Source organism: Acanthochromis polyacanthus, chromosome 20 (assembly GCF_021347895.1).
Source record: "Acanthochromis polyacanthus isolate Apoly-LR-REF ecotype Palm Island chromosome 20, KAUST_Apoly_ChrSc, whole genome shotgun sequence".
NCBI lineage: Eukaryota > Metazoa > Chordata > Actinopteri > Pomacentridae > Acanthochromis > Acanthochromis polyacanthus.
In genome coordinates, this window is record NC_067132.1 from 27,289,896 (window position 1) to 27,361,984 (window position 72,089).

At 39.5% G+C, this 72,089-nt stretch overlaps 1 long non-coding RNA gene across 1 annotated transcript; it reads left to right on the forward strand.

Annotated features, from left to right (window-relative positions):
• Positions 1–9,484: 9,484 nt before the first annotated feature.
• Positions 9,485–50,484, forward strand: LOC127531363 (uncharacterized). Its single transcript, XR_007938419.1, has 4 exons — positions 9,485–9,968; positions 47,756–47,936; positions 48,770–49,199; positions 49,329–50,484. It is a non-coding gene; the product is annotated as an uncharacterized LOC127531363 (long non-coding RNA).
• Positions 50,485–72,089: the final 21,605 nt, after the last annotated feature.

A 72,089-nucleotide genomic window follows, 5' to 3' on the forward strand; every position in this document is an offset into this window, starting at 1 on the left:
TTTTTTTTTTTTTTCCCTTCTCTTCTCCGAGCAGCTAGTGGACACAGCGGCATGCTAATCTGCCCGTTATAAAAGTTACAGCGAGGGAGAAAAAGTGACATGACAAATTGAAAGAGGGTAGCGAGAGAGAGAGAGGGAGAGGGAGAGAGGAAGGAAGGAAAGGGGGAGAAATGGCCTTCTTCTTCTTTTGCATAATTTGGTTCCTATTAGCGACATCATTCAGTGGGTTTTTTCAGATGATAATTTGGAAATCTGGGGTTGCGGCGCTAATCCAGCGGCATTACACTTTACCGAGGGATTACTGAGTGACAACTTCAAGTGAAACGAAAGATGTAAGGGCCTCTTAAGCCGTGTTCCTATTAAAAGCCACAGTGCGGCGTGACACTGTGGCAGGCTTCATTGCACACTTGCCAACTAGTTGGGGATATATATCCCCTGATAAACGCTCCAACGCTCATAGGGATTTCTTCATCTTATTTTTTAATTTTATTTTTTATTTCTTCACCCTCTGCATTCAGCCGTTTTAAAATATAGTTTTTTTTTCTTCTTTTCCAGACTGCCTTTTTATATTTTCGCAGGTTGCTAGTTGGTTCAGGTCGGCATCAGGGCTGAGGTAGTGTGTCGAATTTTAGAAGGTCTTTTTGATATTTTTCCACGCAGACCTCACTGATTCTACTTCGCTATCTGCCGAAGCTGCAAAGTCATTTAAAGCTTTACGCAGGTGACTCCTGAACAAAGTTTAATGAGTTTTTTTTCCCCCATTTCTCTCAACCACCTTAAACTCTCTCGGGTGTTCATCAACATTCTAACTCTTCAAAACGTCCAATTCATAGCAAGTTGGGTTTGATTTTTAGTAGTTTTTTTCATCAAAGTAACCGCCAGAACAGAGCAGCAGGTTGCACACAAGCCAGTGGGTTAAGTTCTAACCTCAACAAGTGTAGGTAGAAGTGAGTATCTATAGAATATCAGCGCTAACTCATCTTACATATCATGTGGACTAAGTAACCCCAGCCTGCTGTAGAGGATGACACCTCCTGGAGGTGTTAGCTGAGAGTGGACAGAAATCTGCAGGCTGAAAACTGTCTGAACAGGCCAGTGTGGCAGGTGTTAGCGTGAAAAGAAGTGCAGCAAAAGAGCAATGCTGGTTCTTTACTCAGCCGTTAGCTTTACCTCCAGTGTTTATTAAAGTATTCAAATATTAGGCTGTTTTCAACTCCGAAAAAAGTGCTACTACTCCAAGGTAGGTCCCCACGCACATTGCTTATGAAACCGTAAAATTTTAGCTACAATAACATATCAGTTAGGTTACACTGTAGGGTCTCATGATAAGGAAAAGTAGTATTTTATGCAATTTTTGTTGGGTTTAATTCATAATATGCAAATTGTGCAAGTAAAACCACAAAAATATAACACTGTATGGTCTAAACCTTGGTATATAAACTTCTTAAGTTCATCAGTAACTCCAATCATGATCATTTTTTACTAGAAATCATGTTTGTGCAACAATTTAAAGTATAAAATGCAGAAAGACCATTTTTCTGTCCTCGTCATATACTTTTCTCTCCAATATCGCCATTTCTACGCTAAAATTCACCACATAGGCTAGCGCAGCCAGCCCTCTACTTCCTATGATCTTCTCGAACTGGAATGAAGTCTAGAAACTCCTATTTGTTGCTGTTTTGGTGCATTTCGAGTTGATGTTGTGGTCGAAACTGTACGATTCTACACTGCAAACTGAAAAGACCAAATGCGGGGAAAGTTCTGTTGCATTATTATGCACCTGCCCTGGATTCCTACGATTAACTGTGCATTTTAAATCCCTTTCTGGTCATCGATTTAACCCTTGACCTAAAAACTAATCTCTATATATCTGAGTTATATATATTAGAAGGTATATTTTATCCATTCTTGCCTTGAAATGGCTTAGATGTAACACCACTAGCTGCAACTCAAGCACACCAGCTCACCTACAACTTCTCACTTCTCTATGCCACACAATGGAAAGTTTTAATATTGTAGTGTTTCCGCCACATATGCCCAAATTGGAAACCAATTCAGAAGAAGAATAATGATACAGAAATTCATACATTGCAAGCTTCCAGGATCGGTTCTTAAGGTTTGTTATATATCAAATTTCAAAAGTCCAAACCTATAATTTTGAGGATCTCATTGGTACATGTAAGTTTTATGGTAGAAATGCTCAACCATGGTGTTTGACTGCTTACTGTGCTCATGATGTGTCTTCTAAAAAACAACATATGTGCACTACTGCTCAAAAGTTTGGGGTCACTTAGAAATGTCCTTATTTTCCAATGAAGATAACAATTTTTTCAATGAAGATAACAGTCTAGAGATTGTTAATGTGGTAAATGACTATTCTATTTGGGAATTTTTAATGGAATATCTCCATAGGGGTACAGAGGAACATTTCTAGCAACCATCACTCCTGTGTTCTAATGCTACATTGTGTTAGCTAATGGTGTTGAAAGGCTAACTGATTATTAGAAAAACCTATGTTAACACATGAAAAAAAGTGTTAGTTTTCATGGAAAAGATGAAGTTTCCTGGAAGAGCCTGAACTTTTGAACGGGTTTTTTTTACAGGTTAAAAAGGTGAAAAAGATTGATTGGACTTTTACCATAGTATATGAGATTCACTAGCGTTTGCGAGCCACATCTGATAAAGGCTTTCGGCTAAAGGTGTCATTTCGGTCGAGGGCTGGAAAAGAGAAGCTTTTCTCTACATCTGTCTGAAATCAAGGCCACTTTATTTTAAAGATTGCTGAAATTTTCAAGTAGTAAATCTGCCACTTTTATCATTCAGTGACAGAAAGTTGTAAAAGAGTGGCTAAGTTAGTTTTTTATTTATATATTTCAGAAAATCTTCTACAAGGACACCGCTGATGGATGTTTAAAAGCAGCGTACAGTATGTGGTAAATTAGCTTGTAAAGTAATTAATTTGGGAATAACTCTGCCGTATTTTTTTCAGAGTAAACACAGAGACGAGGCCATTACCTTCCCAATATCTCCACATGGGGTGATATTGGTGTCCTATGGCTCTGATGAAGTGAGTCAGACTGCTAAGCCATAAGCAGAGATCAAAGAGACACACAGGAGGGTTAAAGCAGGGGAGGAAAGAAATATATATTTAAAAAAACAACAACAAAACAACAGTGTTGTTTGCTCCACGGTGACCTGGATATGCAGCCGGTTCAAGACGCATCGCTTTCCTCTCCCGTCTGCCGACCGGATCCCCGGAGAGGGACAAAGTAACTGTTCAATCCCAGGTAATTAACTTCACCACGACCCAGGGAACACTCGCACCAGACACCACAATCCTTTAAGCAGAACACTCCATTAGTCATATCCCACAAGGCCTTGCAAATGGCAGGACAAAAACAGGGGCATGCTGGGGGCTCATCCTGCCCATATAATCACCGACACACTGAGGAGAAAATACGTCTATTATCCCGGATCATAATGAGCGGCTGTGAACAACACAAAACAGAACAAGTTACTTTAAAACTATCAGACGGCTGGTGTTTTTTTTTCTTCCTTTTACCCCCTCATGAGGTCGGTTTTCACAAGGCGTACATATAATATAACACTTACTTTAATCAGCGTGAAGCATCAAAACATAATGCAGATGTAGTGAAAAAAAACAAAAAAAAACAGAAGGGAAGCAGCGCTGATTCAGGTCCTTGGAGTAAAATGGACAGGTGCTGTCTGCACGGAGAACATTCCTTCACTGTTCATCAAGAGTTGCTCATTAAGCTCAGTTTTATTTTCTGCATTAAACAGAAATTCATCATTTTCTACCTTTTAATCACATGTGGGACCCACTTTCATACATGTAGTTTTCAGGTATTTAAGATCGAATCAAATCAAATTATGTCTACACATAAAGCGTAGAGAGAAATGTAAAATTATATATGTAAAAAAACACCTGTTTTGTATGCAGGATTCCCCATGCGACGCATTCACACACGTGGCTCCTTCCTGCCATGTGAAATAGCTTTTCAGATGGGATGAATTTACATATAGATTTGTGATGAAAACTCACATGATACAGGCACATGAGGTTATTTTCTTTCTTTTTTTTATCCATTTCACAGGAAAGTTTCTGCATCATAAAGATGTCATTATGACAAATTGAATCCTGAATCAATCAATTTCTGCAAAAAGGAACGCAGTCATTGTAATTTTATCATGGGAAATAGAGACTTAGACGACTGTGAAGTGAAGAAATGTACTTTCAGCTACTGTCTTTTACTTTATGCTTGCATTCTATGACACTTCAGGAAACATGATGGTATTTTTGCTATGTGATAGCTTGGCTAATAATCTAGTAACAGTATTTAACATGTGATATAAACTACACTACTGTTCAATTTAATGTTTTCCATGAAAACTCACACTTGTATTCATGTGCTAACATAACTTCACAAGGGTTTTCTAATCATCAATGAGCCTTTCAACACCGTTAGCTAACACAATGTAGCATTAGAACACAGGAGTGATGGTTGCTGGAAATGTTCCTCTGTACCCCTATGGAGATATTCCATTAAAAAGTTCCAGCTGGAATAGTCATTTACAACATTAACAATGTCTAGACGGGATTTCTGATTCATTGAATGGTATCATCATTCAAAAAAACTGCTTTTCTGTAAAAAATAAGGACATTTTTAAGCGATCCCAAACTTTCGAAAGTAGTGTAGATACTCACCTCCCTTGGATAATAACTACTTTTATTTGTGATAGTTTAAGTATATTTCACTGCTCACCCCTCTATACTTGTGCATGCTGGAAATATAAAGATTTTTTTTTTGTATTTTTGGACATTTGGTTGCAGTGAAGATGAAATAGATGGAGATGGACACATGAAGTACCATCTTTCTTTTAAATCCATACAGCTAAATCCTCAGTTAAGTACTCATTTTAGGGGTTGACCGATTATCAGATGCAATATTAAGCTTAAAAAATGTTTTAGACTAGGTTTTGATTAAAAGAAAATGTATTTAAAACTGCACTATTTTGGCTTTGATGCTGCTGCCTGATCTGACTGGTAAACACAACAAGAAAAATTAAATCAACAAGATAAGATAGATGGTTTCTTTTAATGAATATATGTAAAAACGGGGGGAAATATAAACACTTCAACTAAGTTTAGCCTCAGAGTTTATGTTTTTTAAATAATTTTTGACAGCAATATTGTAATTTTTTGATAGTAATGTACATTATTTCCAAACACTGGTACATTATTGGTGCCACTCACTGCTAACAATCAGTACTGTTATTTACCCTTCAAAAATCACATCAGCTGATCCCGAGCTTAGATGGTAAAGTGTCAGTAAAAATAAGCTAATAATGGTATTTAAAGAGTAATATCTAATAATATTAATCTAAAAGGGGTAATTCTCATGTATAATGAACATTTTTATTATACTTTAAGCACATTTTACTGATAATTTCACCACTTTTACATGCTGTAAATAAAAATTGAAATGCTTTTTTCATGAGAGTTATTTTGGATTTATAGTTTTTGGTCACTTGGAGGCAGAGAAAACAAGGTAAATGCAATCCTGACATATAACTTCTATTCATTTAACATACATTCAGCAGCTGTAGAATCGCATTATTCTTCACTTTGAGTCTTGTTTCTGGCTACATGGCAAATACAAGATCACTGCTGCCTCTCTTTAAGCTGTTTTGGTCTCTCACCAGCTCTTGGTTGGGATTTTTGGCTCCCTAACAGCAAACTGCTCAACTACAGTCAGCAACTAGTTGTTTGGTGCCAAAAACAATGGTTTAAGAGCAGCAAGAAGGAACCGAAACACACAGCTGTGGGCCGAACAGCTCAACAATGAGCTGAAAATTCATTATACGGCTCCGTAAAGCCGGGTTGAGCTGCGAATTTATCACAAAAAGCAATTCAGAGGACCTGTTATCACCACTTCATTAAATGGTTGGTTGCAAGATATAAATTCTAATTTATTGGTTTATATAAACCTTTTAAATTACAAACATTGTTTTGATGAGGTGTGTTGACATGATAATGTTGGTTACTGTGTGTAATTTCTGTGGAATTTAGGTTGTTGGAAATTAATTCAATTGGCTTTAAAATCTTATTCCGCTCCACCTTACGTTCAGGAATTCAAGTTCCTAAAAACTCGCATTTCTGCAATAATTATGAAGTAATCGGTTCTTTAAAATTAAAGACTAATTCCCTTAACTCAGTATAGTTTATTGGCTGAACATATTTTGGGTAATTATACTAAATTCAATTCTATTAATATAGTGCCAGGGATCAAAAATATATCATCATGCACTCTACAAAGTAATTCATGGGATGTGTTACAACCACTTAACTAAACACATGGTTAAAACTTAAAAGTCTAATTAAAATGATTTAGATAAACGAGTTGTAGTAACTCAATAACGTTGGTAATTACACCAACTTAATATTGCACATCATTTAAACTTAAATTTAAGCGATTTGAAACTGAATTCCAGTTGTAGCAGATGTATCACATTGGCTTGAAAACCTAATTAGCATTTAATTAGCATTAGCATTAACAACTTGTGTTAATGTCGGTAATTACACCAACTTATATCGTGTGTAATTTAAACTCAAACAACTTGTGTTAATGCTACTAATTAATAAGTTATTCACTGTTGCAGATAAACCTTTTAAGGTGCAAACATTATTTTGATTGGTCGTGTTGACGTAATAATGTTGGTAATTACATCAACTTGTTATTGTGTGTAATGTAAATTTAAATGTCTGTGCACATTGATTTAAAATTCAGTTGAAGTTGTCGTAAATTATTCAAATTACACTGAAAACTTCAGTTCAGAATCTTACATTCTTAATTTTAAAAAAACTCGTTAAGAGGAAAGACTGTCTCTCCTAACTCAATATAATTTGTTGGTTGAACATAATTTCATTAGCAGTTGCTACAATTCAAAAGCTTAGATTTCCTTACTTCTTCATTTTTTCGTCTTAAACATTTGTTTTTAGAGTATCTACGTTTATTCTAGCTTTACTTTAAATGATCTATCAACTAATCAGGTGAACAATCAGTCTGATAAAATGCTTACGCCGTCTTAGTTTAGTCTGATCTACTGCTGTGATGATCCTGCGTATAATACAGCTCGACTTTTCTTTAAAACAGCAGGACACAAATCCTCTGAGCCTTTAAACAAACAACATTTAGCTGCCGCACTGCCCACCAATGCGCGGAAAGCATGTGTAATGGCGTGCAAACAACTGTTAAAAGAGCAAAGAAAGTGATTTATGGACATATGTACATCCTTCAGATCTGAACCGGTGGGCAAAAAAACAACATAAAGGTTGATAAATAGTTCAACACATTTAACGCAATCAAAGCTTCTCCTCGCAATAAACTCCGTCTCCGTGTACGAAAGACACATAATGCTCGGATCAAACTCGGCGTTGCTTTCATGTGTGGTGTCACATCCTCAACATGCTTGATGTTTCCTTTTCAGATGTGGCCGGGCAAATCAAATACAAACACAAGTCCGCGATCCTGAGTGTAAAAAAGAAACAATGTGTTCAGTCGATAGAATATCCGCAAATGTCAAAGCGGCTTGATTCCAACAGCTTATTGAAATTTCAATGCGGCTGTATGGGTGTCTCTAATGAGGTAAGAAAAGAACAGTGTTTCTCTGACTGTGCAGCAGTCTAACCAATTATCAGACTTCCCTGCTGCTGAACCATGGGAGAAAGTCCATAGGTGATGGCGGGGAGAACGAGGGGAAGCCACGTTGTTTAAGTGAGAGAGAACAGATAATGGACTTGGAGCTGCTCTCCCTCGTTCCTCCCCCCTACGCCTCCCCCTCGACACACACAAGCACTCTCAACAAAAGACAGGGCTGGCGTTTCTAGCCGACAGCCATCAGAGAGCCGGGCGTGTGATTTGACTGTATATGTCAAAGAGAGTTTGATTGTCTTTGGAAAAATGTTTTATTCATCAGACAGGGGGGGTTTGGATGCTGCTTACCTCCGCTTCTGATTTCCTGGCAAAACACGGTCTGTCAGACAACATAACGCACGATGAGTAGCAACACTTGGATGCAGTCGTTTCTGCTTTAAAAAGACAGAGAGGAAAAGACGGTCGCTGCTAACGCCTTGGCACAAATGTTGGCTCAGTAATCATAAAACTGTACAACTCATCGCCTTTCTGCAGAGAATGACGGATAAAACACCAGCAGACACTGAGATCTAAACACCAGTTGGTGCGATATTAGTTCCTGCATCAGCTCTAGCATCTCTTTCCATGTGCAGTATTTCATATTATCATGTCTCAGGTGTGACGTTTCACCTTCATGTGCAACATTTCATTTTCATTTCAACTCACTTTCATCTACAGCATTGTCACAATGTTTAATGTTTAATTTTCATTATACTTTTCATGTGCAATATAATATTTAATGCCTTTTTTCATTATCATGTATAATATTACTTATTACATCTATATAATTGCCAGCATCGCTCCATTCTAGCCTTACTTTAGCTCATTTATTTGTAGCGTATGTATATCTTATTGCTTTCTACAATTTGGGCACACTTCTTGTGCCATTTGTCAGTTTTCAGAGTAATATCTGGCTCAAGAATTAATTCAGGGTTTTATCTTATCATCGATTTTGATGAATTTAGAGAAAATACGCTTGTAGTATCCATCTATCCATATATAGATAATATATCATATTGTCTTTTATTATTCAGGAACTGCATTTGTTATGTTAGCACATTTGTGTTTTTTTTTCGGAGTGATATCTGGAGTTTCCTTCAAGATTCATAAAGTTTCATCTCATCATGGTCGATTTTGATGCATTTGGAGAAACTATTCATCGAGTTTCTTTACACACTGCTGTGGATCAACGTTTAATGAAGAACTATGACCGCATCTGCAACCCAAACGCCACACTAAACGTCTTTGTTTGTACACAGAGATGACATGACATTGACCTGCAGTGACCGTCCAGTTATACAACTCCTCATGTTTCTTGCTGAGGTCGTATAGTTTTGCATCTCCCTCGATCTGGAGCGACTCCTCCGAAGCGATCTCCCAGTGGGGATTAATAAAAAGATTTCTGATTCTGATTCAGATTTAATCGGACAAGCCATCAATATTGCAAGTGCTGGTGCCCAGCAGTTTGTTTTTCCTTTTCTGTCAACCGCAGTGGAAGTTCGCCATGGTGCATTTTTGCATTTGGCTCATTTAAGTTGGCAATGCCCAATTATAAGCCAACCAGGGCTTGTAAACAAAAGTCACATGGACTCGCATGTGGCTTGTTAATTGGACAACGTTTTTGGTAACCTGTCATCCTGCCAGGTTAGAGATTTGGTGGGTTCTGTAGGGGGTAGAGGTGGGTGGTTGGGCAAATAACTCTGATTTGACTCCCTGTAGCATCCAGTCGCTGATCATTATTGGATTCTTTGCTGTCTTTTACCTACTCTCGTGTTAAAAGTAGCTGCTGAAAATTAATTTTGTCCTCAGTTCATCTTTTTCTCTCTGGGTACGATGAAATGCTGGCCGACGGATGCCTCTTTATGCTGATAAACTCTTGTGTTTAGGGCTGTTTATGTGGTCTGGATATCATTCTTTATCCAAACAAGCTGTGCCACGGTTCCCTTGAAAGGGAAACTGTGACCTGCATTTTCCAGGGCAATTATTTCATGCCATCCGGGCTTTCACGACATTGTCCTCACCTGCTCGAGTGAACCGAGCGAGAATGCACCTTAAAAAAAAAGCGCCTGCCGACTAGTCAGACCTGGCGGTGACACTGTCGGGCAGGGAAGCGGACCTGAAGCTCAAGTCGTGCCTGGAGGTCACACAGGAATCAAAGAGCAGCTATTCCAAACAGGTTTCCAGCGGAGAGGAGGGGGAGCCGAGCTGTGGCACGCCGGCCTGCTGCTTTTGTCAGTCAGGCAACGAACGGTGGTGAGTGGAGGTCGTGGAAGAGCAAGAGATGACTGATTCATGGGCTGGCTAGCGGGCTGTGTGTGGACATGTGCGCCCATGTGTGTGTGTGTGTGCCCTGCAGGACACGCAGTGGATGACAGATTGGCAAGGCTACGGATGGGCCAGGCTCCATCAGCACCGCGGGCTGCTGTGATGTGTCCATTCTCCCTTCGCTCACCACAGCCGACTAGACCGGAGCTGGATGTGTGGTTGCCCGTACGGTGCGGCGGTTGTGTGTGTGTGTGTGTGTGTGTGTGTGTGTGTGTGTGTGTGTGTGTGTTTTTTTCCCAGTTATGGGTGTGCTGTTTCAAAATCACAACCACAATCACTTTATTTGCCAAGTACAATAAAGGTGGAAGTTTGTCTTGGCGGCGCTGTTGGCGAAGCGTGGCGGCGGCTAACGCTGGAAACGAGAACACAGGGACACAGCGGTCGGTTGTGTGAGTGTTTCGCGCTGGATTGTTGTGTGTGTTGGTGGATGTTCATGGGTATTTCAGCTCACATTTCTGTATGACTGGCTGCATACTGCATCTGCTTAAAGCGCTTGCACATTCAAGGACCGAACACGATAACAATTAGTCACAACGAAGGCTCCTGGATCGTGGAACGATTTGCTTAAAGAGAGCAGAATAACTACATCTGCATCATTTCAAAACCTCCCACATGAGTTTTCTCAGAATAAGCGGTGTGATAATGGATTTATCTTGGATTGCTTTGATCCAACTAATATCAACAGTTAAGCCTCGAATTTGTCACATCATTGCAAAATCTTGATTTAGAATGAATTTATATTTGACCAGTAGGTTTCTTGTAACTGGAAATGACATAAACAAGTAGCAAAAGAACATAATTTTTAACTGTTTACATGCTTTTTCCTCCCCTTTTTTTAAAATAAAAATGTCACATATTAAATTATTCACAATTCTACTAAACCCTTTAAAAAATGTATCTTCAATAGTATTCCAAACGCTCCTGGTAATTTCTACCATGTTCTAGTATCTTCTAATACTTCAAACATTTTGAATAGCTGAAGGCATAGTTCTCTAGTCAGTTACTAGTCTGTTTCCGTGGCTACAACCAAACAGGTGAGTGAGCTTGGTATGAGGATGGAAGCCCAGAAAAGGTTATTAAGTCACATACAAGGGTTTTCAAGTGCCAGTGGACGCAGTGCAAAATGTAATTAAAAGGTAGGAGTTCCACGCTGTGAAAAATCTCCAAAGATGTGGTTGGAAGCCAAAAGTGACCCTTGTGCTGGCACAAATGATAGTGCAAGATGCCAAGAGGATCCAAGGATCACCACCTGTTGAATCTGAGCAATTTCGGCCCCATCATGTCAAGACAGACTCTGCAGGCTGGAATCCTTGGACGCCAACCAATGAGGACTCTATTCATCCAAGAAAATTACAGAGAAGTAACCTGGATAGAGAAGAAAGCTTTTGGTCATCGGTTTTGTGGTTAAATCAGATGAAAATAGAGTTTTATGGATGCAAGGTTGAAAGAAAAGCGCTGAAACACAAGGACACAATCCCCAAGGTCAAACATGGTGGTGTTTTCCAGCCAACTGGTCAGACAACCTTGTTAAAATGAATGCCACATGGGGAAATATTAAGATTCTGGAGGGAAACATGAGTTAGTCTCCGGAAAAACACGAAGCATTGGATCTTCATACGACCAAAGTGGTCAAAAAATGGCAGAAAGGAAGGATTTTTAACATCATGGAGTTGAATCTTATCAAAAACTTGTCGAGGGAACTGGGAACCATTAGGTCATCACAAAACAGAAGATGAATAAAATCCCAGTAGAGACAAGCAGGAAGCTTGTTAGCAATCATGCAAACTGTTTGATTGCTTTGGTGGCAAATAAAGGAGACGAAGCATGAAAAATTTGGACATGTCAACATTTAAAAATTGTAGAAACTGTTCGAATTATTCAACATCTCCAATACAACCACCTTCTGTCACTTGTTTATGTCATTGTTAGGAAGAAGAATCAAAATTTAATGTCAGTATGAATAATTTGGGGAATAACGACTGTATATACTAAAGAACCATGTATATTAAATATAGATAAGATAAATTCAAAGGAAATTCTTGTTATGTATATAATATAGAATATATGTATGAAATTTGAAAGAAAAGACATACTGCCCGTTTCAGCTGACACACAGGCTTTTTTAGACTTCTGTTTATTTCTGCTCTTTTCCATGCATTATTTTAATATTTAGAACTGTTTTTCTGCAAACTTTCTTTCTAAAAAATGTCCTCCTCTCATTGTTATTACAGCTCACACATCCCAGAGGTAATTAGTGTTGACTTTTCCGTGACTTTAAAGCGTTGATTGGAGATATTTGTCCTCTCACGGAGTTAAGAAAAAAAAAAGAAAAAGACTCCAGAGAAGCTTTTCAAAGCAAAGCATTAAGCTAACTTTGATGACTGTGGGCTTACCTACAGCAAACACTCGGAGCTGAATGTGCACAGATTACTCCGCGGCGCACTGTTTAACCGGAGATGATTAGACATTTAAACGCGCGCGGTGAATTTGCTCTAATCCTCCTCCAAAGTGAAGAAACAGGAGTTCAGTCCAAGTTGAGGTGAACATTTTAACCTCCTGCTCATCTCACCTTTGACAGATTGTGACTGATGAAGCAAGGAAAGTAACAAGCCTGGCACCTCCCTGACAGCACCCTCCATCCTCCACTTGTCAGTGTCAGGTAACCATTTCCCAAGTGCCACCTTCAATTACTTAGGATATTGCTAATGATTATACATTGTGTGTGAATGCAAATGTGCGCCAAGAAGTTTCGTGATATAAGGCGTCGAGTCAGTTGTAGCATGACTAATGATGTTCCAAATGAAAGGTGGACTTCGATGAGTGTCTTAAAGAGCAGAAGAGATTTTAATTACTCATCTGTCTGGCTGCCTGAGTGACCTTCAGTCAAGACCTGGACAGAAGTCAATTACGGTGATGATGTGCTATCTCCATATCCGGATGTATACGTTGCGAATGGGCAGGCTGTCAAAGGTCGTTATAATATTAATCTGAAGGTCAGTCGAGAAGGAAATAAAAGTTTGGAATCGACTGTGCAAGAGTACATCCGCTGGAAACACCGTCAGACTGCAGCAACAGGCAAGCAGTGCCTTTTGATTTATTACCCTCACTTGAGCTGTGAGTAATTTGAGCCGAGTAAAAATACAGAAAAGGCGGTCAAACTGTATAATTATTCCCTCACATATTCATTTTTTAATCAGCCACCTTTTGTCAATTTATTTCGGCGCTCAGAGTGTAGAGCAACACCAACAAACATGCTGACTCTTGGCCGCGTCGCCACCCACAGCTGTGCTGGGAGAAAGCTGTTTTACTCAGGAAGTCGGTTGCTTGAAGTCTATTTGTCTTTTGTAATTACCATTCAATAAAGGAAAACCCTTGGTAATTATCCTTGGCGCTCAGTGAAACCAATCATTGTGAGTTAACATAAACACAGACCTATTTTTTTTTTTAAGAGGCTTGTTCAGACTGCCTCGCCTGGACTGTAACTCAGCTCTGGAATCAAACGAAGACGTCAAGGCCCCATCTGTGGCCATGACCCCCTTAGAGAGCGAGACTGTGACCTCATCGGGGAGTTCAGAGCGAAAGGGAATCTTGCCAGGGTGGCGGCCCCTGCTGAGGACCGCATCATGTGCATCATTGGTTAAAGGATTGTCTGGGTCAACCGATACACGAAGACTTGTGGGGGAAGCTTGCCGGGCTGCTGTGCTGATGGCACCGAGGCGGCGCGTGGCTTTAATTTGATTGAGTGGGAGGAGGGTGTTGGAGAGGAAAACACAAATCAAGTATTTCCACTCCACAAAGCAAGTTTGCTTAATGTTGTTTTCTTTGCTGGGACAGTGCAGGGCAGTGGCCTAGATAATGACGCTCTTTCTTCATGAGCTGTACTGTAGCACTAAAACAACTCCAAGGCTTCATAATTTAGGAGTTTTAAAATTGTGTTGCATGAGGAACTTTACAGATATTCTTCTCTCTAATCTCAGACATGAACATAATACAAGATTTGCAAATAACACTGCATTACACACTACATAATGTTAACTATATTGAGCCATAGGGAGTAATCAGGAGCAGTGCAGCACCTCACCTGATTTTATGGGGAAACAGACGTAAATGAAATGGAGACTGTGACAAAGTTAATTACCTCAATAACAGCTCTGATGGGAAATATACACTAAGAAGTAATTTTTAACGATGGAAGCTAAACTATGACTAAATAAACAGTAATGTGACAAGATGGGAACTAAAAGAAGTGTCTGTCAACAAATAGCAACTAACTTTGTTCAAGACAAATTATTGTGAAACCACACAGTGCAGCTCTCGACCAAAGTTCCCTCTGTTTCTCAAAATATCTCTTCTTCATTAAATTTATCTGTCTGACCTGCTGTACTGCAGATAATTAGAAACTTCCTCATGTTCAGTCAAGTATCATGTCAGACAGCAAACGGATTTATAAAATAAACTCATCTACAAAATAAGCTGCAACAAATCAGTTGAGACAAACTATAAACAAGCAGACAACAGCCCATATTTATATCAAAGTAGGCCTATCTAACACTGCTACCTGCACAGAGATGGTGCGGATGTAACGTTAGCATTACTTTCAATCAGAATTGGATAAGAAACGAGTCATTTCTAAGGTTAATGATGGCGCTCCATCTAAAGCTTCCTCTGGATGTTCACTCAGTAAACGTTTTCTAACCATTTAGCTTCTCTTCTCACGTTAAACCCAGACAAAAAAACAGGACATTAGTGAACAAGTGAGTGAATCATAGACTGAGCTGTTGCTCTCCACTGAAGAGAGCATGTAGCTGCTGTAATGCTAATGCTAGGTTTGAGACTGGTGAAGGGTTTAGAAATGATAAGATTTACAGAGGAGAGTCAATTAACCTCGTTATAAACCAGCATAACATCTGTAATCACGGTAACTGTACACAAAGATGGCACCGCCCTCAATGTCTGTGATTAGATTTTAAAATTAAGAATGCAAAAATGAGCCTTTGATGAAAACCAGACTAAACTGTGTTAAGTTTTGTTGATTAAAACTAATAAAAATCTAATGAGAACTAAACAACTAAAAGAACAAATTAGTCAACAATATTAACGCTGATTCAAAATCTGGTACCAAAACGAACACTGGACTGTGGTGCTGTAACACTAAAAATACTTTGCAGTGTGAAAATAACAACAGTAGAAGACGGAACAAATCTAGATGGTTTGAGAGATTGTTTTTTTCTATTCTTTAGCGAGAACTAGAGGTGAGATTTTAAGTATCAGCAAGCAGGTCGGGAGGTTTCAGATTGGATCTGTAAACACCAATCATTACCGAATAATCTGAGCCAAACATCGGTTCAGACTAAGACAACAAACCAGATTTCTTCTCCGATTGTCAGGGGTGAAACCGGGGTAAATCGGTAAAACTCCTGCAGTCTTAGCCCGTCTTAAAGTGTCTGGAAATTACTTTGCATCGTGAATTTTTTGGGCCTCCTGCGGGTGTCATTCACTGCGGGAGTTATCAAAACTCCCCAGTTCATCTCAAGCCGAAGACAGCCGAAACCGGGAGAGATAAACTTCAGATTGGTGGGTTAAAAAGGCATGGCAATCGTACACGGAGAGGCTGCAGCGCTCAGTGTGCAGCATCCGTCAATACCTCGCACTGACACGTATACAATCCCATGCTCTCTACCTCTACCCTCGCATTGTTGAATGTGCCTTGACGCCGGTCGACTATCTGGGCTTTTATCTCTCTGACACGCCTTTGCCACTGACATTTACATGAAAGCTATAGGCCTGGCTGGGAATAATCTGCACTGATAGGAAACGTCTTGTAGCTGCATGAGAAAAAGGAGTTGGAGTGCTTCTGGATGCAGTGTACTCTGTGTATGGGAATGCCTGCATATAGCATAGAGATACAATCACAGATATAGCCACTGGGCTGCACACAACAAGGGAAAAGATACCAAGATGCAGCACAAAAAGGTTTGTGTACACTCTATATTCAAAGTTATCCCTTTTATCCGTGTTCAAGTTTATTTATTTTTTTATAAATACTCCATATTTGTCCACTTCTGGTTAAATCTCAAGAGGTGTGCTTGTTATGAGCAGCAAAAGTGAATTGAAGAAATGTGTCTTTTAGAGATCCATTAGGATCTGAGAGGTTGCCAATTAATAGGTTCTTAAATGCAGCGATTGACGTCGCTGGTAAAACACTCTGAGGCTCTCTGCAGTCATCATGGCAGCAGAAATGACAGCTCACGACAGGAAAAGGCAAGCTGTTATTAGTTTGAGGAATGAAAGACCGTCTCGAGGAGAGATAGCCAAAAAATCTCAGTAGTATCTTTGAGCGATGTGGCTTTTTTGCCATCAAAGGCATCAAGAAAAACGGAGAAGGACTGTGATATAAAAAAAAAAAGGCACTGGCAGACCTAGATCGACAACAAATCAAACAAGTTCATAAGTTGCTCTGGCTGGCATAACACGAGGCTGGCTGCAGCCGACATCAAGGCACAGCTGAATCAGAGTCAACACAAGAAAATTCAACTGTGCGGCGAAGACTTAAGAAGTGGGGCTGCTGGGTCATGTAGCGGCTCAGAAACCGTTATTAAGCCATCAGAACAGGGTTAAGAGGCTCGCTTGGGCTAAGAAACACAAACACTGGACTGCTGAGGGGCGGAAAAAGGTACCGCGGACCTGATAAAACCAAGGTTGACATTTTGAGCTCATTAGACACTTAGGTTTGGTTCATTTACACACAAAAAAAAATTTGCGACTTCACTTGTAATTATTCCTTATGTGTACGCTATTTACAACTACAGTGCTTTTACTCCGAAATGCACAAATAGAGGGAGCTCAGAAACTTTTGACAGGCAGCGTACAAATGCATAAAAACATGAGAGTAACAGCAAGAGGAAAACAAGACACATTGCTAATTAGCTTCCTGGTTAACACAATTTTTGGCATGGCAACCAATAAAGGAGAGGCAGAGGCCGTGCTTAATGGCAAATATCAGCATGGATGGCATGCTTTCTTTGACAAATTAGACTGCGTGGCTGTCGCATAGGGCTGCACACGTGGCCATGTGTGTATTATGTAAATGTGTACACAGCATAAAGAAAGATGAGGAGTCGGATTCTTTGTGACTGCGTCTCACATCCAGGGGCATCGGCACAAACACATATCTCCTGGATGTATTTTAAACACCCATAAAGACTCCAGTGTGAGGGAAAGCATCACACAATGGACATATTTTCCTGTGTGAAAAGAAGCCGCCGGCATGAAAAAGCGAAACCAGGGGAAAAAAGAGAGGAAAAAAAAGCTACACAAAACAAATGTTTATGAATGATGAATGAGAGAGCTTTTAGAATTAGAAGTGGTGCTTAATAAGGACGCGTACTCATCAGCACTGAGGCCAAACAAAACTTTTCTTCACCTCATTTATCTCGAATAAAATCCTCCCCCCAATAATCATAATTGTTCAAAATTGATGGAAAATTAATCTGGCAACACGTCCGTATGAATAAATTCTGTCATTATTACCTCATAAGTGAAGTGAATGAGGGAATTTACACTGCATCATAATCCAATCAGCTCATTAATTCTCACAAATGTCTTTTATTCGGCTGCTGCAGAGGAACAAGTGTGAAAGAATCAATAGCGCACCCATGCTTCCAACGTTTGATGCCGTTCACATTAAATTATCAGACCACACGGGTCTTTAAAAGTGTAAGAAATAGAACATTTTAGACTATAGAAAGAATCCATCTGAGCGAGTCATCTGCAATGTAAAATTCTGGATTCATGGTCTATGTCCTACATATTTGTAGGTTTGGGATACTAAAAGAAAGGATTGTGGTTTCAGTTAAATATTTTTGAAAAAGTTCATGTGGTTTACTAAGTCACTGTTTGCCGTTTCAATGTCTAAAGCTGTGCCAATCAATACGTTACATTCAGTTCTCCATTTATTAGCTAAATCTAACCAAGACTAGATGTGACACTACTGATCACAACATATTAGTACAAACTCTGAGGTAAGGTACCAGACTAGATTAATCAGATAGATTCCAGTATTTTGCACACCAAGGTTGGGTTCTACAGGGTCCTGTGCAAAACTATTAGGAAACAATGCATAAGCTTTCATTTCTATGCAGATGACACCTAATTGTTTCCATGAAACCAGACGAAACAAATCAGTTAGTAGATCTTAAGGCACGTCTTAGGAATATAAAAGCCTAGATGACCTCTTATGATATTGTTGTATTTGACCCTAAACACTACAGTAACATTGTGTTCAACCATATAATTACACTGGATAACCTCTAGTATGAGTTATTTCCCCCCCGTTGATATGTAGTTTAACTGTAGCATAAAGCCAATTTCATGTACACAATGTTGTCAGAATCAGGAACATCCTGTCTCAGAGTGATGTTGGAAAACTAGTCAATGTACTTGTTGCTTGTAGGCTGGACGACTGTATTTTGTGGTTATCAGGATGTCCCAATAACACTCTGAAAAACATCCAACTGATCCAAAAATGTTGCAGCCAGAGTTGTGACAGGAAGCAGCAAGAGGCATCCAATTTCTCCCACATTAGCTCCTCTTCATTGGCTCCTTAAACCCTTTTCTTCATATACAAAACCCTTAATGAACAAGCTCCACTGTATCTTGAAGACATTATACGACAATATTATCCCAACAGGACACTTTGCTCTCAGAGTGAAGTCTTACTTGGGGTTCTCAGCTATCAGGCTCCTCTCCTGTGGAATCAGGTCCCAGGTTGGGTTCAGGAAGCAGACATACCCTCACAACTTTTAAGATTAGGCTTCAAACTTTCCTTTTTGATAAAGCTTATAGTTAGGGCAGCTCAGGTGACCCTGAACCATCCCCTGGTAATGCTGCTATAGGTCTAAGCTGCTAGGGGACCTCCCATGATGCACCGAGCACCTCTACTCCCTTTCACTCTCCATACATTTATATAGACCACCACTGCACTTAATTAACACAATTTGCGCTTTTTAAATTCTATCGTCTGTCTCCCTATAACTCCCTGCAGGTATTTTCTGTCTCCAGAGCTGCTTGTTTCAGATCTGCAGTTATTTTAATCGCCAATCTGCTCTCTGTTTATTGATTGTTTTGTGTCAATGCTCATCTTTTCTCTCCCCTCAACCCAAGCCTCACTCAAGCCCGGTTCTACCGTTGGTTTCTGAGGTTGGGTATTGTTTGTATTTTGATTCAGATTCAGCTGATCAATTCCAACTGTAAACAATTCTTAATTCTGACTCCTTAAAGAGCAAGTAGCTAGGTTAAGACAACAGTATGATCACATAGTGTTACTATAACGGGGTAGTAAAGTTACCTGAGATACAGAGAAATGCTAGCAGCAGAAACACCAAACTACGTAAATTGGAACTGAGTTCACTTTTGAGGTTTACTTTACTACTACTGAATTTGTACCAGAAAGCATCTTTGTTCAACATTGTTGCAGTATTTGCCAAGTCATTTGTGTTGCTCAAATAATAATAAAGCAACTCAGTAATGGCAGAATAGGTGAAGTGAGACTAAAACTAGGCTGACTCATTTTATTAAGACAAATGTGTCAGGAGAAGAAAAAGGCAACAAAGCATTCAGGTTGCATGACTAATGATGCAAACCAATAGCACTAAATATACAGTAGGTGCTCACAGTTTATCAAGTAGCAGACATCAAACTGCTTAGTAATCACTACATACAACAGAAATGAAACTGTCTAAATGGTGCCTTCAAAATCTGAATTTTGGAACCATTTCTAAGTTGGTTTTAGATGCCCAGTCCTAGAAGTTTCTTTACCACTGTTAGCAAGATCTACTACAAAGTGAATTGTTGTTTTTTTGTGTGTTTTTTTTCCCACTATAAATTCTTCCGTTTACTATCTAAAGTGAACAATGTTTAATTTTCATCAAAACTGTTGCAGTTGTCAAAGGATGAAGACACTGTTGGAATTGCATTATAGTCAGATAAAACATTGAATGCAACCTGCACAGAAAATAAAACATATGTGTAGTACATGCTTTCTTATTTTACAGATATAAAGATGATATCTTAAACATAATTGCTCCTGCAGTTTTAGAGATACATTTGATTGACTTTAATATTGGTATACAATCAGTTCCTGGATTGCACCTTTAAAGCCTAAAAAGATTCTGTCGATAAAAAAATCTACCTCGAAAAGAAAAAGTCTTTTTCTTCACTGGATTGTCATCATAGTTTAAGAAAATCTTCCCAACAAGCCAGAATGCACTGCAACAAGCACAGTTACCTTGGCTGATTTGAAGAGGTCTCTGCTCATTTGATATGGAAAAGCTTTTGCAATGTGGCATCAGCTGCAGTAAAGCCCAGAGATGTGTCACAAAAGGGCCTCCTTTGTCATTTTGAGATATCGCAGGGAGAAAGGAGGACAGAATCTGTCATTTTCAGGTAGAAGGGTGTTGAGGCAGAACCTATTCATTTTGACCTACATAGGATGGGTCGTCTAGAGCGAGGTTAACGCTCCAGCACCCCTTTCCAGGCGTCATGGGATCATTAGTATCCTTTGCTGTAGCAACGCAGAGCTCTTTTGATGGCCCTGTCTCCAATGAAACTACACTGGGGGGCGGCCCATTTTCTAGGGCCTCTTTCAAAGTGACCATTTCCATTCTGAGGACGACTCCCCTCTTCTTCGTCTCCTTCTTCTTTTCCTCCTCTTCCTCTGTCTGGTTGAGTGCAGCCGTGTAAAAAAAAAGAGATGAGGACGAAATTGGAGCGGGGTCAGTGCTCTGCATCGACGGCGTCGCTTTCATCCTCGCTTGGGAATCTTCACCTCGACATTAAGCGAGCCTCATCGCAGGAAGATTAGAATAAATTTTAACAATGCAGGGACTCCACTGGCAGACAATGTAATAGAGGAGATGACAGGAAACCATTGGTTTGCTTTGGCAATAAATTGCTGACAGGTGGCGGGAAAGTGGCGCCACGTCGCTTGATTCATTATCCGGCGTAAAACACAGCACTTAAGTGGCTCTATTCCACTTTACATGCTGCCTGTCAACATCATATTCATTTTGTAGCATTCCCATTGAATGTGCAATTTCTCTGCAAAGAAAATGTGCCTTTTTTGGTCCATGGCGACACAAAATATTGATTTATAGACGATGATAAACCCACAGTGGTGTCTCCATGTCCCCACAGTATTTACTAGTGAGTCTTCGGCTACATACAGGAACATATTTCACCACAGACTGCTCGAGAGTTCAAATTCTCTTCTGATACAAGTTTGAAATTTCTCTCAGGCTTCAGATTGACTGCGACATTTGAGAATGTAGGGCAAAACAAGGCCTTGAAATTTAATAAGCTGCAGCAGTTTTCATTTGCATGAATGCCACTGGAACTGACTGGCCTGGCCTGTCCTTGCAGCATTGTAAAGGTTTTATTGAAAGCAGGGATGCCTGGCTCAATCCATTTCTACACCCATTATCTATTTATTTTCATTGAGACCAAATGTTAACTTGATTACACATAATCTCACAATAACCTCTTCTAATTTCTCTCCTGCTCTCTTTGCCCTTGTATTTTCCTGTTTCTCTGCCACCGTGCACCAAGTCTCCATCCTCCTCTGCTTTAAGACTGCTGGTGTGGATGCCTCAAAAAATGTTGTCTTCAGCTCTCTCTTCTCAACAAGCCTCTCAGATTTTATCCAGTGCTGTCTTTTTCCACTCCTCTGCCATTTCCCAGGTTGATTCAGGGCCCTTTGCAGTTCTCTTTTGTTTCTCACAGTCTGTCATTAGGATCTGAGTTGAAAAAGGCGACATCATCTAATTGCACATGCTCTCTTTTCTTGAACAGTACAGTCAACAGCTCCTCCTCCTCCTGTTTTTTTTCCCCTTCATCTGTCTGCCTTTTACTACTGTAGAGAGTGCTTTAGTCAAACACGACAAATAAATATCTGCAGTGCGCCTCAAGTCACCGTTGCTTGCTGATAAAAACAGCCACCGTCATCCAAGAAATTAACTTCATAGTGGGTGATTCCGCGGGACGTTAATGCCAACATCAAGTGCCAGTGCAGAGTAGCGACCTTTAGACAGCATGTCAAAAAGAAAGGGTAAGACATTCTTCTCTGGCACTGTAACATGTCACATTGAGTCTCACACCACACTATCTCACACCATGTGTCATTGAGTTTCACACCAGAAACAATGCTGGCTAAGTGTGGGGTTTAAACAGTCTTGAAGGTGGCAACCTCTCGAAGCAATACCATTGATAGTTGATGGGAAAACGGACAGTTCACAGAGGAAATAGAAAAAGGTGTTTGTTGTATCAAGGCCAGTCTGCATGTTTTGGTAATTTCCACTTTGAATAAATTCAAGTTTATCAAGCGATTTGATGGTTTTCTATTGTGGAGAATCTTATTGGACGGTCATAGTGAAGAGGGAGCTGGTTCTCGATTTACCAGTCAAGCTACATCCCAGTCAACACCTACGGTATGGGTGGTGATCAAAAATCTGAGGTTGTGGATGTCCTGGTCTTGTTTAATTCCTATTTTATTATGAAATCACCTTTCCCAGAGTGTTGCCTGTGTTTTAAGTTCCTCCCGTTGTCTCTGCTTCCCTTCTCTTTCGATTGCCCCCATCATTTTTCACCTGTGTCTTGGTGTAGAAATACATTTGTTTCCCTGTTATTTTTTTCCTTTTTTGAGTTCTTCACCTGCATCTGCCGATTTCTCACATATCTCGATAAGCGTTTGAACCTTCCTTTGGAGGTTTTCTGGCCACATCCAACTGTTAGCACATAACTAAAAGTGTGAGTTTCCATGGAAAACATGAAACTGTCTGGGTGACCCCAAACTTTTGAACGGTAGTGTATCTCATCTGGCCTAGGAACCAAGTTGGATCTGCAGCCACGACCTACCCTGAAATAAATGGAGGAAATTGGACGGACAGAAAGAACTTTTTTGAAATATCATCATGTTATCATTTTCAGTCAACACAAAGAGAAATATGTTGATTTAAAAGCTGATTTCTGCAAAGAAACTGCATAGCAACTCCAGTTTTACCACGTTTTGTATTTTCTGTGTGAACAAGGTCTGCTACTGGTAGACTACTTCATCAGTGTCATGTGAAAGACCCTGAATGTAAGGTCTGAACATTTCTGCTGGTCCAGATTGCATCAATTTTCCCTGGGATTCTCTCCACATAAAAACATGCCATCAGAAGAATCTGAAAAATCATAAGAGCCATTCACTCAAGCATATGGTACTTTCATTTGATTCCTCACTTTTGAGTCCCACACAAGAAAGCAGCACGTGTAATCTAGCTGAGATGCACTTCATTTGATGACGTTCAAACACCAAAAGACATGCTTTATACGTCAAGAATTGAATACTGCAGTGTTCCCTTTCTCTGGCATAGTCATGACAATATCATACAAGCTTTCTGACGGGTCCAAAGTGCAGCTGCCAAAGTCCTTTTAAGATTTAAGATCAGACTGCTGGGCAAAAACATCTCTTTTCCACACATTGGTCAATTTTGATACTTCGGTATATTTTGCTTTCTTTCAGACTAGTGAAAAGAAAAACCTCCAAAAATCACCTCTTTATTTGACTACACTTTGTCTCTTTGCATCTGCAGGTTTAAATTAGAATACATACATTTTCTAAAAATGAGTTTTCTCCTCACATTCAGAGCAAGAAATGTCCACTTCAGTTGCACTTACATTGACCAAATTTTCCACTTTTATTCCGATCAATATTTTGAAGGTTTGTACAGAGGAGCTTGTCCATACATCCTTCAGAGCTTGGTTTATGCAACATTTAACACCTAAAAACACGGCAAAAATGGACGTTTTCTGACTCCTTGACACTATTTTATGATTTATGGAGGGAGAGTTATCAAAATCCGTACTGTGTGAAACTAAATTGTCAACAAAGTGAAACTAATGTTTTGATGCTGGATTTTTTCATTGTTTAGGTTTCTGCTCTGCAAATGAATGCAAATGAGGGCAACATCTATTTTGCATGAGACAAGTTCTTGTTTGAGATTATTTGAAGTTCTTATTGTAACTACTAGTTCATGTAATTGGCTACTTTTCATTGGCAACGAAAACAAAACAGAGTTGATTTCAAACTACTTCTTCAGACTTGCAAGATCCTAAATTGACCGGCTTCTTTATACTTTTTTGATGGTAGCTGTTTAATCGATTAGCGATTAAGTTAGAAGGGTTTCAGGAGTAAAACCTTTATTCTTAGAATAGAATAGAATAGCCTTTATTGTCATTGTACTGGGTACAACAAGATTAGGATACCAGTTCCCACAGCAATAAACAGTAACAATTTAAAAAGAGCAATAAGTATATGTACATTAATGTGCATAAATGCAATAGCAGCATGAGTCTTTCAGGTGCCGAAGGAATTCTTCAGGAGTTATTTGAAAAAAAAAAACATGCCTCGGGAGGACATTTTCAAAGCTAGGTTAGCTTTTTCGACTATGCTTCAGTGCCACCTAATTGTATTGGCCTGGTAATCATTCAGAGTATTCTACTTTGACAACTATTTAGTGCAATTCTCCTACTGTTGCCAGATGAACTTTATTGATTTGTTAAATTTCCAAAACTCAGTCCTGTTGTCATATTAGCATTCTAACGTCTATGGGGGTACAGAGGAACATTTCCAGCAACCATCACTCCTGTGTTCTAATGCTACATTGTGTTAGCTAATGCTGTTGAAAGGCTAACTGATGATTACAAAATCCTTGTGCAATTATGTTAGCACATGAATAAAAGCATGAATTTTCATGAAATTGTTGAGATGACCCCAAACTTTTGAACAGTAGTGTAATTTTGAAAGTTTAGCTGTTGCTAACCAGCTAGCCACATGTTTCCCTACCAGGGTATTTTCGTGGCGGTCCTCGATATCATTCAGCTGTCTCTCCAATGAATCTCTTGTCCCGCAGATGGACTCCAACTCCAACATCTTTGACTGCATCTGCAACAATAAGAACTTAACAGACAAAAATGACCATTAATTTGGGTCCTTGATACATTCAGCAATGATGAATAACCTACCATGAACCAGATAGTTTCACTGTTGTTTCCTAAACTTTGGCAGTAAAGACAGTTAAAAAAAATAAAAAAGTACAATAGATGCAATCTGGGATTTTATAAAATCATCTTTTATTAATGCTCTGTTCAGTGAGTGGGCGCTTCCACACAGCTTTACTAAGTATTCATAGTTGCTGGTACATAACATTTGCTAGATACAGTAAGAAAACCTCCAGGTAGTTGGTTGTTGTTTCATTTACATTTCGTGAGCAGCGGTAGCATGAAAGCCGAGGAGAGCTAAGCAGATACCGGCAAAGTCGGACTACCACGGAGAAGAAAATCCAAATTTAACTGCTACAAAAAATCCAAAGAGAGAGTATCACAGTACCGGCAGCACTGTGTGACTGACAGGTGATCCGTGCAAAGTGCAGTGCAGAAACATCACAGCAATGAGCACTCAGCAGCTAAGATAAAAATAACAGAAGCTTGGAGACTGCCACTCTTTCTTCTCACCTACTATAAGTCGGAAATAATAAGAGAAAATCATCCGGCAGCAAGAGTAAATAAGTGACTGGGAAGCATTTTTAACAATTCTAATCCCGGTCTAAATTGTCCCTTGTTGCTTTTTTGTCTTCACGGCTGATCACTCACTAATAGAGGTTTTCCAAGCAACTGTAGCATGAAGAATAAACAATGGGTTCCTGTTAATTCTGCTCCGTGATGTTATGTGATCTTCAACAAAAGGCAATTTGGGTGGAAAAGCACCTATTTGGATCGCTCTGCATCCTAAACAGCTTAAACTGCTCAGTCCTGCAGACGGATAGAAAATAGATGGGTATAATGATACAGCGCCTATATAAAGTATTAACTCTCCTTGGAAGTTTTCTACTTTTATTGCTTTTCAACACTGAATCACGGTCAATTTAATTTAGCTTCTGTTGACGAGAATGTACAGAACAAAGATTATTTTATGTCGAAGTGAAAATGTAACAAAATGTAAAATAAGTGACTCCATAACTGATTGCTGCTGAATGCATCTCAAGTGATTGTAGTACGAAGAAACCTGTATTTGGAAGGTTCTGTCATTTGTGGAACAGTATTCCTACATCATGAAGACACAAAAGAAAACTCCAAGCAACTCTGTGAAAAGGTTATTAAAAAGCATAAGTCAAGTAATGGATACAAGAAAATTTCCATGTCACTGACTATTCCTTGGAGTCCAGTTAAATCCTCCATTAAGAAATGGAAGGAATGTGGTACACGTGTAAATCTGTCTAGAGCAAGTCGTCCTCAAAAATTGGAACTGCACAAGAAAGAGACAAGTGAGGGAGGCCTTTAAGACATCTGTGAATCTTCTGAATGATTTACAAGCCTCAGCAGCAGAGATGGGAGAAACTGTGCGACAACAACTGTTGGCTGTTCTTTACCAGTTGAAGCCTAATGTGAGACAAAGAGGGCGACAATTTCGAAAAAAGCTTAAATTAGATCTTGACTAGACTTCACCCAAAGACATGAGGGATATTTCAATGTCAACTGGAAAAAAGTACTTTTGTTTGATGACATCAAAATTAAGCTTTTTGGCCAACAGACTGCACACTACAATCACACAATCCTCACTGTGAAGCATGGTGGCGGCAGCATCACGATGTGAAGCATGGTGGCGGCAGCATCATGATGTGAAGCATGGTGGTGGCAGCATCATGATGTGAAACATGGTGGCAGCATCATGATGTGAAACATGGTGGCAGCATCATGATGTGAAACATGGTGGTGGCAGCATCACGATGTGAAACATGGTGGTGGCAGCATCATGATGTGAAGCATGGTGGTGGCAGCATCACGATGTGAAGCATGGTGGAGGCAGCATCACGATGTGAAGCATGGTGGTGGCAGCATCACGATGTGAAGCATGGTGGCGGCAGCATCACGATGTGAAACATGGTGGTGGCAGCATCACGATGTGAAGCATGGTGGTGGCAGCATCACGATGTGAAGCATGGTGGAGGCAGCATCATGATGTGAAGCATGGTGGTGGCAGCATCACGATGTGAAGCATGGTGGCGGCAGCATCACGATGTGAAACATGGTGGTGGCAGCATCACGATGTGAAGCATGGTGGCGGCAGCATCACGATGTGAAGCATGGTGGTGGCAGCATCACGATGTGAAGCATGGTGGTGGCAGCATCACGATGTGAAGCATGGTGGAGGCAGCATCACGATGTGAAGCATGGTGGTGGCAGCATCATGATGTGAAACATGGTGGCAGCATCATGATGTGAAACATGGTGGTGGCAGCATCACGATGTGAAGCATGGTGGTGGCAGCATCACGATGTGAAGCATGGTGGTGGCAGCATCATGATGTGAAACATGGTGGCAGCATCATGATGTGAAACATGGTGGTGGCAGCATCACGATGTGAAACATGGTGGTGGCAGCATCACGATGTGAAGCATGGTGGTGGCAGCATCACGATGTGAAGCATGGTGGTGGCAGCATCACGATGTGAAACATGGTGGTGGCAGCATCACGATGTGAAGCATGGTGGAGGCAGCATCATGACATGGAGGGCTTGTAAAAGTAGAGGGTAAAAATGAATGCATCCAAGTATAGTGACTTTCTGAAGGACAACCTGATGCAGTCTGTAGTAGAACTGTGACTTGGGAGCAAATTTGTTTTCCAGCGAGACAACGAGCCGAAGCAAACATCCAAAGCCGCACAAAAAGCAACAATGTGAATGTTCAGGAGTGACTGAGTCTGAGCCCAGACCTCAGTCAAATTGAGAATTTTGTGGCTGAACTGGAAAAGGGCTGTTCGCTCATGATTTCCGTCTAACCTGATCGAGCTTGAGCAGTTTTGCAAAGAGAAATGGGGTAAAATTTCAGTGTCCAAATGTTCAGGCTGATGGAGACTTATTAAGGCAGGCTGAATGCTATAATGGTGGCCAAAGGTGCATCTACTACTGACTTGAAAGAGGTGAATACTGCTGCAATCACCTAATTTATATGACTTCACTTTGACAAAAAAGAGCTGCTTTTGTAGTGACCATGGATGTTTCAAAACAATTAACGAGGAAAATTATGGATACAAATAGGTAAACAAATACATTGATATGAATTAACTACGAAGAAATGAGCATATTTCTAGTTTTCTGTCACTGATTCTCCATATGTGAATTATTAAATCCAAGTCAAACTGTGGTCTTTCTCAACAACACACTTCATGTTTGTGCAGCCATGCGGATCTAATGAAACAATGTTATCTAAAAGGGTGTGTCTCTCTGAGGTGCACACTTTCCTGGCAGCGAGCCACGGGTCTTTTCCCTTAACATTGTTTGAGTATTACATTCGAACAATTCTGATTTTTGCCCAGACTCCACAGAGACCCGGTGGCTGGCAAACTTGGATTGCCTTCTATTTTTGGAGCCCGCCAAAATGACCTCTAATTTCACTGTTTTATCAAAGTACAAGAATATACTGTAGACGGGAAGAGATGAGGGAGCAGGCAGAAGGGGAGAAAATGGAGAAAAGAAAAGACACAGCTGGATTACAGTACTGTTTGAAAAAAATATGCGAAAAACTAATGCCACCACCGTTAGTAATGCAGCACCAGTGGCTTCCGCAACAGATGTCAAATAGCATTCCCGTGGCTGTGTGCAGACGCAGTTAAAACAAGCTTGTCAATTATAGCTGGGATGATGAAAGTCTTTTTGGAATCCACAGAACTGAGTGGTGGACCACAGAGAGACGTCTGTGGAAAACTTCTCCACATGGAGGCCATGTGCCGCCTAAATCACAGCGAACAGTTTGATTAAAAAAAAAAAAAAAGAATCATTGTTTTGTAATTAAGCTATGGATTGTTTAGCAGGAGCACAATGAGGGAAACAAATAGAGAAAGGGGTTTTCAATGCACAATAGGTCGCGGAGAATCGAGATAATGCTCCGCAGCTGAATGTCAAATGAGTTATTATCAGCCAATATGGAGGCAGTCCTTCTCCTGCAGCTGCAGCAGACAAGCACAAGGCCCCTTGTCATTGTCCAGGAGTCAGGTGCAAGGGAAAGAAAAATAGTGAAATTAAGCATAAATCAAATTCCGGGCCTGGAGAGCTCAGCTGCTCCGCGGGAAGTTTTTGAAATATTTCTTTCATTGTTCCCATTATTCAGCGCTCCTCCTTGAATCCATCCACGGCAGGAATTCACAAACCCGCCGCTGTCTTTCATTTTTTCTGAGGAGGGGCTGCAAAGAGGAGGAAAACCAATACCAAAAACTAACTGTGCTATCATTTTCCTGCCACGTGTTTACTGGAACACTCATGCAGATGCGGTGACCAAACACCCCCGCCCCCTAAAAAAAATCACACACTCCAAAACTCCACGTGCCTGCTGCTTCTTATCTGTCTGCGGAACTTGTTAGCTGTTGTTAATTATATGCTGTGGGTAGCTGAGTGATGTTTATGTAATTATCCGCCTTTGTATTCAGAAATCAAATTTGAAAAGGGGTTCGGAGAAGGACCTATTTAAACAGTCACATTTGTTTTCAAAATAGCAGCAGGTCCAGTGGGTCTGCTGCTGGCTGCCGTTGCTTTATGGGACTTTTTTGGGTTTTTTTTGGCTGTGCATATCATCTTAGGGAATATTGTCTATGGGTTTTTAAATGGGGGGCTCAGCTGTTTTTGAAAGTTATAAAGGAATTATAATTAAGCAGCAGGGTGGCCTGGGAATTCATTGTCAGCAACTGCATCAGGGTGTTCTTTTTTTTCTTTTTTTTTACATTTTTTTAAAAGGAAAAAGCTGCAAGTGTGTGGATTTACACTACACACACACACACACACACACAGAAAGAGCAGTGTGAAATAAGTCAAAACATGTTTTATATTCTAGATTCTTCAAAACCCTTTGTATTGATGACAGCTTTGCACACTCTTGGCATTTTCTCCATGAGCTTCATGAGGTAGTGCTGTCAAGGTTATTTTGTAGAATCTCTCGCCTTCTTAATGGGGTTGGTACCATCAGTTGTGTTGTGCAGAAATCAGGTTGGTTCACTATTGACAGCCCTATTTGACAACTGATAGAATCCATATTATGGCAACAACTAATCAGGTAAGTAAAGAGAAACCACAGTCCATCATTACTTTAAGAAGTGAAGGTCAGTCAGTCTGGAAAATTGCAAAAAACTTCAATGTATCCCCAAGTACAATCGCAAAACCATCAAGTGCTACGACCAAACTGGCTCACATGAGGAGCGCCCCAGGAAAGGAAGACCAAAAGTCACCTCTGCTGCTGAGGATAAGTTCATCCGAGTCACCAGCCTCAGAAATGGAAAGTTAACAGCAGCTCAGATTAGAGCCCAGATAAATGCCACACAGAGTTCTAGTAGCAGACACATCTCTACATCAACTGTTAGAGGAGACCGAACCAATCAGGCTTTTATGGTAAAATAGCTGCTACTAAGGAAAAGCAACAAGCAGAAGAGATTTGTTTGGGCCGAGAAACACAAAGAATGGACATTAGACCAGTGGAAATCTTTGCTTCAGTCTGATAAGTCCAAATTTCAGATCTTTGGTTCCGCCTGTCGTGTCTTTGTGCAAACGAATGGTCTCTATATGCATGGTTCCCACTGTGAAGCGTGGAGGAGGAGGTGTGATGGTGTGGAGGTGCTTTGCCGGTGACATTTTCAGAGATTTATTCCAAACTGAAGGAACACTGAACCAGCATGGCTACCACAGCATGCTGCAGCAACATCCATCCAGTTTGCGTTTAGTTGGACTATAACTTATTTTTCAATAGAACAATGACCCCAAACACACCTACAGGCTGTGTAAGGACTGTCTGACCAAGAAGGAGAGTGATGGAGTGCTGCTTAGATCTGATGACCTGGCCTCCACAGTCACCTGACCTAAACCCAATAGAGATGGTTTGGGATGAAATGGACCACAGAGTGAAGGTAAAAGAACCAACAAGTGCTCAGCATCTCTGGGAACTCCTTCAAGACTGTTGGAAAACCACTTCAGGTGACGACCTCATGAAGCTCATGGAGAGAATGCCAAGAGTGTGCAAAGAAGTAATCAAAGCAAAGGGCGGCTATATTGAAGAATCTAAAATATAAAACATGTTTTGACGTATTTCACCTTTTTTTTTGTTTACTACATAATTCCATGTGTTCATTCATAGTTTTGATGCCTTTAGTGAGAATCTACAGTCATGAAAATAAAGGAAAAACCATGAAATGAGAAGGTGTGTCCAAACTTTTGACTGGTGGTGTATGTGCTGGAAGCAGCCCATGTTGCTGTGTCATTTTTAGCCTTTTCGAAAAGAATTGCTGCCCATGATGGAAAAGGTTCAAAACACAAAATCCCACCTAGCGGGTCATCTGCCCCGTTATCTAATATGATCTAATCTCCCGGTTTTCCTCCTCTGGCAGAGGACACATGGGCAGACAGCTAAACATGTCAGGGATATTGGATGTGTTATGGCGGTGTTTGCTAGAGGTGTCTTCCTCAACTTTGCCTCGGACTCTGATGAGCTGAGGGACCGCTATTCCCCAGGTGATTCTGCCTGAGATTAACTCTGCTGATTCCGACCGTGTCATTTCCTTGCGTGTGTGTTTAGCACCAGAACCAGTAATCTCACAAGAATTGGCAAGGTATTTCTTTTTTTTTCCTGTTTTGTTGGGGATATTGTTTTGTGCTGTATTCCACGAAAAGGAAAAAAAAATTGCAGTTCTACATTGTTTTTTCTGCCCGGATGCAATCTCCAGACTCGCTTCCTCAGAGTTTTTTTTTTTTTTTTTGCAAAGTAGCAATGACAAGTTTGAGGAGAGATAAGAGGTTTCACCAGCAATTGTGCTAAAACAAGGACGCAGCAGTGGAATATTCCATCTGAAGAACAGAGATTGAAGCGCTGCCTTGAATCTCTCGTCTCAATTATCTGTTGAATAGCAATGGCACTTTCATGTTTTTGTCGAGGGAAGACTGCAAGTCGTGAAGAGTATTAGCAGTTATAGATACTCACGGGCAAGATAAGACAAGTTTATTTGTATTGTGCTTTTCAACAAGGCAATTCAAATGCAGCTGAAATGAATCTGGAGTTGACCTGATTTACACCGGCCTTTTTTTTCCCTGAGATGTGGAGCACTGAAAGAAGGCCAACAGGCTATCAAATGAAGCATTCTGACTAATTTTCATATTTTTTTTGCCAGTTTCTATTTTCAAAATACATAGTCCTTGAGTATTTTCAGTGTGATTTCACCGCATTTTACTTTTAAGCTCTTATCTTAGGCATTATAAAAGCTAGTCATATGTGCTGTATCTTGATTTTCTTTTTCACAGCAGTCTAGGTTATCCCCATATTTACATTTTCATCAGTCGTTTGTATTATAATGCTTCCATTTTTTTCATATTAGCTTTTATATCAATCAAAAAACTGAATTTGAAACTGTTTATACTTCATTATTATTTCATCATAAAATGTTGGCAGCAGAGACATCATTTCATAATGGTGTTGGAAAAACTGTCAAAATCAAAACCATAATCATCGGAGACTGTTTGACTTTGAATTTGGGAAAAACACGAGCTTAGTGCCTCACGAAAACGACTTATTTTTTTTCACATAAGCATGCACATACAGTTGCCTACTGGCAGAGGCAACAAAACAGGGAAGTTCTTAACCCCAACTGGTCAAAAGAGGAAGGTCAAAAAAATGTATTGTGGAATAGTTGTAGTACCTGACTGCACCACCAGGTGGACCCTCTTGCAATACTTTTACTATGTTAAAAATAATCAGGGCAGCTCCATAATGTGCATTGTGAGAGAGCATTGTGGGGGTTTGGGTAGCAACGGGCACCATGACAAAGACTTAGGGGCAGTTAATGACTTCCTGCCACAGCTCGTGTGTTCAAGAGGACTCTAAAGACAGCAGTTATTTGCTGTATACAGACCCAAATAAGTGGTCAATCGAACTATGGGCAATTCCATCTTGGAGAACAGAGAGCATTGTGGGTGTTCAGCTAGAAACGGGTACAATGGCAAAGACTCCTGTAGCAGTTAATGCCTCCCAGTTAGAAAAGTCATAGGGTGACTAGCGGCTAAAGAAGCCAAGCAACGTTTACAGCCAATTTTGAATCTTTGATCCAAAACAGCTACATCCGTATTTGGAAAGTACCCATTGTTCATTCTTTTTAATAATTAGTGACCAATAATATGATTGACTATCGGTTAACAAAGTTGTTTGTACATGTTGATACAAAAAAATGCTTTAAGAACAATTTAGCTGTGAAGAAGGGATGTAAATTAAGATGTCCTTCTAGCTCTATGTATTAAATAAAAAGTTGATTATAAGGAGGTATTTTGCAAACTTCTATATTTCAATTCAAAGATCCATAAACTAAAAGAAAAAGAGAAAAAAACAAACTGTCTGGAGAGTCACTTTTGCAAGGTAAACACAACAAAGGCTGAGTCATGGGGCAGCACAAAGAACGGTGAACTGCAGCCTAACAAAAGATAATTAATTTCCCTTGAATGTTGCTGGTGTGATTAATTATTCAGCGAAACCTGGAGGCTGAAAAACATGATGATACACGTCTTTATATCACATAAATTATCCCTCAATCACCTCTGAACTGTGCAAGAATCGTTTGTATTGTGCTTTCGTTTTCTTTTTAAAAAGAAATTGGCCTGTTTTAGTTGACACCGTCCCAATTACAAGAAAAAAGGGCTTCTGAACAAAAGCCGCTTGTTAGCTGGACAGCATTCTGGTCACCTGTCTTCCTGCCAGGTGGTGATTGGAAAACATCTGCCTAGAATCTCCGTATCCTGAGCTAAGCATGATGGACCCGTCTGAGCTCCTCGCTGTAATTTACCTCCTCTGACAGTAAACTCATCGAGGTTTGAACACACCGCTCACCGTGATTGCTTTACTGCGATTCGCTCATAAAGTTAAAATCCCCCTCTGAGCCTCTGATGGATGGCTGGCATTATTTTTATCACTGTAACATAATCAGCCCGTGTGGCCGGTGTCTGTGCGGCGTGGAAGCTCGGTTAGCATTACTAAAAATACAAGCATGTAATATTTCATACCGCACACGTGAAATTGGAGGTGAAAGATCATTTGCTGTATTAAATATGTATGACTTATTGGGGATCTACTGCAGAGGAGAATCAGTCATGTGTCATATAAACAGGAGCATCCAGTTTGGAGAGGCACAATGTAAAAAAAGCTGGATTTTTGAAAACAATTTTATGCTTTTTGAAAGCTTTTTTTCATGTTTTGTTAAAAAAATATATTGTAATAATCACAGATAAGAAATAAGAGAATGAAAAATAAAATGAAATCATAATGAATAGGCTAAAACTGTAATCAAAAATCTGTATTTTCACAAATGCTAAATTGTTCTTTTACAACTTTTGACAGTCAGTTGAAACTTTCTTTTTTGCTAAATTTAGTTTAAAACATTATTTTACCTGTAATTTCCATGATTCAAAAGAAAAAATATAAATATACATATTCAGAATAAAAAATTGTAATTAATTAAATTTATGAATTTATGTTATTTTACAGACTTTTTTGTTCAATTATAGTTAATATCTAGTAAAACTAAATAAATAAATATGAATTTACATGTTGATAAAAACAAACAAACAAAAGAGAACAGTCCCAAACTCTAAATAATACCCACATTAAAAATCTGTATTTTTACAGACGATAAATTGCTCTTTTGCAACTTTTGACAGAACATTTACACTATTTTTACGTATTTAAATCAGTTTAAAATATCATTATTTTACCAGCAATTGCCAGTATTTGAAATCCAAAAATTCTGCGTATTAAGAATTGAAAAATGGTAATTTTTTTTCACTGTTATTCCACAGATTTTCCCTGTCTTTTTAAATTACAATTAACATCTAGTAAAATAAAAAAAATTACATGTTTACTGTAAAAAAAAAAAAGAAAAAACAGGTCCAAACTGTAATATAATGTCACATTAATATGTATTTTTACAAATAGTAATGTGTTCTTTCACAACTTTTGATGGTTAATTTAGAATTTTTTATTATATTTAATATGAAAAAATATAATTACTTTACAGATATTTGCCATTGCTTAAAAGAAATATAATGCATATTAAGAATCGCAAAAACAAAAAAAGAAAATCATTTTCAAATTGCACTATGTTGCTGTTTAAACAAGAAGAAATGCTAATATTATACTATAATTTATTTTTGAGAAAAAGATAAAAATGACTGTTTGAAAAATAGCAACAAAATAATTTGTAAAAATCTACAGGTAATATCTAATAAAGCCATCAAAAAAGCGTTGATTCATTTATTTAAAAAAAAAACAGGCCAAAATTGTAAATAATGCCCACATACATTAAAGATTTGTATTTTTACAAATGATTTACACATTTTTTTCATTGCATTGAACTTTTTAAAAGTAAAATGATAAAGTTTTAAAAAATGTTTGTTGTGGTATTTTACTGACTTTCTGTGTTTTTTTCACCCAATTATAGACAGCATCTCATGAATTCACAAAGAAAAATGTGAATTTGTGTGTTGATTGCAAAAAAACAAACAAAAACAACGATAACTTCCTCATTAAAATTTGTGTTTTAACAAACAGTAATTATTTTGATTTAGACCTAAAATTATTGTTTTTCAGGCATTCAAATGAGCCAAAAGATCTTATTTTACAGATATTTAAAAGAAGAAAAATACACATATTAAGGATTAATAAAATGCTTGTTCTTTGTTTTTTTTAAATTCTTTTACAGATTTTCCATGTTTAAACTACATATGAAATACAGTAAAAGCAGGAAATATCTTAATATTGTAGATACAATTAAGTAAAACTAGATACAATCTATTTTTTCATCTAGTTTTTAAATTACAGAATGTTTTTTATTGTGCAGCCAGCTACCTCACAGTAACTCTCATTATCAGAATGAAAACGAAATGTCAATATCGTGTCTCGGAACTTCTCTTAGATTTTATCTGGTGGACTTATTGTTTCTGCAATCTGTTTTTAATTTTATTTTTGCTAAGTGCCGTTTTGATAAGCCACATGTGGGTCATAACGCTCAAAATTAGGCTAATTTAAGATTCCTTCCCTCTGCCTCTAAAGCGAGGAAGGTATAACTAGAGGGCTCTAACAAATAAATTATGAAATGCCTGCAGTTTTTCTGATAGAGATCAAGCAGATACGATATTAAATCCTTCCCAAATTAGTGGCGGATGTATAATTCAGTAGGTGGTGAACATCAGCTGGGCTGAAAGCAGGCACTAATGAGATGTGGGCAAACTGCATCTGAGGTAACTGCCCTCCTCTGTCTGTCTCTGTCCCGCTCAGTCTTCCTCGCTCTCTTTAATGTCTGCCTCTCTCTCCGGTTTTTTGGCTGAATCCACCACCCCACAACACCCATAAACACAAATTTGCTGTAGGCCTTGTGCGCACGACAGAATGGGACGCTGAACACATGGCGTAGCACAACAAAGACAGGCAGTTTCATCAGAGACGGAGCCAAGCACAGTGCAGCAGACATTTTTTATTTTCTGTTGTTTTTTCATGAAACCTTGTGTTCTTTGCCATTTCCCAAGTTGTTGCGATATTACCAGATTAACCATCTGCAAAGGACATCCTGAATGATTGTGCAAACAATGTGTTTTGGCTCAGCACATACAACCAGAGATTTCTCCAGGAGTCTTTCTTTGCTCGTCACACGGCTGAAATAACCTTGGTTGAATGGTTGTCCGGGCGGATTTTGTGTGATGCAAGAGGCTCCATTCCATACGCAGCAAACTGCACCAATAAAGTTTTGCTCTGTAACGCAACACTGGTTTGTTGAACTCCCAGTGGTGCCTGTAAGTCATAAATTAAGTAAAAAGAAGTTTAAAATAACAGAGATTTACTGCATTCCCCTCCAAGAAACATCTTGAAATGCTTATTTACTATTAAATTACACTCTGAAAATGACAAAAAAGATGACTGACTTCGGGCTCGGTGATGTAGCTGTAAGAGTTGTCACAATGACGTGTTTCATTTTCAGTTGATATTGGTAATACTACATGTTTTTAATAGAGACCACCCTCAGCAGACTTTAATTAATATTTAACCACACAAACTAGAAAAGCACTCGGAGAGCACAGTATTCTGCCAAGGCTGCTCAGTCGAATCATTTCCAACAGCTGAAGTCTTTAATAAAAAATTAAGTTGCGCTGAGCACAGGTGTGTGTTTTGCATGTGTACGTTATGTACGGATACTGAATCGACCTAAATATGTAGCGGGCGGCGGGAACTCATTGGACTCAGAAACACACAGCAAATGAGCTGCAATCTTTCATACTACAAAATAGTGAGTTGAGAGGCTCCACCTTGTGGTGCAATCAGGTACTACAGCGAATGTACAAAACATTTTCTAAAATCTTGAACATTCCTTGTTGAACTGTTTGTGCATCCTGATGAATTTTGGGTGTTTCAAGAGGTTTTATTAGACTTTTTATTTTTGCTTTGTAGTGTTATTTCGCTCTGCCAAATTACATTAAAGAGCCAGTATACACCAACATGAAATCAGTGAGTGCTGCCAAAACAGCAACTCCTTATAGAGTTTCAGGCTTCCAACCAGATTATAAAAACCTGGTTGCAAGGTTTGCCCTGGGAGAATTAGCGAGGTTGAGGACTACTTTGGACGAGAAGGGCTTTGCTAGCAGTTGGGGTTCCAGTTTATCCCAAAAGCCGATGGACGGGGTTGAGGTCGGGGCAGTGTGAAGTCGAGTCGAGTTCTTCTACACCAAAACAGCAAAAAACACATCTTAAAAGAGCTGCCTTTGTTGCCATTTGTGGCATTTGCTGCATGCACTTCGAAGCACATTGACTTCATGTGTCATAAAACTTGTTTTACTATATATACTGTGTACACTTTATGTCCTTCCACTTATTGTGAGAAAGAGCCCCAGCCCAAAAGCTCACAGTGTATTAGAGCTTTTTGTAGCATGGACCACAAGCTAATAGACAAAGAAAAAAAATCATATTCCTGATATGTATCCCAATTTAACCCCAGTGCAGTTTGTCTTTGGCATTGATTTTGAGTAAATGGTCCTTTTGTTTGGAACGTAGAGTTTTGGATATCTGCCAAGTCCAACCCTTTGCCTCCATTGACTTTTCCTGAAAGCGACTTAGCTATAAGTACCAAACCCCATCCGGCCTCACTTCAGAAATGTGTGTGATTTGTCTGCGAGTACGTTTTGTTCGGCGAATGATCCACAGTGCAACGTATCCTTTTATTGCAGCTCACTGACATTGAGTTTCTTTCTCGACAAATTTAATCAGCTGCGCCGTCATTGTCAAACATTTCCCCACACAAAGGCCTCCTCAACATAATAGTGACACATCACAATAAAGTTTCATATTGTTATCTCTATATACAAAGGCTACTGGGTATTATTGTGTGTACTGTGTAGGCTTGAACTTTCCTTTTCAAAACAAGTGCCATTCATCGCCCACTGCTCCGCTAAAGGTCAAGATCCGCATTATTCTGTGACCCCATACTAAAAGAACTGAGAGCATTAATTAAATTCCGTCCTTGTATTGATGATTTCCAAGAATCTGGACTGACATTGACCCTGTTGCACCATAAACTTAGAGAATAATGCCATTTTTGTAGTTCTAACCATCATTTATATCAGATTAAATAACCGTGTACGCAGAAATAATACCATTTGTAAAAAGATGTCATTATACAACAGATAATACAGTAAAAATCCTACTAGTAAATGACAGACAGGTTGCAAAAGAGCCAAAAGCTTAGGCAGATTTAAACGCCAATAATGGGAAAATGGTAGTTCCACATACAATAAATGTTTTACAACCTCTACAAACTACTCTACGAATCTACTCCTGAAAGATGTTCCACCATGCTGAATGTATCTTTCAACAATTTAATGTAAACTTTCACCTCTGCCATTTCTGAGCCAAGCTGCTATAATTTTACAGATCAAACCTGTTATATTTTCCTATAATTTGTTTCCATACTAGTCTCTACTATACTACATAAACACAGCCTGCAGTGAAGAAGAAAAATTCCGGATTATTTTGTCGAGTAGCTGCTGGCCGAAGCTAAGCGAATTGTTGCTTCGTAGTTGTGACAGGAAGTGTACAATTTTCATTTTTAACCTTAATTTTTCAAAAAAAAAAATACAGAAAAGGGGATTTTGAGATACTATTTTGAGCTAAGATTTGGGTAATTTTACCCACAGTTTGGCACATTAGACATGACGACTTCAAGAACCACCAGAAAGTTAAAAATATGATTTATTTAGTTATTATAGTTAGAATTTTGGCACTTTTTAAAGATAACATGCCCATTAAACATGCTGGAGGGCTACAAAGCATAAATTAAAAGATAATGCACCAACAATGTCACAATAATCTTGAATTAATGCATAAAATATGCCTACGTGTGCAGCCACAGCATGTAGTAGTGGTCAAATCTGAACCAGGATATTGGTCCGTAAACTGTAATGGACATTTATAGCATAAAGATTGGAAAATGACGGTATTTGTACATGCTACCATGTTCCCAAAGTTAAAAATGTCGGCATTACTGATGGTAAAAATATCCCAAACAATATAAATATCCAGAATTTACCTTCAGTGTTTAGTATATGGTTACTGGAAAAAGCTCTTGACTCGCTTTAAACATCAGTGAAAGTTGCTACTGTGGAATTAAAGTATCAACTGCAAGGGCAGAAACACAAAAGAATCCACTGTCTGCAGATAAGAAATAAATCTACCTTGACCTTCGTCTTAAATACACAAAACCTAGACGTCTCAAACTTTCGTTATCAGTCATTTTTGGCGAGGCCGGCTGTTACAGATTGTTCTACCAGAAGTTGAAGAGACCTGGGAAGCTTTTAAAAACCGTTATCAACTTCACATCCTCTTTGCTCTTGCCGGCCGGAGTTTCGGTCATGAAACGAAATCGCCTCCGCACAGAAATAGAAAACATAGGATTTTAGTGGGCTGTTGACGTTCCCTTAGCGAGGGAAGTTCAGCCGCGGCCAAACTCTTCTCAGCCAACGAGCCCATCGACTGTCCACATGTCAGCCAGAGGTCCCCGGCCTCTCAGCTCTGTAGGACGTGTTGACTTGCTGTTCGCTGAGCTCCCGGTGAGGAGTCATGGGGACTGTGCAGGAAAGAGAGGCACTTCAGGAGTTGGAAATTGCCAAAAATTTAATTACAGCCACTATCGGCATCAAATGGTGAAAGAAGGCGACACTGGGAAGTGTGGTTTTATCTTTAAAATGCTGTTTTCTGCAGACTGTGGGCACACGGCAGGTTTTGCTCTAGTTTTCCCTCTTGGTTGAAGGGTTTCTAAGAAGCGCACAATCTGTAAAAATAGCCCCTGAAAAGCACGAGGCTGGTCGTGCGCCCCGGGGAAACGTATTAACAATTAACTTTAGCAACTGTTGCAGAAATGATCACCTTAAGGGGCCATATGGGTGCACGAGGAGGAGGCAGCTGCGGAGCTTAGCCAAGTACATTTACCTCAGTCACTGTACTCAGATAAATATTTAAGCACCTCTTACTTTGCTCGACTATTTCCATATTCAGCAACTTTTAGATCTCACTCCTGCAGTTAAGGCTGCACACAGAAGGAAGCCAGTGAAGTCTGCATATGAGCTGCCTATAGTTATTTAACAGCAGCATGCTAACAAATGCTGCAAAATTAAGACGCTTAACTGCATCCTTAAGGGTAATAAGCAGTTTGTGCTGCAGGATCTGCCTTCTCCTGTCATCTGTGCTCGGTAAAAGACAGTAAAAGTCCAAACTAAACAGCACACATGGCATAATTAGCGGATTAGCTGAGACGTCCTGTCAAATAAAACAGACAGCGCAGTGTGGCGGCCATGTTGGGGAACATTAAACAGCAAAATCCACAAACACTGCTCTCATTTCTCTGCAGAAAACCGTCTGAATGCACAAACAGTTAAACACTGAGCTAATGACAAAAAAAAGTGCACAAGCAGATGCATTAACTCGGCACTCAGCCTTCAAAGTTGTCCTGCATGAATATGTAATATCCTGTAAGCGGTCACTGTCATCGGCGACCTTTAGAGGTAAACACACGGCCACTTTTAACAGAATTTAATAGCTTTAATGGTGAGAAAACAACAAGAAAATGTGTTATTTACTGCTCTTAAGACCTGCTTATAGGGAACACTGCAGGAGCGCCGCTGGAGTGGAGTATATTTGTCTTCAGCGCTGCAATTAAGTACAGTTTTGAAAGTTCTTCTCGTCTCAGCCTCTCAAAGCTTCACTGCATCGTTTTTCAGCTATAGCATAGAAGTTTAAGCATTTTAAAGTATATAATGAGCTGATAAAGCCGCATTGTTTGTCGTTTAAGCACCAACATTTGTGCAATAGTAACAGTGAAGGAAGGCAATCAGATTAGTTCTGCTGTTCGATACGAAAATAAATATTTCACGACGAATCTCAACAAAAGAATCTGCCTGATGTATTTTACTTCAACATTGAGTTTGAATCTTTACTTAACAGGCAGGTTCAGCAAAATGAATCCGTTTTAAGGTAATATTTCTGCTCCGTAAAGGACGACATTGATCAAAAACGGCTCCTCTGCCTTGCAGTTGTTTCATATTTGTCATTCCATTTAAACCAAAGCTTTGTATGATGAGCACAAAACCTGCACAGCAAAAAAAATAAATATTTCAGATGCTTTAACCATCATTACATCATATTAGCCGAGATAGAAAAATGATGTGACACCAATTAACACTGCCACCAAAAGAAGGTTTCAAAATCGTGATTCAGTCGCTTAAAAAAGAAAAACACAATCATGAACCTGTTTTTCATAAGATGAAACACAGCCGTCATAGGTGAAATCTTAGACAGCTACGATTTTCCTGTATTGTGATTCTCTATAAATAACTTTGTAAAGTACATACAAGTGTAATTATCCAAACTTTTACCAAAAAAAAAACAAAAAAATTGGAGAAATGATGCATTCAGACTTGCACTAGGAAGCCCGACGATCAATTTTAATAAAATCTATGAATGCAACATCTAATAATACAGCATGGGTGTATATTTTAAGACTTTAATTTTATTAATTATTTTTTGCTTCTTTTTTACATTCAGAAGCAACAGCTGTCTGTACTGAAGCAAGAAACTGCAACAATGTAAGTTGTCAATAATTTCTTTCCAGCCTCATGTATTGAAATGTAAAATATCTTCACCAGACACAGTCTAAAAGTTGAAATTTCTGCTATTATGTAAACACATTCTTTCTGGCAAACCTTTAAAATTCAACACAATCGCTTTGCTCCTATAAATAATGTCAGTGTTAAATCCACACTTCAGCTTAGAGCGTTGTTCTGAAAAGGTAAACCTGTTCAATTATTGCCAGGTGCTTTGGGATTTTACCATTTTCTTATTTTACCCTCACTCTGAAAAACCAAACATCAGCTTGTTCCTGCCGCTGTTCTTCGTGACTTCTCAAAGCGGGTGTCGGAAACCGTCCTCGAACTGAGAGGTCACGGGTTTTCATCACTCCCGACAGACAATACGCTCAGCAAACGGGCCTCCATTCTGTCACCGTGTCCTTGAACGAGCCTCCCAACCTCCTGCCTCACTCACTGCGAGCGGCTGTGAATATGAGCGTCAGCTAAACGCCGTGAATGCTAATGCAAACCATTTCCCCTCAAACATCAGACGCAGCAGAAAATGATGAAATTGTACTTTGCGGTGGCAATATTTTAGAGCCTCTTATTATGTGTTTAGGACCTGAACACTATTTTTTCCTGCTTTGAAACGCAGGAATTTACATGAAAACGATTGTGATTAGCATTTGGCAAATTGGCGAGCGATCTTCATTACCCGTGCCAATAAATAGTAATCTTATTTTATTTTATTCACACTCGGATATTTTACAATTAGAACACTCGGTAAGGCATCTAATTGCCCCGTGTTTTGATTTGAAATGAGTCAGATGCATCACAAATTTAGAGTGCCTGGCTGAGTGCTTGGGCTTATCACAGGGCTGCCTGCTTGGTTTATTGCGATGCATTCCCTCACCATCCATCACCTTTTAGCACCACTGATTATCCTGGCAAAAGATAATTACACGGCATGGCGTTGCACTGCAGAGAGGAGCACTAACGCTTATCTGACCACCTGAACAACAACTCTGGGAGGAGAGGGTGAAACAAGCGTGCGGGTCTGACCTGGACATTACCGCCGGGTGCACATTCGGGCAAATGTGCAGGAACCGTGCTGCAGGAAAACATGCAAATGAGGATCCTAATAACAACTGAGCGGCTCATAACCAGAAAATGTTCCGCACATATGCACAGGCTATGCTTTCTGTTTAAAAGCATGTACAGTAAGAAAAACAAGTATTTAAAAGCTGCATTATGTGAGTTTTTGGCCACTTGGAGCAAAAGAAATGCAGAAAAATGCATAAAGTGACGCAATAAAGACATGAAACATTAGAAAAACCTCACAAATCGAAATGCAAATTGACAAAAACAACACACAAAATGGCAAAAATGAGACAAACAAGATTCAAAACAGCAATAAAACACACAATAAACGCAAATCAAAACACTAAAAGAGAAAAAAAAGAAGACACAACACCACAAACCAGACAAAATAACAGATGCAAAGACACAAAACAACAGAAACACAGCCACAAATTCAGGCACAAAACACATTGATCAAAACACTACTGACAACAAAAACGTAGCACGAAAACAAAAAACGAGACTCCAAACAAGACACAAAACAAAAAACAAACAGAAAACAGCACAAACCGATGCAAACGAGACAAACAATGACAAAAAGCTGTCTGAAAACACACAAGTCAAAACACTAAACAATAAAAACAGAAGAAAACACAAAATGACAAAATGTGGAATAAAAAACACAAGTCAAACACAAAACAAACATGAGGCTCAAAGCGACACAGACAAGACACAAAATGACAAAAACGTGGAATAAAACAACACAAACTGGACACAAAATAACAAAAATAAGACACACAAAAACATAAAACCACTTACAAGACTTAAAAATAGCCAAACACACTTATCACAACACTAAATGACAAATCAGACTTTAAATGAGACAAAAAACGGCAAAAAACAAATCTAAAACAACACAAATGAGACACAAAATTACAAAAAAACAGAAATCAACACAAAACAACACAAAATGACAAAAACTGATTGAAAACACACAAGTCAAAACACAAAACAAGAAAAATGTGACAAAAACAAAAAAAGACAAACAAAACCACAAAACCATGGAATAAAGCAACATTAATCAAACACAAAACAACAAAAAATGTGACAGGAAACTATACAAAACAACAAGAAGCAGACACAACATGACAAAAACAAGACAGAAAACAACACAAATGACACAAACAAGACTTACACTCAACAAAAATATAAACGCAACACTTTTCTTTTTGCTCCCATTTTTTATTAGATGAACTCAAAGATCTAAAACTTTTTCCACATACACAATATCACCATTTCTCTCAAATATTGTTCACAAATCTGTCTAAATCTGTGATAGTGAGCATTTCTCCTTTGCTGAGATAATCCATCCCACCTCACAGGTGTGCCATATCAAGATGCTGATTAGACACCATGATTAGTGCACAGGTGTGCCTTAGACTGCCCACAATAAAAGGACACTCTGAAAGGTGCAGTTTTGTTTTATTGGGGGGTCCACTCCTCTTCAATGGCTGTGTGAAGTCGCTGGATATTGGCGGGAACTGGTACACGCTGTCGTATACGCCGATCCAGAGCATCCCAAACATGCTCAATGGGTGACATGTCCGGTGAGTATGCTGGCCAAGCAAGAACTGGGACGTTTTCAGCTTCCAAGAATTGTGTACTGATCCTTGCACCATGGGGCCGTACCTTATCCTGCTGCAACATGAGGTGATGTTCTTGGATGTATGGCATAACAACTGGACTCAGAATCTCGTCACGGTGTCTCTGTGCATTCAAAATGCCATCAATAAAATGCACCTGTGTTCTTCGTCCATAACAGACGCCTGCCCATACCATAACCCCACCGCCACCATGGGCCACTCCATCCACAACACTGACATCAGAAAACCGCTCACCCACACGACGCCACACACGCTGTCTGCCATCTGCCCTGAACAGTGTAAACCGGCACTCATCCGTGAAGAGAACATCTCTCCAACGTGCCAGACGCCATCCAATGTGAGCATTTGCCCACTCAAGTCGGTTACAATGACGAACTGGAGTCAGGTGGAGACCCCGATGAGGACGACGAGCATGCAGATGAGCTTCCCTGTGACGGTTTCTGACAGTTTGTGCAGAAATTCTTTGGTTCTGCAAACCGATTGTGTCAGCAGCTGTCTGAGTGGCTGGTCTCAGACCATCTTGGAGGGGAACATGCTGGATGTGGAGGTCCTGGGCTGGTGTGGTTACACGTGGTCTGAGGTTGTGAGGCTGGTTGGATGTACTGCCAAATTCTCTGAAACGCCTTTGGAGACGGCTTATGGTAGAGAAATGAACATTCAATACACCAGCAACAGCTCTGGTTGACATTCCTGCTGTCAGCATGCCAATTGCACGCTCCCTCAAATCTTGCCACATCTGTGGCATTGTGCTGTGTGATGAAACTGCACCTTTCAGAGCTATATCTTATCCTTTCAGAGCACCTATCCCAGATTTAGACAGATTTGTGAACAATATTTGAGTGAAATGGTGATATTGTGTATGTGGAAAAAGTTTTAGATCTTTGAGTTCATCTCATAAAAAATGAGAGCAAAAACAAAAGTGTTGTTTATATTTTTGTTGAGTGTACAAGGACAAAAACAACAAAAATGAGGAATAAAGCAGCACAAACCAGACACAAAACAACAAAAATAAGATGCTCAAAAACATAAATCCAGACATACAAAAACAAAACACACAAATTGGAGCACTGAATGACAAAAACGAGACTCCAAATGAGACGCAAAACGACAAGAAACAAACAGAAAGCAACACAAATAAGACACACGACAAAACCTGACTGAAAACACACAAGTCAAAACACAAAACGACACAAACAGGACAAATACAACAAAAGTGAGACACAAAACGACACGATAAAAAACAACACAAAACAACACTAACTGATCAATTGATTTTGAAGAGAAGCTAAACTTTTATTTCACAGCATGTAAACTCCAATCGCCAAACAAAAACAACAAAACAGTAAACGGGAACACAAACTGCACAACAAACTGTGACTACACAAAAACAACCTCCACCTCCACTTCACCTTTACTCAGGGACTAAGTTGCAGTTGTGTTTTTGTTTTTTCCTTTCAGCGGTTGGTCTGAAACTAAACAGTGTGTTTGTGTGTGTGGGTCCACGTATGTGTGTGTAATTATGGCGGGTGCCTCGGTGGCGGTGGTCTTGTCTCATTACCGTCGAGGCGGGGCGTCCGCTGCTTTCAGAGAACAGCGTGGCGCCCGCTGCCTCCAGCCGTCAGCATGGATGCAGGAGTGTCCAGTGGACTCCTCTGTACCTGAAGACCTGCTGCTAAGTTGATGCTAATGCGTCGCACCGCCCACTAGTAAGGCCTCCTCTCTTTACCTTTGCTGTGCAGAAAGTGGTGCACTCACCTGGCCGGGCCTATTATTCCCATCGCCTGTAATTCCCTCTCTGGCTGAGCATTGTTTTCGCACCTCGCTACAGGAGTTGTCATCTCCAGTAGATAATAATAACACCAATCTTGAGGATAGTTTCTTTTTCTTTGACTCAGGAGGATGTTCCACTGCCACAGCTCAGGTTGTACAGAGCTGCACTTTGACTAAAATAAACAAAATAGTAAATATCTGGCAGCAACGGTGCCACAAAACATATATTTAAATAGTCTAAGGTTGGAAAGCTGTAAAAAAATATAATATAATGGAAAATAGCTGTAATATAATGATGTTTTATGCTAATTTAAAGACAGTAAAATAGTGTCATTTTATGGCCAAAAACTTGTAACTGAGCAAACTGTTTAAAATTTGTTGTTGCTGATTATTATTATTATTATTATTAGTAGTAGTAGTATATATGATTAATACAGATTAATAGATATGAAAGACAGGAACACCTGTCCAGTTGGAGAGTCATCACAATAAATAATAATACCTATTATTATTTATTATTACTTATTATCAAAAATTACTATTTATCAATATTATTATATTACTAATTATTTATCATTTATAATAATAAATTATTATTATTAAATTGTCTACAGTTTTGGTTTGTTTTTTTGTAAGTTAAATTAACTTCTGTAAATATCTGTGATGTAAGAAAACAATGGTTAAAAATGCCAACTTTTTTAAATTATGCAATAATTGAGACTTATATTGAAATATACATACATTGTCTGGAAATGACAGAAATAATACATAATAATGTCATTTCTTTTTTGCAAGTTAAAACATAATAATAATAATAATAATAATAATAAGTTTAGACTTGTTTTCTACAGTTACTGTGTAAATAATACTGTTTCATCTGTGATTTTATTAGATAATATCAGTAATTTCACAACACTGGGAAAACATCTTTTTGTTCTTTTCCCAAAAGGTATAAAATGTGGGGGTTTTTTTGTTTTGTTGTTTGTTTTTTGCAGTCTACAGTGGAGTGGAAACTGTTCTGGACGATGCCACTGGAACTCCTGATTCTGCATCGGGGATGTTGAACGGCGCACTCGGGTGTGTTTCTGAGACCCCGTTCTCACCTCTGGACCACATCTGGCACCTCCAGCCAGAGCTCCAGAGGTGTCTGTACTTGCTCAGTGGTAATTGCTAATGGTAATTACCAACCTTCTCCCTGAACCAGGAGCCTCATATAAATAAATGACTGCTTTACCATTTTCAGTTCTGAACCTACAAGACTATTCATCATAGATAAATAAGTATATATAAAATAATGGCGTTTTTGGCTGATTTTAATACAATATGAAATAGTGGAATATTACACAAATGACCACATGTAGAAATATGAATTTTGAACTTGTACTTTATGTAGTTTGGTCTGTTTTTTACAGTTAATGTGCAAATTGTATTTTGTGTTTTCTTTGTGATTTTACCAGGTGTTATCTATAATTTTACAAAACAAGGAAAATTCGTAATATAATTCAAAACACTTAAAATGTTTCAATTGCTAATATGCAGAAAACATCTTTAAAATAATATTTTTTGAAAATTTCAAGACAGTGAAATACGTAGAGTCATTTTATGGTAAAATGATGTGAACAAAATATTTAAAATATGAAAATGTATAAATACAGATTTCTAATGGAGACATTTCATTTTTTACTTATTTTTTTCCCTTTCTTTTTGGTACAATTTGATCTAATCAAAATTTATTTTGCTCATTTAAAGGGAGTAAAATACTGTGAATTTACCATCAAAAGTAGTAAACAAAAGAATTACCATTTGTAAAAATACAGATTTTTTTTAAAATGTAGCCACAAATTACAGTTTAGGCTTGTTCTTTGAACAGTTAACATGTAAATAATACTGTTTTATCTGTGATTTTATGATATATTCCATTATCCATTATCTGGAATTTTACAAAACAGGAGGAAAAAAAGGTATAAAATGTGTTATTTTTTGTTTGTTTTGTTGTTTGTTTTTTGCAGTCTACAGTGGAGTAGAAGCTGTTCTGGACGATGCCACTGGAACTCCTGATTCTGCATCGGGGATGTTGAACGGCGCACTCGGGCGTGTTTCTGAGACCCCGTTCTCACCTCTGGACCACATCTGGCACCTCCAGCCAGAGCTCCAGAGGTGTCTGTACTTGCTCAGTGGTAATTGCTAATGGTAATTACCAACCTTCTCCCTGAACCAGGAGCCTCATATAAATAAATGACCGGCGTGGCGGGCATGGCAGTTTCCCAGCAGCGCCCTGTATCTCTAACGCTGTCCTTCACCCTAATTCCACCGCCGGGACCTCGACTGGATCTCAGGTTCTCCGGCTCGCAGACCGCACCTATTATCTTCAACTGCTGAGGCTATTAACCAATGCACTCGTGTGCTGTATGGCGGCTCTCTTATTAGTCTGGCCTGGTGGTAAGTCGGTTCTCCCCCAAGTTTCGCTCCCCATCATTTACTCCGAAGCCTCACATGGGTTGATACCTCCTGACCCCCCCCCCCCCCCCTTCTTTTTTTCCCCCTGCTTTTTTTGAAACTCCTTTTCAGAAGCCGAGCCTCTCAAGTCGGTTCTTTGAGCCTCGACGCCACACTCCCACCACCGATGGTCCATCTGCTGAGATTGAGGACTCCTCTCTGCATGACTAGCTTCCCCTCCGGGCGCTCTCTCACCGAGGCCACCTGCACGGTTCACACAGAAAATGGCTGAAATGGCTGGAGCGAGATTTTGCCTCCAGTGCAAATCCTCCCCTCCCTTCCCCACCCGCCGCCTCAACATCTAAGTTGGAGGCGAGTTGACTTCTTGAGACCGCAGGGATTCGCCGCTGCCTCCTACTGAGTCGATGCGAGTGGCAGTGCAGGGGAAAGGAAGGTGGAGGGAAACAGTATGTGATAGTAAGTGAACTCGAGTCTTCCCTAATTAGGCGCCAGGCCTTCATTCAGCACATTTATGGTCTAATAAAGCATGGAGGGTGTGCGGTGCGCTGTGATTAAACAGACGTTTGCTTTAATACGCGGCGGCTGGAGCAGTACGTAGGGGCTGGTTCTGGATGCGTGCCACAGACGTGAGCGGCCCTCTGCTCGTCTTCTGGACTAATTATCCCGATGTTCTCCTGATTTTTTTTAAGCCCTCGACAGACAGGCGAACGGCAGGACGAGGGAGGCCCAAGCGAAGCCGAGGCAGCCGCTGAAATTGTCAAAATCACTTAATCCATCTCCCGAGCATGCTAATGTAATTGCTTTTTGATTAATTGCACCGGTGGAAAAAATAAAAAATAATAAAAAAAATATTGGAGCTGGCTTGTTGTTGTTGTTGTCAGATTACAGCTTCCTCAGAGTGATTGGTTGTAAACATATCCCTTCATTCTACATTTTTAATGAGACAGCCCGCTTGAAATCTTCGTGAAATGTCACTTTCAATAATTACGTTCTGGAGTTCATCCGAATGTTGGCACGAGGAGTTTGACCCCCTTCGTCGGAAATACTCCAAAATTCTGTCGCTGGAACTTCACAGCAAACTTCAAGTTAAAGTCAGAAGCGGTAATTACACGGAAAAGAGATGAGTCGTGTCGGTGAGACGCCACTGAAAGCAGCACGGCCTTTTCACAGAAGATGTTCTGACACATCACAGCAGGAAATATGCAAGTATACGGCAAGAAATACGCTTAATGACGGCTGATTGAGCTGTTCTGAAGCATTTTATTAGCAATTTTATTTTATATAAGTTTTGGTGGCTTTAACCCATGTTTGTTCATTTTTGTTGGCCATTTTGTAAAAACCACTACAGTTTTACAAGTCTGGAGGCATATTAACTATCATTCCAGGCAGTATTTGGTTTCATAATGATTCATGAGTTTGTCAAAGAATAATGCATATTTATTATTTTGTCCTTTGAATTTCAAAAATTGACCAGCAAGATTTGAAAGACGTGTTGTCTTTCATTTAAAAAAGCATGTTGTCTTTAATTTTAAAAGATAATCACCAAAATTACACCATTTACCACAGCCAGAAACCATTAAAACGTAAAAAAACAAACAAACAAGGATTTTCAACTTTCCCATGGAACTGTGAACTAATCACGAAAGACAAAAGGTTTGTGGGGCAAAATTAACCAAATCTTCACTTATTGTGATATTTTATGAAATCACAATATTCAATGTATTATAGTTCAATTGTTCTTTACAAGGATATTTAATTTTTTAACATTTTTTTCATTCTTTTGTTACAGCTTCGATCTAATTAAAAGTTATTTTGTTGTTTACTAGATATTATCTGTCATTTAACAGCTTTGAGAAATTTATGATTTAATCCTTAATATACATAATTGTCTGTTAAATAATGCCAAATATCTGTAAAACAATAATGCTTTTTTTCAATTTTAAAGACAGTAAAATATTGTGAATTCACTGTCAAATATTGGAAACAAAATAATCACCATTTGTAAAAATATTTATTTATTTATGTAGCCACTTTTTACAGTTTAGGCTTGTTTTGTTTTTTTTACAGTTAACATTTAAATATTAATGTTTTATCAGTGATTTTACCAGATATCAGTAATTTCACACAACTGGAAAAATATTTTTTTTTCTAATTTAAAGAGAGTAAAATATTGTAAATTTACAGAAACAAAACAATTAGTGCAAAATACAGTTTGACTTGAAAAATAGTGACATTATTCAAAGTTTCGACATGCTTTTAAACATACCTTAAATAAATTCATATTTTTTATGTGATTTTACTAGATATTGTCCGCAATTTCACAAAACAGGGAAAACTACGATATCTAAAAAAGAAAAAAGCCTAAAACAATTTTTGCAGCCATTATTTACAGTTTAAGCTTTTTTTTTCAGTTAACATGTAAATATTAATGTTTTGTGTATGATTTTAATAGATATGATCAGTAATTTTACAAAACTGGGAAAATATCTATAAAACATAGTTTTCCTTTTTCAAAAGGTATAAAATGTGTTTTTGTTGTGTTTTTTTGTTCTTACAGTCTACAGTGGAGTGGAAGCTGTTTTGGACAATGCCACTGGAACTACTGATTCTACACATTTCTGCAACCTCATTCTCACCTCTGGATCACATCTGGCTCCTCCAGCCAGAGCTCAAGACGTAACTTTACTATTATGACAATTTCCGATCAAACTAGCCCTGATCCTTCATGACTTTATGGCAGGTATTAGTAATTCCTGCGAGTACAACTGCATTAGAAACATGCAGAACTTTGACACCACACTGGCAGTTCTTAATACCGAACAGTTCTGTGAAGAGGCTCTGCAGTTCCTTCACATTCAAACTCACCGACAGCTGCAGTCCTCTGAGGTTTAGGAGTGGAAACGTCGAGCGTTTAAATGCAGCAAAGATGCAGAGTTAACTGTGCCTCTGACGGATGGAGCTGAGGCGAGTCTCCGGTTCTCAGAGGGAAGCTGCCCATCTTTTGTGGCGACAGAGACTGCAGGCGACTTTAGCCAGATGCAGAGCTCGACGACTAAAGGAAAGTTAATAGCTTGGCCTCCCTCTGACGAACAGCAGCGGAGGGAAAAAGAGCAGAGAGCGACGACGATGCAATGTGGTAAGGGTCCATTAGCATTCCTGCTCTCAACCTGACACTGACAGCTGACACTGACCCAGTGTCCAAGGTGAGCAGGAGACATGGCACAGGAAGCAGAAACCCCCCAGAGGCAAACCACCCTGTGTTTTCTGTGCTGTTCTCCGTTTCCTTTGTGGTCGCAGTCGAGTGGATTCTAAATGTCACAGTTCTGTGACACATGTAGATGACTTTGACCCCGTTACACCCCAGCCATGCCTTTTCCCTTTTGTCACTTAAAGCCGCACAGAAGAGCGAGGAGTTATAAAAAGAATTGCTTCTCTTATCAGCGGAAATCACAAAGGGGAGTTCAGCTGAAAAAGATGTCGCCTGATTTATGCCCTGTTGAGCTGCAACGAGGAATATTACATTAATCACTGAGTAACGAGTTTGAGTAGTTTTTTTTTAAGGCAAACACTGTGATTCAAGCTTCTTAAATGTGATATTTTTTGGTGCCTTTCCTCCTTTATGACATTAAACCGAATAACTTTGTGTTGTGGACAAAACAAGAGATTTTACTGTGTTATTTCCGGCTTCTGGAAGCACAGATTTTTGTCCATTTTCTGCCATTTTATACACCAAACACATTTGATTAATGGAGGAAATAATCGTCAGAAGAATCGATAATGAAAACAATCATTAGTTGCAGCCCTGTGCTTGGAAAAATGAAGCTTGTGGGAACAACTACCACGCTAGTACATCAATAGAAGATTCAGAATATATCACTGTTTCCACCGTGCTACTGACAAATGTAGTTTCAATAGTCCAGTTTGTCACTTAACTAACAAGAAGAATCAGTTTTCGCGAACAGTTATGGCACACGGTGCAGAAAAAGTCACTATAGATCAAATATCTGTCAAAAAACTCGTAGTTTGTCATTGGCAAAACCAGACATTTGTTGTCTTTTGGTTCCCAGAAACATTACTTGACATTTTTCATCATTTTCTGATAATTTATAGACCAAACAACGAATCGATTAACTGAAAAAAAAAATCATCAACAGATTAACCGACAATAAAAATTAATTTGCCCAGTGTGGCAGCCGAACTTGGATAACGGTTCATCAAGAGAATACTGGAAAATAAACTGAAAAATAAAGTCAATTTTACAGAAATATTTCTACCATTAACTATAACAGCTTAAAGCAGCCAGTTATCTATATTTTATATCCAACTTTATCTTTTTTCTTTGATGTAATTTTCTACACATCAAAACACAAAAGAGCAGAATAAACTTCAGATGTTTGCCAAATCCAACGAAGAACAAAGTCTGTTTCATGTGCATTTGGAATTTGCCTCAGTTGTAATCAACATGTCTCCTTCTGCAATTTTTCCAATCAAGACGAGATTCGCTGTAATGCCTTCAAAGACTTGGCAGGCGGTGACGGACATCTGGGCCCGAACAGCAGGCAACCTCTACCTAAACAAAAAGCATGCGAATAATTATGTTAGTACACAGATTCATATGCTTCCCACTGCAAACATATTGTGATTATCTCTCCATCTCCCCGTGCAACTTTCAGATATGGTTTGAATTAGTGACTCCACCAGTCACGCAGCGGGGTGAGGGAAAAGAGGGACGGTGGGAGAAGCGTTAAGTTTTAATTGGTCTTGCAGTGCTGAGCTGAGGTGGCTTCGGTAGACGAGGATCCCCCTCTGAAATTGCACAGAGAAAGAAAAACTCCCCAAAAATATGTTCAGGTCACCGGCTCAATCCCCGCAAAAGCCAGTGAGTTCATTTGACAAGGCGCTGACCCTTTCCTTTTGCAGCTCACTCCTTGAATACAACCCCGCGTGAGACTCTGCTGCTATATTTAAATGCTCGCATTTTGTGCTTTTTCGACAGTTATTTCCTCATTTATTGCTCCACAGTGACATTTTGTGCACCATGTGCCAAAGCCAGTTAATTAAGTGATAAACTGCAGTTGGCGTCACGGCTTTAAATACATTTCTCAGTGATGTGGTTAGTAACTGTGCTACATTCAGAATCAAATAACGTCCTAATCTCTTATCGATCGAGTAGTTGTTCAAACGAGCTACATTTTCCTCAGTATTTTTTGAAGTGACAAGCACAGTGGAGCTATCAAAGTGATCTAAAGCTGCCACTAATGATTATTTCACTGTTGATTAACCCAGTGATGATTTTCACAAGAAATAAAATACAGGAGGTCCTCGGTTTACAGCGTCCTCGATCTATGGCGTTCGTCAATAGGTGAGAACTGCTTACAGGTGGGTTGTCGGATTATGATGTACGGTGTTTTGTCGTTACATCAGAACTGGTTATGTGGAACTAGCTAGTGAGCGTCGCAGATGAATATGTCGTCACGTGGCGCTATAAGATGGCTTTGTTTACATTCGCTGGTTGTACGCCACAATGGATTGTTCTACATTCGCTAACTTTTTGCTCTTCATTATGGCTCCCAAGCGTAAATCTCTTCTGATGGCAGCGCTTCAAAGAAAAGGAAAGTAATCACCATGGAAGTTAAATTAGATCAAATAAAATGTTCAAGTTGTAAAAACAGTGCAGCACATTCTGTTATCTTCTTGTAAAATGATTCCCACATGCATAAAAGTCGTTGGCATTCATGACTTTTCCGAAGAACTGATCAATATCGCGATGCATGATGGCTTTGTTTACACTTTACTGACTTACATCGATCCATAGAAATGGAACTCCAACATAAGTTGAGGACCCCTGTAGTTGATCAGAAAATGGTGGAAAATGATGATCAATGGTCCAAAACTGCAGGATGACGTCCTCAAATGTCCAGTCTGAAGATACTCAATCTAATGTTATGAAAGGAGAAAATAAACCAGGAAATAGTTATACTTAAGACACTGGATATAGAGAATTTTTACATTTTTTCTGAAAAACAAAATTTTCTCAAACTAATTTGAGTATTATTAAATTGCAAATTCATTTTATTTTTGACTAAGCTGTACTTGGTTCTATAATGATATCACCACCATGCACGCACATAAATGAACGTTAATCCTTGGTTAGTCTGCAAACACTAACTAGCAGCTTGCCTAGGGCTAACTAATAGTTAGCTGCTTGTTTCTCACCATCCATAGGCAGCAAATTAATACAATAAATAGCTTCTGATGCTTGTTGGTGTAGCTTAGCTTGCTATATCTTTGTTGTTGAAAAGCTTGTCTTAATGTACAGTAACTGCTAGCTTAGCTTGCTACACTTTCCTAGTAGCTCAACACTGAGATATAGCAGCTGAATGAGTTATTCCAAAAAACAAAAACATAAAATTGTTCACACTTCAGAGATAATGGTCAAGATCTGAGCTGATTTTGACGAGAAAACAGGCCTAAAGTCTACAGCCATGATAGCTTTTCTGTGAGGCTGGTGACCTGAGCTAAAGGCTGCATCAATGCTACATCTCGCATGCTTGTAGCACCAATGCTAACATGCTAATAGGACTGCCTCAATTAAGTGGCATAATCAATGACAAAGATGCTAAAAATGTCTTTAATGGGATACAGTTCATTAGAATAAACTAAATTAATTAGCATGCAAGCATTTGTTTATTCGAGGTAAACAAAGCACAGCTGAGGCTAGTATTTCATAATAAACCAAAATACGGAACAAACTAAAAGAATATGGCCCTATAAAAGTAGTGGAGGGACAGCTAAGGGATCCCTAGTGATGGCATGTCCATTCATAGTTGTGTTACAGTCATAGTGGTGCTACAGAAAAACAAGCTAAGGTACAGGACTCATCCTCTGGGGACCATGAATGCCTTGAAATGTCACAACAGTCTAAGCTGTGAGTGCATTTTAAAAATGTATTGAGCTAAGAAGAGGCTATTCGGTGCTTCCATAAATAACCTGAAGGAGTATAATAAATAATACAGAGCTGTACAGTTTCCAGTATATATGCTCAGAATTAATGGCTGACAAATAAACGTGTGATTTAGGTCACAGAACAAAATGTTTCAGAATTCTGCATAAATTGAAAAGCCTGTGGGATGAAAAGCTTTCCAGCAGAGGAGAGAGAACCCACAGCTTATGACAAATATAATGCCTTATTGTTAGATGGCACAACACAGTGTCAATTCAACATATAGCCACTCCAGGAAAGCCTGCACAGTTGCACAAAAGCTGTCAAGCAGAACTGGAAAAAGACGTCTTCACACAGAGTGCAGCCAGCAGGACTGAAGAGACAAAATGTGTGGCGCCTACAGAAGCTCACATGTCAACAAGTTACAACTTTCTATGTTATTTAACCCTCTGAATGACCACAGCTGCACAATTTCAAAGAGTGAAAACAGAAAAAAACATCAGACTTTCAACCTTTGGACAATCTGTGAACGCATCACGTGTGACATAGGAAAAAAAATTAGCTAAAAATAAACTATACATTAAAATCAGTTCGTCTCGTTCAAAAATTCTGCAAAAATAAACTATTTTACTAGTTCAGCCCACCTGAACAAAAATGAGTTTGGCAACCCTGATATATAGATATTATATTCCATGTCATAAAGGAGGAAAGAAACCAGACAAAGAAAATAAATTGAGATGATTGTAGAAATGTAAAATAGCTTTTGAACAGCATGTGGATCTGCCATTTTTTTCTATATTTGTGTACCTGGAAAAATATTGCAAATACAGGGGGTCCTCCACTTACGTCGGAGTTCCGTTCCTACGGCCCGACGTAAGTTGATTTTCGCCGTAAGTTGGAACTATATCCGGAGAGTCTGACTTACGTTTGGGAGCCATAATGAAGGGCAAAAAGTTAGTGATTGTAGCACAATCCAAGGTGACATCCAACCGGCGAATGCAAACAAAGTCGTCTTATAGCACTGCGTGACGACGTATTTGTCCGCTCCTCTCGCCAACTAGTTCCACATAACCACTTCCGACTTAACAACGAAATGCCGTGTGTGTGGAGGACGTCATAAACCGAGGACCCCCTGTACTGATTCCATTTCTATCTCTCTCTAAGACAAAGATATCAACTTTAGTCATTATATTTTTGTTATGCAGCATAAAAGACATAGCTGAATTCTATTTCTAGTCATATTATTGCTTTTTCTATAGAGGTTCGGGACTTCATATTGCAGTTAAAAATTAGTAAAAATGTAACACAAACACAAATAAACCCCTAGAAACTGCAGTTCAAAGAGTGAACTGCTATGTTTGCTTCACAACAAACTATGTAAAAATGAAAAATACAACCACAATAAGAGTAGACTCAGAGAACAGTTCATTTCTAGTGTTGCCCTGACAGGTCGGTCGAAGCTCAAAACCACACTAAACTAATAACTGGTCGGCACAAAATGTGTTGTCAAAAAAAATTCAAAGGTTTTCTCAGGTTATCATTTCAACAGACCACTAAAAAAAAGAAAAAAAAATGAAAAATTCCAATTAACTTCTCTCAGCTGTTATAAACACAGCGTTACATGTTTGTGTGTGTGTGCTGATGGGTGGGTGGCTGAGAGCATCTGTGTATCTGCGCTCAGTTTTATAAAGTTGAACTATCTGACTACTGTGTTTGCAAGAAAAACGGCTGGCAGATGTTTTGAGGTCGATGTCGAGTCTCAGAGAGCACTCCCCTCAGTAATTTTCCAGCACTCCCGAGAAGTCTTCTATGTCGAAATCAAGGTTCTTTCTGCAATTCTGAGAAGCAATCAATCGCATTCGAGAAGCCATATGTGTCAGAGATGCAATTAAGTGTGTGTTTTGAGTGGCTGTAATTTGTGGTATCAACAGATGACTTCCAAATGTCTGCGAGATTTTTTTTTTATAAGGCTGGCGCTTCGTTTTCACCGCGTTACCTTGATTCGACTTTTTTGTTGAAGGTCAAATTATGTGAAAAGACTCGAAAACGTTGGTGGGTTATTAACATTTTTTGATGTTTTCGCGCTCACTGGGCCTGCAGAGGGGTTAACAGTGCACATTACACAGAGAGTTCTGATAAAAAAATAAGTAAAATCTTCGCCCTTGATCCCGGCCACAAAGTTGTTGCAGTTGAGAATGAAAGCTGCAGCAACCTTGCGCGCTAACCGGCGCTTAATGGAAAGTAACGTCGGCCCTGAAGGTTTTCGCTATGCTACTATTTCCCACACAGGCAGCCATCAGTTTCAGTGCAGCCTGTTCCGTCTTCTCTCCTCTCTTTTACTTGAAGTCTCTTACAATAATTGATGGTTTCACATATGTACAGGAGAGTCAGAGAGTGATAGGTGGTGGTGTAATAAGGTTAGAAGAGAAGAGTGCACTTTGGCGAGGGCCGCCGCTGTCTCTCCGGTATCTCTGTCACTCTATAATGTCGAGCCTTTTGAAAAGAAGCAGACTTGTACATCGCTTTTTTTCTCTCCTTTTTTAATCGAAGAACGCTGTGTTTCAGGTAGCCCGATAATTAAAAAAACGCACTGAAAGGACTGGACTAAAGTGGTTTTTGCGGAAGAATGTGCAGAGCTCCTAATTAAACCACTTAGCGCCACGTGCGTCCTCTCTTAAAAACCGTCCCTCTCATCCCTCCTGATGCATGAAATTTATGTATACAGAACAAGTCCAGCGTTGACCCCCGACTCCAGTGCACATCGAGTAGTCCTGATTTCAAAGTACCACGTTGGCTGCGTTTGGAAAATTAGCATAATGTTCTTCTGCATGTACGCGGCGGAGGTGTATTTGATAGAACATGAGCAGTATATGATGTCTTGTCTGTTCGCATCAAATCACGCATTACTCCTGTATACCCTGCAGCCTGTACATTACAATCTTTTATGTGTGTGTTTTTTTTCCTCTCTCTTTTGATCAAATGCTGTTGTCAAAGGACCGGACAGGTGACCCCTGGGCAACGTGAGTGGATACCTCTTTTGGGGTTGCATGATTTTTACCTAGCAAGGTGTTGTCTCTCCGCATTAGTCATGCAACCAATCATGAGTAATTCAGAAGAATTACCGCCAGCTCTGTGCATTTTCAACCCTGAGAGCTTTTGCAACAGACTATTAGAAAGAGGAAGAAAAAAAGCATGTTTGTTGTTTCTGTCTTTGATTACCTTAAGTTACAATAAACATAATGTATCGCCACTCAAGATATTAAGCATGATCAGGAGTGCACATAATGGCTGAGTGGTTGGACACAGAAAGGATGATGGGAATGTTTGAGTTGTGCATTATCCAGAGAGGAATTTCCCCCTTTTTCTTTTCTTTTTTATTAATTTAAGTTTCAATTTGAAGTTGAAAGCATGTTAGAGTGAAGGCACCGCTTGTAACCCGTGTCTCTCCTGGATTTATATCAACAAGAAGGCAGAGATATTTTTAATTAATCTACCGAGTTTACTGCTCCATCTGTTGTTCTGCCGGTGCATGTGAGTATTCTCACTCTATTTATCTTTTCACTAAGTGTGACCTCCCTCTGTTCACCTGTTCCCCTTCATTTCCTTCACCGAGCATAGCCAGTTGCCAGCTTTTGTGATTGCTCATCGCACAATTTTTTTCTTAAATTTAAACAGACAACAGCGAGGTGCTTTTAACGCCCTCGGATCGTATTATTGCTCATGCCGGGAGAGTCACGTTTGAGTGTTTTGGAAGTTTGTAAACAACAAAAAGCTTATCATTGGGGTTAGGTGGATACTGTGACAGCAATAGCCTCATTCAAAGTGGACAACTTTGATATCAGCCACAAAATTAAAACCATCGACAGCTGACTCTCACTACAATAGCGTCTGTCAGGAGAGGGAGCATATCAGGCAGCATGTGAACATCAGTTCTTGATGTTAAAATGTTGAAAGCAGGGAAAATGGGACAAAAGTGATCTGAGGAGCTGAAAAAGGGTTAAATGACTGGGTCAGAACATCTCCACTTATGGCAGTACTTAATACCATTTAGAAGTGGTTGAACAACCAGTGAACCAGCGACTATCAGGATTATGGGTGCTCAATACTTGCTGTACTTAAATGTACAGGGAACCAAGAAGGATCCCTTGTAGTACATGATTAATGGGGTGTTTTTGGACACTAAAGGTCGTGCTGCTTCCCGACATCTGACGCTTCATGGGCACACAACTCGGCATTAAAGTTTACTCAGAGATTCGCCTGTTCCTTTATTTCAAAGCAGACCAACACGGTGGCTTCCTAAGTAGATTTGTCTTAAATTATGGTTGAGCTAACTGTTCCTGAAAACATCTGAAATGAGAAATAAGCCGTGCAGTTGATTGATTCTATCCTCAATATAGATGAATGACAGCTAGTTTGAAAGTTTGTCGAAAATTTCGTGATGCGTCACGCCACACTTGATGCTCCTGTTTTGAATGAAGCAACCAAGTCCTTAACTTTATGCAACTTCATGCCACGTCTCTCAACATGATGCTTCCACAAAGGCACATAGACAATGGCTGGGAAGCATTGATGGATCCTGTGGACATGTACCATTAGAAGACCGACAGTACTGTACCAGTGAGATGCACTATTGGAAGAAGTAAGGTTTCCAGAGGCGATGCAATGATCGGGGCAATGTTCTGCTGGGAACATTGGTTTCTGACGTGGATGTTACTCTGTCATGTGGCATCTACCTAAACCATTTTGCAGAACTGTGGACAACTCTTTTCAGATAGCAGTCACCCCTTTCAGCAGGACAGACTAAAGCCATTTTGGAAGATACTACCAGTTGGTCAAAGGTGGACCAAACCATTGTGCATGTTTCGACTGCAAGAACAGCCTTGTATGATCTCTTTCAGGGCTGTCTTTGAGGGATAAAGAGGTATCTACACTTGACTAGGTACTTTCAAGCAACAAGGACAAATTACAGTGTAAGTCTCGACATTGATTGGCTCAACTCTGAGAAAACAAATGCTAAAACTTTGAAGCCCTATTTTTCTGTCACTTAATGTTCTTGTTGAGTAAGCAGTCTTATCCTCGCGGAGATCGCCATCAACAATGTAAATTTCACCAGATAAGTCAACTTAAAACCTCACCAATCTTCTATTTCTTACAAGCTCATAGAACCAGATTTACGTCCAGTAACTACTGTTTGTCGAAGCTGTCGCATCTTAGGCCACAACGGAAAGACAAAGACAAAAAAAGCTGATTATGGAGACGTTCCGGCAAACGTTCCTGCAGTAAAAAGCCGCCAAATGTTCAGAAATGATTTGAGGAACATAACGATGATTTCAAGTTGCTGTTTCAGCCTCCAACTCCTCAGATCTCAATCAGAGAAAAAAAAATGTATCCACAGAGCTTCCACCTCACAGTTTCCAGGACTTAAAGGATCTGCTGGTAACTTCTTGGTGCCCGATACCACAACACACCTTCAGAGCTGTTTTGATGGTAAAAGTACACATTACAAAGCAGATGGTTTTAATGTTGTGGTTGATTAGTTTGTAGCTTGCACTGCATCCACTTTTTGGCCCACACATAATGGCCCAAAGTGAGAGAAAACGGTTTTCAATAATTATTGAAAACATTTATAAACTCCTTTCTGTTCTCTTACTCAGGGAACTCAACTGGCGAACAACAGCAATCCCTCTAATCTCCTTCAAATGCTGCAAAATTGCCCGATTGGCAGGATTTTTGTAATTGTTTAGCGACTTCAGGAAATCAACACTATAAGCAGTTGTGACTGTTGACTGGAGTTAATCTAAAACTGGCTGTAAACAAGGACCATAATTCATGATAAACTGCAACCAGTCTGGTGTTAAAACGACTCGCTCGGGATTGAAACTGCCGTCTCTGATGTTGCAAACTTCTACTTTGCCAGCTGAGCTAATGTGAGACTGAGACTCATAAAGTCAATAAAGCTGTGTCCTGAAATAGCACGTCAACTTCCGCAGCAAAGACGGAGTGACGAAAGTAAAAAGAAAGAAGAGGCTTTGTGGTGTTTTTGACTCTAAGTATTTAAATATGTTTTAACAGTATAGCTGATATGATATGGTACCAGTTTTACACCGGGATTATCTATTTATTGGTTTATTGTGCTTTGAGGCCAGAGACATTATGTGATTTGTTGCCCAACAGTGTATTCTATTTTTAATGTGATCTCTCAGAATATCATTTTTTAATAATTGGCACAAACATTTACCTAACTTACTGGATGAACTAGTGAGAATTTGATTTTCAAATGTCACTGGGACACAATAAAACCTGTTTTTGGCCGTAAATAGGGATGGAAATGGAACTTCACATCTTTAAAAAGTGAAAGATAGACAGTGCACAGTTTTAAATGTGCTGATAAAACTATTTTTAACCCTTGACACTTCATTTTGGCCACAAACTCTATTTCTATTTGGTTACGATCAACACCAAGTCGATGAATTATTTTTAAAAAAATCTGTCGAAAAAACAAATAGATTCATTCAAATTGCTATCCAAAGTGTTAAATACAGCATTATTAAACATAAAATTATCAAATTGGACAGCTAATAAAAACCTTTTTTACAACTCTATATGACAGAGATAATAAACAAAACTGCCAGTGAGCAAACTTGTTTTATGCGAACCTCAGCAAACACACCTGTAACTCCATCTCTTTAAACGGTAGAAGGCTCTACCTGATCTGATTTCCTCTTTTTCTGTCTTATTTAACATATTTTAAATAATTAATATCTCAAGCAATAAAATGAGAAGTCAAACATAAAATTTGTCTTTTTTTCTAATGTTTAAAAGTCTAACATTTTGACATCTAACATCCAAAAGGTCAATGATCAAATATACCATGGCATCATGATGTGCAAAAACACTTTCCTGGCCATAACTCTAGAAGAGAAGGAAAGACTGCCACCCTATTTCACATTTTGTCGAAAACTGAACTGCTAACACTGATGCTAGGTGTCCAACTTGACATTATGATGATTGTATAGATCTCCAAGGCAAAATATGAAGCTTCTTTGTGGCAACATCCATACTAGAAGTACTAAATATTGGCATGGCACCAACTTTGCCTTCAATCAGAATCAAATGTGTTCATAAATACACTACATATCTTTTATTAAACTTCTTCAAAGTCTTGTGAGACATGCTTGTAAACTGCAACTTGTCTTGTTGGCAGATGAATAGAACTTTACCTTCAACCCACATTAGTGAGCTGTAAATGCACCAGAGGCGGACGAACTGATGATAGCAAACAGTCACATCTGAGTCATCACATTTAATAACAGTCTCCCTCCAGAGGTAAGAACGTTCTGCTAGTGATGCACCTGACAGAGTTGTCACGATTTAATAAAGACTTAAATTTGGAGCTGCTAATTCACCGTGAGCTCCGTTCCCACAACACGTTGTTCTGAGCCCATTTTATGTCCATTTGCATGTCCAGATTGTTTCATCAGAATGTCAGCCACAGTGTTGGCTAAGGCAATTAGCAAAACAACAGGAACGTCATGCATTTGCACATCACTGATTAAGTTTCGCGGAATATCAAGCAAGTGGAGTCAGTGGAGCAAAAATGTAAACTGAAACAAAGCAGTGTGCACTTTAGATTGGCTCATGCGTTTTGTTTTTTTCAAACTTTAACCTTTTTAAACCAAGGTCACACACCTTTAGATTGAACAGATGGCTTCTGCCACAAACACCCCACATGATACACTCTAATTGGCACCAACGCGTTATTTATTGACCATTTGCTGAATTGGTCAATTAGGTTACTTCACTGTTTACTCTGATTTACAAACTCGCGAGCACCTGTCTCATCAGCCCTCATGAGCACGGTTAAATAGCATATTCACATTTCAACTGGGGCGGTAGGAGATCCACTGTCACGTTCCAGGTTCTTCCCTTTTCCCCGGACTCACGTCTGACAAACTATCATGTTTCATTTCGAAAGCGAACTTGACATTTCCTATGGCACATGTCGTACCGCCCCTAAGAACATGCCATTCTCTCTTATTTAGAGCAACTTTTTAATGTCAAGGTAGGATCGACCTCACCGAGAGATCTTTGGCAACCCAGACAGCTCTGGGCGGGTTCATCTTTGAACCCGGATACATACGACGCCTCGCTTTTCTTTGACAAGACTTCTGCCCGGTGAGCTCCGGATCCCCCGCCAGAAGACAGGAGGTTGTGAGTTTTGAGGATGCGGAGGAGGAGGAGGAGGAGGAGTCTTCGGAGGCGGCGGCATCGAAGCCCTAGCTGCCACCCGGCGTTGCACCCAGCACGATACCTGGCACCTTGTCTTAATGAACACCATGAGCTGTCACTATGCTCCTCACGTCCTGGAGCCCCACTTTCGCTTTCTGTTTATTTATTCATTATCTCTTATGTTGCTCTAATAAGGTGGGGCTGGTGCGAGACGTTGTCGGGGGCGAGGCAGGGATCTGAATGGTGCCACTGTGTCGGGCAACAAAAGCGTTGAAGGGTAATGGCCCCACCCACGGGCTGGCAGATCTAAAAGGGTGATTAACGAACATCCCAGAGAGAACGGCAGCGGGGGGTGGAGGGTGTGCGCATGTACTTTGTTTGTCTCTACTTCTATTTCTCGCTGTAATTTTTTTGTTTTTCTACATAAATTTCCTCACTGTCTTGCTTCCAGATGGGTATAAAAGAAACACAAGCAAATAGGTCTGCTTCCCCCCCCCCCCTCGGCTCGCTCACATTGCTTCACACCGAGGTAATCTGAATCATTTTGCTCACAAACATGCGCACGTTGAGATGCTGACAGGCTGAGCAGCTTCTATCAATCTAAATAAGATTCGGTGATGTAGTCCATATATTTTCCCTGCCTGAATGTCCTCCTCCCGAGAGCGAGTGTTCACAAAAGCAGCAAGTCCTTAGATAAGTCGAGCTCAATCTCCAACGAAACATAGAGGCCTATTTTATCGCGCTATATAAAGGCCAGGTTGATGGGGTTCTAAAAATATGGTGGTCTTAAATTTCTAGACATTCTTGCTCTAATAAAAGGATGCAGCGACTCATTGTTCTACTTTTTTTCTTCCTTCGTTCCCTTCCTGTGATGTGTTCTGTTCGCCCGTCCTGAATTCCAATGGGGGAACATCCTTTCCTTTATCACTTTTCTTCAACACTTTCGCTCTGCTAATCTCTTAACCACCCGTTTTATTGCCAGAAAAAGTCTCCACCAACTCCTCGCATTCGTCACGTCACGCTCCGCTGTGCTCCCAGCAGGCAGAGTGACGCACCAGACCTCCGGCTTTCCCAATTACAATCACAATCCGAGCCTAATTTATCTTGCTTTTTGCGACTGAAATCGCACGTGGGCCATAACTCTCTGCTGGCAGGATGTTTATGTGTTTAACACCAGATTGCCAACTAGTTCTGCACGCGCCAGATGCATGGAACTATAAAGGATGGTGATGATGATGGATGATGATGACAGTGTCAAGGCTGGCAGAGAGTTTCGGGACAGGCAAGGATATTGGGGTTAAAGCCCAGATGGAAGGGGTTAAATGATTGCTAGCCACCTCCCCCTCTCCTGCCCACTTTGGAAAATGATAAACAGGCAAAGACGGTTAAGAAATGAACTCCCCCCCACCCTCTCTTGCTTGCGATATCAGCAGTGTTTCTTTCACTTAATCTGGCTGATTTTTCCATTTACACTCGTTTTTTTTTTTTTTTTTCCTGTATATCATCCTCATTCTGTCACATCCATCTGCTGGTCATTAGCTGTATTCTGTCATTGCGGGATTAAAAAGTGAAGAGCTCGAGTGGCTCCAGCAGACGCCGCCGTTGCCGCCGCAATAACAGCCGAGGTGCCTTGTTTTCAAATCACTGACCTTCATCAGACATATGCTCCTATGTGTGCGGTGCTAAGAGCGCCGCCGACAAGCATATGCAGATATGTGACACTTAATGCTCCGCGTCCCAGGCATCTGTCATGGCCACTGGCTTGTGTGTTCGCAGGGGAGTTGCCATGTGGGTGCTTCTGAGCCGAAAACAAGCTCTATTCTGCTAATGCCACGCAGCCACGACATGGCTCCTCCTTTTTTTTTTGTTTTGTTTGCATGTTCATGGCGTGGGGTTTTATTGTTTCCAATACGAGCAGCGGACTTTTGATGGGTGGGAAGGAAGAAAGGGGGTTTTTAAAAGACGGGCCTATTACCGAGGCCAGAGACGGAGAGGAGAAGAAGCCCAACTTAGTTTTCTATTCAGTTAGCAGTGGGAGAAAAATGAAATGCAATTTGTACACTGAAAATTGGCCATTGTCTTCAGGAAGATTGTTCTATTCAAATTATGTCATTGAAACGACACTGGTCTGCAGACGGTGGAAGGACACAGCAGAAAAGCTCACATGGATTCTTTTTTTTCTTTTTTTCTGTCCCGATTGTGGTCACACACAAAAAAACAAGAACATGGAATGAATCATAATCTGGCAACGAGCACGAGCATGAAATTGACAACGGACGCGAGCAGATTGAATGGCTCTTACTTTGTTTTTCATCTCTTAAAACAATATGTACCGCTGATCAACTCGAGTCTTGTTTTCATGCTGATAAACAACAGGCTTTCTTGTGGGCATTGGGCTCTCTGGGTGGCCCTCGTCGGCCTTCTATGTGTGATACTCGGATATGATGGTTGCCTTAACGCTCTGTTCCTAAACTGTGGTTTTTGTTCTAATATTTGCACATTTCCAATATGTGCTCATTGACATTTGGATTTCCCAGAGAGCGTCGAGGCAGGATGCCAGTCCCCTCTCTTTTTTTTTTTCCAGTTCCCTCTGAGCATGAATTTATAAATTGAAAAACCAGGCAAAAATGACCTTAATCCGCTCTCCGTCATTCTGCAGGAAATGTTCATGCTCTGCAGGGACTGGGTTTACAGCCACCATCTGTTGCATTTTTCATTAACAAAATCTATTTCTTCATTTAACCATGCATGCTCAGACAATGCTATGGCTCCCATAACACCCCTAAATCCTGGATTGGAAAAGAATGAAAACACCAACTTGCCATAGAGAACATGTTTTCAGATTAGTGCTGTAATTGCAAGTATAATGCAAGTACATTCATCAAGGATTACGGCTATGACATTTTGTATGTATTCAGGTAACAGGGGACAGCAAATTTGTCTAATAGAGCTGAGTCAGAATGGACCTGAGGAGAGCTTTATGTGATGACTATTGCTGGCTCTCTTGCCCGGAGAATCTTATAATGCCTAAACACAGAGGGAGGAGTTATGTGTCTTGCTCAAGGACACTTGGAGAAGATGCACGGGTTACAGAGTTCACGTTCCAAACATTTCTTGCTCAGTCGGTTTTCTAAACAAACTTCAAATTACATTCATATACAAACAACTCGAAGCAGCAAATATGTTTTGCATGAAATGAAAAGTGGAGACTGTAAACATTTAGGGTTAGGGTTAGGTGACAGGTCCAAGAAATGCTTTAGCTTGAATAGAATGTAAAGTAGTACAACAATATCGCAATTTTTCAACACATCTGAACAACATTCATTCACTGATTACTGTGTTATAAGCTCGCTCCAGAAAATTAGAAGTCAAGATTTTACAAAAACAATCCTTCCTTGAGCAGCACATTGTAACAAAGAGGAAGAGAAACTGTCTTTAAATTCAACCTCCTGCAGTTACAACTTAGCACTGGTTCCAAAATACTAATTCTCAAGGAATTATTAAGAATTTTTTATTCAGATTGTACTTTTCTGTTTCACCTAACATATAGAGTATCTATCTGTCTGCACAATTAGTCTACACGAATGTGGTTTTCTTAGTAAATCAAGAATCGAGCATTATTCTCATTTAGCCTACTTAGCTGATATTGAATTTCTTGGTTAGCAGGTAAACAGCACATTAAACTAGCAAATGATGCTGTAAAATGGCATGCAAGGATTGAATTGAACTCCACCAACGTTATACTAAAACAGCCGAAGTAAATATCAAAATAAATGCCAGAAAAGAGATCCACAGTCGCTACTGTTGTTATTGATTAAGCTCTGTGCTTTGGGTTTATTTCTTATCAGTGACGACAAACACAATACACAAACTCTGAGTAACTATTCTGCTCACTGAGGCTCGTTACAGCTGATTAGAGTTACTTCACTGCAACTACAGCACCGTAATTCTGTGATAACGTATTCAGGTCCTTTACTTCAGCAAAAATACTTACACTGCAAATAAAGTACTGCAGTGAATGTTACTTAAAGTGAAAACATGTAAGCATAATTCGATAAATGTACAGCCTGTGCTCAGCGCTAGGCCATTTTGTTTGTGGTGATTCCTGCCACAAATTATTTCAAGATTTCAGACGTCAGAAATGATACGACTGAGCAGGCTTGGCGGAGTACTGCGCTCTCCAAGTGCTTTTCTAGTTGCTCGTGTTAATGTCATATTAATGTAAAAAGCAGGATTTTACTCTCATAGAATCCCTAACTGCCTGCCCCTCAAAGAACCTGGGTCAAGAAACATGAAGAACTGGAATCAATAAACCAAAACCGAACCAAAAAAGCACAAGTGGCATCACATAAAATGTCTCCTTTGACCGTTTTACTAAATCATTACATTATTATTGCTAATGCATTAAGGTAAAAAGCGCAATTAAACTCTTGTAGAAACCCTGACTACCTGCCTGCCATTCAAAGAATCTGAGCCGAGATTAGAGCAGAACTGTTAAGATACAAGTGACACCAGAAAAATAGTCTCTTGTAGCAATTATACTATATCATTAGATTATTATTAAGCATGTTAATGTAAAAAGCAAGATTTGACTCTTGTAGAAACCTGAAACGTCTGCCACTAAGCGAATTGCGTTGAAAAACATCAAGAACTTCAATCGATTAGCCGAATCAGGATTGTTTAAATATAAACAATACCAAAAAAAAGTCTCCTGTAGCAGTTATGCTATAATATCAGATTATTATTACTCATGCATGAATGTAAAAAAGCAGGATTTTACTCTTATAGAAACCCTAAATACCTGCCACTCAAAGAATCTGGGTCAAGAAACATCAGAATCGATAAACTGAATCATAAAAATACAAGTGATAGCAGGAAAAAACGTCCCCTGGGGCAGTTATAGTATATTGTGCATTAATGTCAACTTGTGGAAACCCTAACTACCGTCCCTCAAAGAACCGGAATCGATATGAGGCATCAAAAACATGAAAACACAAAAAGCTACAAGCCGACGTCGGGGCTTGAACTCCTTCATTATGTGAGAACTTCTCCGACCACAGAACCTCTCTGCGCCTGAGATTTAAAGGTCACAACAACACTAAATCTTACTTTTTGTGATAAATGACACAGCAAAGACAACTACCGATAAAGTTTTGTTTTTACTGTGCACAGTTTATGATATTTTAAGTAGCGTATATTCATCTTTTCACGGCTGTGCCAAGTCCTCCTGCTCTCGCCGAAGCGGCTGCCCCGGCCCGGCATATATCATGTCACCGTCCTCTGATAGGTTTATTGATTTTGCACTCCCCTCAGCGCCATCTCTCAAACTTTTCAACACCAGAACTAACTGAGACAGATATTTTTCCAACTGCTCAAAATAGATCATTAGCCAATTGGGGGAAAAAAAAAAAAAAAAAATGGGACTTTTAAGCCGGTACAGATCCATACGAAAGATTAGGAAGGATGGAGGAAAAATCAGAGAAGCGGTGGTAAACACGGCTTGTAAAGGAACAGCTGGGAGGTGAAATGTTTGGGGTGAATAATATCTGGACGGGTGATAATAACATGCAGCTGAGTCTGTATCTTCCCCCTGTTGCTGTTGTAGCTTCCGGACCTCAGTGGAGAAATGATGGACAGTGGAGAAAGCGAGGACCGTCTTTGCTTTAAATCCTTTCCCCCTACAGATATGACTACAGGTCTCTATCACATCCGTATCGCAGGGGACGATCTGCCCACTGGGATAGGCTGTTGTCTGAATGGCTTCTGCCAGCCTCCTCTTTCTCAGGACAAATAGAGTAATAATTCCATCAAGAGGGGGGAGAGGATGAGGCAATAAAACATGCAAGAAAGGGAGGGGATTTTTTAATGTGCTCCGTTGTCTCGGATGCAATTACAGTGCCCATCATGTGATCCTTTATCTTTCGGTCTCCATGGATCCGAGCCTCACTCGCTCCCTGTTTTTTCCCCCTCCCCTTCGTACGTGCACAAAACAGAATTGCGTGTGTGTGTGCCAGAAAGCAAATAAAAACAAGCAGAAGCCAAAGTGTCATGTTCAATTTTAATTTGTTTGTTGTTATAATACAAACCCTGTTCAACAATGTTCTGTAAGTTGGAGGGAGAAGGAGGGGAGAGAGAGGGAGAAAGAAAAAAAAAAAACACCTTGAGCCAAATAAATTATGATAGCACATTCCCAGATCACTTCCCCGAGAGTAATCTATGAGGATTTAAAATTAGGCTGCTCTCTATGCATACTAATTGGAGACAGCTTGGGATAAACATATGATTTCAGAATTTTTAATGTAGTTAGTCATTGCCATGACATTTTTTATTTTTTTAAAAAATTTTTTCCCCGACTCCACTCCGACTTCAGGCAAGGTCTTTTCTGATCAAGTTAATTACTTTGAGGGGAGCAGACAGTGAGGCTAATTAAGAAATATGTCTAACTGAACTCTGGTCAATGACAGCCCTACTCCTACCACTGGGTTCTGACCTAGATCACTAATGCTTCCTATTTAGGAATTACCACATGACAAATATCCAATCAAACCTCCAGAAATTGCCCTCCATCATAGCGGGCTGAACTGTCATAGCGGGGCAGGTTTCCTGGGTGGCTTATGAAGTCACCAGTAATCAGAGGAGTTCACGCCAAGTTGTTGATTACCTCAAATTAAGTGTCTGGAGGCCACCGAGACCCAGATGTGTCACCCGTGGCTCCAAAGAAAAGGCGCACAATAAGGCAGGGTGAGCATTACAATCAGTGGTATTGGTGGACCTCGGCTAACTACTAATCAGTCTCCCAGCTTCAAAGGTGTTCAGTGCAAAAAAAAAGAGGCTTAAACTGCAATATTAGAAAAACTGTGTCCATTGGGCAACAAAAAATCAATTCGCAATCCCATGATATGGCATTAAACTGTGATTTGTGGCTATAGAAATGTAAAAGGTGTAACGTTTCATGAGAAAACACAACGGAGCTCCATTTACACAGAACAGAAGCGACTTACTGAGATGTCAGGAAAAATTCAGTAGTATGCCCCGAGTAAAACTATTTCCAACTCTGATTACCAATTTGAGCCAAGAATAGCACCGATTCACTTACAAAAATTAACAAATTAATGTTTTTACCAGCTTATAACTGTAATTTTTTTGGAGTAATTTACTAGTATTTTGTAGATTTTTCTTGTTTTGTTAAATTACAGAAAACAACTAGTAAAAATTACAGAAAAATAGTATTAATATTTAGTCGTAAATCTAAAAAAAAAATCACAAACTTCAACATCAACATGTTGTATTTTTACGAAGTACTAATTTGTAAAGTGTTTGTTGGTAAAATGACAGTTTTTAATACATTTAAATCAGCAAAAATATATAATTACATCACAGATATTCTCTGTTTTGTTAAATTGCATATAACTGGTAAAATTAGAGAAAAACAACATTAATGTACATGCTAAACCTAAAAAATAAAAAAGTCAAATCTGTAAAAAATTCAACATTAACAATCAGTGTTTTTACAAAATTAATTTGTAACAGTAATTTGTATTTTAACAGTGTGTTTGTTGGTAAAATTACACAGTTTTTACTCAACTTAAATCAGCAAAAAATATAATTACTTCACAGATATTCCCTGTTTTGTTATAATTCATAGAATAATGGCAAAAAAGTTGTAGTTATTTAAATGCTAACTAATAAAATGAGCAAAA